General features: G+C 34.6%; 2 protein-coding genes and 1 long non-coding RNA gene across 4 annotated transcripts; 1 reads left to right on the top strand and 2 right to left on the bottom strand.

Annotated features, from left to right (window-relative positions):
• Positions 1-18,359: 18,359 nt before the first annotated feature.
• LOC103491829 (EID1-like F-box protein 2) lies at positions 18,360-26,174 on the bottom strand. 2 transcript variants are annotated; one of them, XM_008451931.3, is made up of 5 exons: positions 25,663-26,174; positions 25,255-25,321; positions 21,143-21,275; positions 20,207-21,021; positions 18,360-18,945 (listed from the first exon to the last, which is right to left on the bottom strand). In XM_008451931.3, exon 4 carries the CDS (start codon positions 20,986-20,988, stop codon positions 20,242-20,244), a length of 747 nt encoding a protein of 248 aa, XP_008450153.1. In that variant the 5' UTR covers positions 20,989-21,021; positions 21,143-21,275; positions 25,255-25,321; positions 25,663-26,174; the 3' UTR covers positions 18,360-18,945; positions 20,207-20,241. The 2 variants fall into 2 exon arrangements, with proteins under 2 accessions (XP_008450153.1, XP_050942574.1); XM_051086617.1 differs by lacking the exon at positions 25,255-25,321 and having other exon boundaries at positions 18,601-21,021; positions 25,663-26,173.
• A 3,214-nt stretch (positions 26,175-29,388) lies between these two features.
• LOC127149887 (uncharacterized) lies at positions 29,389-30,353 on the bottom strand. The gene is made up of 3 exons (XR_007821740.1): positions 30,102-30,353; positions 29,926-29,989; positions 29,389-29,617 (listed from the first exon to the last, which is right to left on the bottom strand). It is a non-coding gene; the product is annotated as an uncharacterized LOC127149887 (long non-coding RNA).
• A 15,654-nt stretch (positions 30,354-46,007) lies between these two features.
• LOC103491827 (probable galacturonosyltransferase 14) lies at positions 46,008-52,582 on the top strand. The gene is made up of 6 exons (XM_008451929.3): positions 46,008-46,758; positions 47,447-47,502; positions 47,632-47,787; positions 50,284-50,874; positions 51,275-51,577; positions 51,679-52,582. The coding sequence occupies exons 1-6, from the start codon at positions 46,545-46,547 to the stop codon at positions 51,961-51,963; spliced, it is 1,605 nt and encodes a 534-aa protein (XP_008450151.1). The 5' UTR covers positions 46,008-46,544; the 3' UTR covers positions 51,964-52,582.
• The last annotated feature ends 19,507 nt before the right edge of the window (positions 52,583-72,089 follow it).

The raw sequence follows: 72,089 nt of genomic DNA on the forward strand, positions 1-72,089 counted from the left end.
TCTATCGTTTAATTTGATTACATGATCGCTTAATTAATTGAGTTACACGATCGTTTAGATTTCGCCACCCCAAATCTAAACAATTTTTTTTTTTAATTTGATATAGGATCGTTTAGATTTCGCTACCCCAAATCTAAACAATTAAAAAAAGTTGGTATAGGATCGTTTAGATTTGGCTACACGATCGTTTAGATTTGGCTACACGATCGTTTAGATTTGGCTACACGATAAACGATCGTTTAGATTTGGTATAGACGATTTTTTTTCAATATTCTTTATACATAATCTTGAAAAAATTATTTAATTTGATTACCTAACGTAAAAAAGAAAAGAAGAAAGACGATAGGATGCATGCAGTGGATGAAAAAAAAAAGAAAAAGAAGAACGAGGAAGAAAGGCATGCACGTACTAAAAAAGAGAGTAAAACAAGAAAAACGATAGTAAGAAATAGATTTGGGTAAACCAAATCTATATAAAAAAAATGGAAGAAATTGCATGAATAGTATAGAGGAAGACAATAAAAAAATCTGGAATATTTAAAAAATAGCTAAATTTACGAGTTTTGTTACATGAGTCGTAAATATTTCAAGAGTTTGCTATATTTAGGAAAGTTTCTCGGACAAAAACAAAAAAAAAGAATGAGAAACAAAAGGAAGAAAAGAAAAAAAGAAAGAAAAGAACTAATTTTATGAGAAAAAATAATAATTATTTTTTTTCTTTTCTTCACCCACCACTTTCTTTCTCTCTCCCCTCTTCTTTCTCTTTTGCGTTCTGCATCCTTCCATACCAGTAGATGGTGAGAAAAAGAAAAAAAAATCCAAAGCATTTAGGCCATTTCCGTCGATCCCTTTCCCTCTATCTCTCCGACGACCCTTAAAAAGAAGCAGCTCCAACCCTCTTCTCCCAAGTTTATAAGAAAAATAATGAACCACATTGAATTTTCTTCTCTCCCAAATAAAAAAAACAAAAGAAAGAGAGTTGAAGGATTCAAACACATCAGCAATGAAAAAGGAGTCGGAGAATATGAATTACTGTGAATTTTGTTTTCAAGTTTCTTCTCTATTTATAAAGGATGAAAGGTAGCAAATCAAATATTTTCTCAACAAACTAAGTAAAAATCTCTTCTTAACAATCCAATAGTCCAAATTGGGTGGGATTATACCATAAAATTTCTTAACTCCTCTTATTCTATTTCTTTATTTCAAACAAAAATTAATTTAAAAAAATGGCATATAGTCTTGAGGATTTAAGAAAAAAAAATTCAAGCCATATCCAGGGCCTCGTCCTTTCCATAATTAAATGTTGAAGCAAAAGAAAAAAAACAAATTGAGAATTTAAAAGAAAAAAATTCTCTAAAACATTAATTTATCTATTGGAAAAATCTTAAACTTTATCCCAAATCATAAATTCATTTCAAAATAATTCAAATCAAGTAAAAATAAATAAATAAATAAATAAAACAAAAAATGACAAACTTTTCAAATTTTAAGTTTGGGAACAATTCAAGTAGCACAAGTTTAGCTAAAAATTCAAATTATGAGTGTGTAAAAAAAAAAATCAAAGCTTTGACTTAAATTCATACTTTAATGAGTTGACGATATTCTAATTTTATCCATTTTAAGTCTCAATTCTCCCAATAAATTCATTGGTAAAAAAGATCTAGTTTCATTCAAATTTATTTCTTAGCCATATTCCAAGTGATTTCAATTTTTTTTAAAAAAAATTGAATTAGATTCAAAATTGACATTTTGTCATATTCCAAACTTTTTCAAATAGCATTTTAATCACACTTATGTCCAAATGAGTAGTGTGATTAATTTAGCATATTAGCGTTAGAGCCAAAGTCAATAGCAAATCACTTGTATTTTTTGTTTCAGCTTATCATTTTCGAGATTCACCCACACATACACGTGCACGAATCTCGAAAAGAGGCATTTGTTGAACAAGAAATTTTGGCCAATTAATTTGTATCACGTCATCACACAAAATTGTGATAATTATATTTTGATTGGATTTGGGTAGTCAAGTTTTCTCATTTCTAACTCAATTAAAGTCCCTCATGAAAAATTGGGTCAAAGAAATAATGGGCTCAAGCTATCAAACAAGTTGGGCTCGAGCCCAACAGGAAAATGGGTACAAGCCCAAGCCCGATAGAAAAATAGACCTAAGCCCAAACCCACAAAAAATAGGCCCAAGCTCACCTAAAGTCCATAAATTTTTTGTATAAATAGGGACTTTTGTCATTCATTTGGAGATTTTGGTTGAAGGAAAAATTAAAGCTCTAAAAAATTGAAACTCTAAGAAACTGAAGTTTTAAACTTCTAAAAGCTCTCAAAACTTGTGAAGTTTTAAAGATTGTAGACTTGGAAGATTAAATTTTCCTTAAATTCTTGAAAATTGAAGCTCAAATAACCACAACTTTCTGAAGATTGAAGATAAAAAAATTATAAGTTTCATTTGTATTTGGGAGAAAGAATCAAAAAAGTAAATACTAGAGATTATATCAACATCATATAAATCAATATAAAAGTTCAATTCTATAAATTACATTTCTCAAAAATCTCGTGTAAATAATTATATTAAAGGAAAAAGAATTTTTGGACGTTGTTAGTTTATCAATTTACTAAGCTTGATTAATTAGCTTCAAGATTTAGTAATTAGTAATTAATTATCTATTTTCAAAGGTGAAACCAATTGTGTTTATTAAATCTAAAGATAAAATTTATTCCCCGGATGTTCCTTTGTTCAAAATCTTCATACTTGAACACTTACTTTCTTGGATAAGTTTAGATTACTTTGCATGAAAGTAAGACTAAAATGATCTCTCAATAGCTAAAAAATAAGACATACGAGTAAGGTCGTTTTATTTAGTTCTAGCTTAGGATCGAATTTGTGAAACTTGTTCTAAGTTTGATTATTTTTATATTATCTATGGATATTGCTCGCATTAATTTAATAATCATGTTTCTTTGATCTGCCATGACAAACTAGTCAAAGGTTCATAATTTATTACTGTATGTTAAGTCTTAATCTGTAGTTATCAAGATCCTTAATTGCATGATTTCAAAGTTAGTTGTTTGTCATCCATTCAATAAGCTGTTTCATTAACTTTACTGAATACGGTATTTTTTGACTTGTAAAACATTACATGCTTGTTCAAAATCGTAGCTTTATCCCAAGTACTAAATGTGTTGGCTAATCATAGATAATAATAGAAGCAAATTTGCATGTGTTCAATGATCGGGTACGCAATTGGAATACCTCAAGAACCTAAGCTAGAATTTTAAACGGTTGTTTTATACTCTTCCTCATATCACTTTCTCTGTTGTCTAGATTTACTTTTCGCACTCTTCCCTTCTTGCACATTCATAAGCATATTCAAACCCCCTGGTTACCTTGGGACGTATATATTTTGAGAAACTTGTTTGTTTCTATATGGATCAACTCGTATCACTTTTACTGTTGGACACTACTACAAATTTGGGTTTTAACGACGCAAGTTTTGCGTCATAAAGACTTTCAACGACATAATTTTTGCGTCATTGAAGCCATTGTCAAGAAAGGCTATTTAGCGACACTTTGAACGTGTCATTAAATATGCATAGATGACACCAAAATTGTGTCATGAATACCTTTACCTTGACGCAATAAATATGTCACCGTTATCTATAACTCGACACCAATATGTTGTCATCAATATCCTTATATTGACGTAAATCATATGTCACCGTTATCTATATCTTGACACTAATATATTGTCATTAATACTATTAGATTGACGCTTTAAATGTGTCACCGTTATCTATTACTTGACACAAATTTATTTTCATTAATAACCTTATATTGACACTTTAAATGTGTAATCGTTATCTATACCTTGACACGAATATATTGTCATTAATACCCTTACATTGACACTTTAAATGTGTCATCGTAACCTATCACTCGACACAAATATATTGTCATTAATACTATTACATTGACAATTTAAATGTGTCACCGTTATCTATCACTCGACAGAAATATACTGTCATTAATACTCTTATAACGACGCTTTAAGTGTGTCATCTTTCAATATAACCCGACACTAATATATTGTCATTGTATATGTTTCATTACACAATTGTTGTTACGAAATGTGCTTTGATGACACTGTTTTTATTTAATAAAGGCTTATATGTCAACACATGTTTGGTGTCATTATTCTTCAATTACAAGAAATTCCATTTTCAGTGGCGCACAGAAAGCGTCACTGAAGATTGACAACGTGTCGCTAATAGTTTTAGCGACGAAAAGGCCTTCGTCACTAGGATTGTCTCAGATTCCGTGTCGGTTAAAGTTTTAGCGATGCAAGCGTTCGCGCCGCAAAAAACGAACTTTTAGTGACGTTTGTGCGTTACTAAAGGCTTACTTTTAGTAACATAATTTGTGTCACTATTTATTTTCTATAGTGACGTTTTGAACATGTCACTAAAGTCGATGTTTTAGTGACAAATTATATTGTTGCCGAAGGTTACTTTGGGACCGTTACAAATAGCTTTTACGACGTATTGAAGTGTGCCACTAAAAAGTCGTACAATTTTTTTTATATAAAAATCAATGCTTTTGCGACGTTATTGAAAGCGCCAGTAAAAGAATTTTATTACATAAAAAAAATAATATCTAATTGATTAATTATATAAACCTGTTATAAGATGTCAAACATAATACTTTTAAAAACTTATCACTAAGAAACATGCAATAACACCAACTTCATCACAAGAAATATATATCAAAAAACTTCAATATCTTCATAAATAGTTCTAAGTAATGTTAACATAAGTTATAAGCACTAAGTTACATCTAGTTAATTCCAAGCTATAACCAAGAAGTTACACCTACAAACCAAAAGTATTGTGCACAACAAAAAATTCCTACTTGGACCAAAAGTATGTGCATAACAAAAAATTATAAAATACGAACCAAACTCTTGTCATATTCATTAGAAGTCCATTGTGCGTCAAATCTGAAAAACAACATAACAGCATAAATAAGTAAAACATATTAGCAAAAAATGAAATTTAGGCACTTTAAATATAATATACTCAAATTGATAAAACTCAAACTTTATAAAAAAGAATGAGAAGGAAGGGGGACATGTCTAAAGCAACAAATTCATTACCATCAAACTCAAATAAACGACTTCAAAGCATTATGACACTAGTCAAACAGACGAAACCCAAACATTCTAAAATAATGAGAGGGGAGATGTCTACATCAAGGACCAAAATCATCACTTTATATCAAACTAATTAAGTTGAAAGAATTGGAGGGGGGGGGGGGGGGGGAGACAATTGTAAAGCAACAAATTCATTACCATCGAACTCAATAAACGGTTCAAAGCATTATGACACTAATCAAACGGATGAAACCCAAACATTCTAAAACAATTTGGGGGGGGGGGGGGGGGGGAATCTATATCAAGGACCAAGAATGAGTGTATCATATTCGCATATGCTACTATAATCTAACACTTTATATCAATTTAAATATGTCATACTCAAATGGATAAACTCAAACTTTCTAAAAAAGAACAAGAAGGGAGGGGGACATGTCTAAAGCAACCAATTCATTACAATTAAACTCAATAAATGGCTTGAAAGCATCATGACACTAATCAAATGGATGAAATCCAAACATTTTAAAACAATGGGGGGGGGGGGGGGGGGAGTCTACTTCAAAGGACCAAAATCATCACAAGAATGAATGTATCATATTCGCATATGCTACTCACACTTTATATCAAACTAATTAAGTTGAAAGAATTGGGGTGGGGGGGGGGGGGGGGTGGGGGGGCATGTCTAAAGCAAAAAAACTTATGCACTTTAAATATGTCATACTCAAATGGATGAACTCAAACTTTCTAAAAAAGAATAAAAAGGGAGTGGGACATGTTTAAAGCAACCAATTTTCATTACAATATATCATTCTAAAACAATTGGGCCGGGAAGCATGTCTACATCAAAAGCAAAAAATTCATTACAATTAAACTCAATAAACAGCTTCAAAGCATTATGACACTAATCAAACTAATAAAGTCAAAAGCAACAAATTCAGGACCATATTTATATGACTACCATAACTGCAGGATAGTCATATCAATTCATAATATACCATGTTTCTATATACTACTCTAATCTGACACTTCATATCAAACTAATTAAGCTGAAAAAATTACCTGTTGACTATCATTTGATTGTTCTGAACTTCGTTACATGTTGGAGGTAGCTTCTTGACAGGATAATCTTCTTAAAATTGCTTCGATTGTAGCTTGTTGCGATTCAACTATATTTTGCAAGTGAGCAATCTGTGCATTTGCTTCTTTTGTGTTGTGTTGAATTGTTTCATCTCTAGCATTCTTGGGTCTTGGTCCCCAACCTTGTCCTTTCACATGCCCCGATCGCTTACCCAATACCCGGTCACATATTTTCCTTTCTAGAAGAGGTTCACTCCCTTCTTGTGATGAAGTTGTTTTTAATTCCACCATCTCATCCTACACCATAATTACATAATAGTATCAATCCATTATAGGTTAAGAAAAATTTCAACAATGAACATACAACTTTACTTACATATTTCTCTTTTGCCTCATTCACCCACCCATTCTTCTCATTGAAATGCGTGAGTTGAAATAATTCAATCTCACTTACTTCCTTACCCTCTTCTTTCTACACGTGACAACCAAAATTATAAATATAAAAAGTATATATAACTACAATACAAAAATAAATGTCGTACCATTTTCTGCTTATGGCGTAAAAATGTTGAAGTTCCACCTCGATGGGTGAATGGAAGTTTAGATCGTGCCTTAGAATTTGCTTCAGATCTACTCCTAAAATCTTCTCGTTCCCATCGATCACATAAACGAGTCCAATCCGAATCTCGTGCCACTCGTTTGTCACGGTGTTTTCGTGCTTCAGCTGGAGAGTCATACTTTTTGTAGCTTTTGTGTAGTGAACAACGAAAGTCTCTATACAACACGCTCATTTCATGTTCAAGATAATCTTGTACCAATGGTTCATTTAAGTCTAGAATGAAGTAATTCTAGCATTAAGAAATAAAACAAATTAGTATATATTTGGTCTAGAACAAATTACGTAGTATTTCCTTAAAACTAAACTTAAATAGCTTACCGAAAGTCTATCTACTATCTCCCTTTTCACCTCTTTCGATACATCTGACCAATGCTCGCATTCAAGTGGTACTATCGCTCGTACCTCTTTTCCAATTTGAGAGTTTAACTTGGAGGGGACCTTACAAATTTGTTTTCTATCTTCAAAGTCAATTCTAATTTGAATGGGACCATTTGCTTGGACATATTTCTCAAGTCCAACCCCTCTAGTTGCTCCTCGGTCTTTTGTTTTGTACTAGAACCTACATAAGAAATATTAATATTAATACATCTAATGTTGTATGAAAACTAGAAGATTTAACATAGAAATGAATAAATACTTTGAATGTCTGGATGTATGGACACCACTTCTTGCTCACCAATACTATTTTGGTTAGAATTGTTTGCTTCGTTCATATTTGAAGATGACCTACTACGATTTCTCGGTCCAAAATTTCTTGACGACATCCTACAAAATGTTTTGATGCATAAATATAACTATAAACATTAAAGTAAGTGAACAAACAATGTACAATTCAAATAGATGCATAAATAAAACCATAGTTAGTTATGTATAACCTTGGCGTAGTATGACTAAAAGTTAGTAGCTATCACAATCTTCGTCACTCATTGACTCATCTCTAGAATTCTTCAGGCAGTTGTGCAATAATGTCTTCTTGGTCTCCAATGATTGAAGGTTCAACATCTTCTCTATTAAAAGTTTGTGAATCTAGGTTATGTTCAACTCTAGGATAACATGTAGATATGGTTTCATCCGATGTTACTTCTAGTTCATTACTTTCTATTTTTGGAATATCCCACACATGTCTTGGTTGAATTTGTTGAACTATTTTCCAATGTTGACCAAGTTTGTAATCATCTACATAGAAGACTTGTGTTGCTTGACTTACAAGGATGAAAGGCTCATTTTTGTACCATCGGTTACGAGTATTTATTGATGTAAAGTCATCAACTATGTTAATTCTATTCTTCCTCAAACTAGTATCATACCATTCACACTTAAAAAGCACAACTGCTTTCATGCAAATGTATTGTAGCCTTATAATTTCATGTAGTTCGCCATAGAAAAATATTTGTCCTGTTTTATCACCACTTGGCACCATTACTCCACTATTCTGAGTGGTCCGACGACTATCACGATCTTTAGTGTGAAATCGAACTCCATTTGCTATACACCCGCTATAAGAGCGAGCACAATCATTCGGACCACAAGCAATGGCATACAAATCATCGGATATGAATTTATCACAATGCAACCTTTGGGCCTAATAAAAAATGCATTGCTTAATGTAACAAAAAATTGTATAACGCAATGTACAAGCACAAAAAAAAAGACATACCTTTGCTTTGAACCAAGTAGAGAATTCTAATTGTTGTCTCTTATACAAATCACCATTTCCATTACTCGACTCAAGGATCCTCATATGCTCCTTATGTTTTGCAAGTTCGTGTAACCTTTTAGTCATATTTAAAATATTAAAAATGAATTTAAGCAAAGTGATACGTACTGGAGATAAGATTCCACTTCATCACAGTTGTTTAGAATATACCAATGTGATTTCTCTAACTCATCAGGGGTTAGTTGTCGAAATACGGCACCACCTAACCACCTTATGTGTTGAGAGAAAATTGATAGACCACAATTGTTGATCTCCTCATCATCAATGTCATCATTATTTCGATCCCCTCTATTAAACCTTGTTTCAATGCCACGTAAATACATAGAACAAAAGTTCAAGGATTCATTTATGACATAAGCTTCTGCAATTGAACCCTTAGGTCGAGCTTTGTTTCTAACATATTGCTTCAAATAACGCAAACTCCTAAGACAGCATGAAAGAAATTCATTTTCGCAACACATATTTTTCTGTCATGTATTTCTTCTTTCAAAAAAATTAAATACTAAATTTCAACATTACCCACATATGTTTGGAAAGATATTTATATTGATAATAAAAAATATAAATTACATTATTGGTAAAGATTTTACAATAATTCAAAAGATAAATTAACTATAATGTTACATGTATGTGTGACCTAATCTAATCAAATTGATGCATAAATGAACTTGATTGATACCATAGTCCATGGATTCTTCAACTACCTGCAAATTTGAAAAAAATGAACCCTAGCCAACATTCATTACGGAAAATGCGTAAGCATAAACATAAACATTAAGTACATGCTAAACAAAAATCATCTTTTTAATAAGCACACTAATAAACTTTTCAAAATAAGCGTCGTAAGTTCATACAACCAAGGTTTTTAATAAAATACCCATAAGGAATGCAAAAGATTAAAAAAAAAAAAACCAAATACATAAGCATAAGCATAGTATCTTAATGTTGCAAATGTAAGTTTCAATGCAATCTTTAGATTCCAAGCAATGTTCTAGTTTGCATCAAGTTGAAACTTAGCATAAATTTACCCTTAGGCCCCCCTCCTCCAAAGCCACTACAAAACAACATGATTCTTATAACATATGTCTAAGTGGATCGAACAAAATAACCTTTCAATGACTACCATAACTGTAGGATAGTCAACATAATAAAGTATCAAGTTCCTAAGTACATGTCAACACGATTCCTAAAACATATGTCTAAGTGGATTGAATAAAATAGCTTTTCAATGGCTACCATTGTAGGATAATCAAAGCAACATTTCTAAGTACATGTCAACATGATTCCTAAAACAAAATAGTTAAGTTATTGTTGCAAAACACAAAGCACGCTTACAAAATCCCCACCCCCATATCTTGATTATCCTCCACAGAGGCTTCTGATAAATTAAGTTAACATCATTATCAAAGTTATTCCAAGAACAAAAGTTGCAACCAATGTTATGAGAAAACAACAAACAATGTAACAAATAACAAACACTCTAAAAATTTACATCAGAATGTGACTCCAAAAATTCAAATAATATATAAAATGCAATTGCAAAATAAGTAAGTTTCAAAACTTTTATACCATGAGGATTGGGAAGTGTTATTATCAAAGATCTCTTTTAGTTCCTCTTCTATCAAATTCAACCCAAAAAATCAAGTAGACAATACATTGATCCAAATAATCCTTGTTTTTCCCTGGGAACCATAACACAAAAAAACATCATCATTGACATACAACACATAAGCAAATCTTTAATGGCTTCAAAGAAATCAAAGTTTTGTATCTTATCCTCGTATAGTTTTTAATTTAGTCTATCACTATTCATAAATGTTAAAATTAGATGATAATGAAACTTACATAGCATGATACTTCATAGATTAGCACAAGTTTGAAAAAGTAAAAAAAAATCATCTAAGTAAGGAACAATTAAAATTTTTTACTAATTGGAAAATGTAATATACTAGTTGCAAGCCAATAACCAAGAAAAATGATAAGGAACTCACCGATTTAACTTACGAAAAAAAAAAAAGATTTACTCTTACTTTTTACTGTAGCTTGGTGGCAAGTTAGGATGTCAGACCCAAGGGAATGTTGCTAATAAAAATTCTTGAAACCAAAGCTTGAAAGGAAAGTGGTTAGTAGAATAAGGAAAACATAAAAGAATATGTAGGGAATATCAAGAGAATTTGTAACAAAAATCAAAACAAGTTATTTTTTAGATGCAAATTTAATTCGCAAACAAAAAGTAGAAAAAAAGGAAAGAAACTCTCAAACAAATTGAATACTCATTGCTCTCTTACCTCTTAGAATATTACCTTTCCATTTGATCAAAAAAGATTGCTGGAGTTTTTGGGAGAAAAATGGCAAAATGAAGAGAGAAGAGTAAAAAAGATTGCTAAAGTTTTTGGGAAAAAATGGCAAAATGGAGAGGGAAGAGTTTTGGCAAAATGAAATTTAGAGAGAATTTTGGTGAAAATTGGAGTTAGATTGATGTTTTGAAAGGAAAGTGGTTGGTATAAAAAAGAAAACATAAAATAATAAGTAGGGAATATCAAGAGAATTAATAAATTAAAATAAACACTATTTAGTCTCATTTTAAAATACAAAATTGTTGATATATTTTGTTTATAAACAATTTGTTAATTAATTTTTCAAAATGAGAAATTTCATGTATTTATGGAATTTAAATCATTAAATCCATAAATGAACATCACTTCTTTTCCACATCAAATTTTTATATCCATATGAAAAAAAAATGAATTTTTCACACACTTTACAACTATAAAAATTAAAAAATAAATATTAATAATAATAATATTAGCAAAACAATGTAAAATATGACAAATATAGGGTGAAAAATAATACAAGTTGACATATAAAATAGTTGGCAAATGATTTGGCAAATAATACAGAAAATAATACATTTGACAAATAATAAAGGTTCGAAATAATGTACATAGTTGAAAAATAATATATTGGAAATAATATACCGGTTGAGAAATAATATATTGAAAATAATATATAGGTTGAGACTAAATATATTGGAAATAATATAAAATAATATATTGAAAATAATATAAAATAATATATTGGAAATAATATAAAATAATATATTGAAAATAATATAAAATAATATAAAAAAAATAATATAAAAAAAATAAATTGAAAATAATATATTGGAAATAATATAAAATAATATATTGGAAATAAAATATTGAAAATAATATATTGAAAATAATATACCGGTTGATACAGGTTTGGAAAATAAATACAAAATGTAATATGTAGGTTGTGAAATAAATATCAGACCTAACAAACTATAATTCTTTCACAACTTTAATCAATTAATTTTAAACATGCAATATATTTAGTAAACAGTAAAAAAAAATTAATAACAATCAAATTAAATACTAAATCTAAAAAATTTAAATCGATTGGCTTAAAAAATTTTAAAGAATAGCATAATAAACTCAAATGACATAAATCTAACCATTTTGAAGCACATTGAAATCAATTGGTCTAAATCTTTTAAGCTAGTAAACTCAAATGACTTAAATATAACAAATTCATTGAAATTAATTGATCTAAATCTACTAAATTTGATTCAATAATAAACTTAATTGGCCTAAACCTAAGAAAATTAAAGAAGTAAAACAGTAGTAAACTTAAATGACCTAAATCTAACAAATTCATTGAAATAAATTGGTCTAAATCTACTAAATTTGATAAATTTAATCTACTAAATTTGATATAACAATAAATTTAATTAGCCTAAACCTAACAAAATTAAAGCAAGTGAAACCTAAATCTAACAAATTCATTGAAATCAATTGGCCTAAATCTACTAAATTTCATACAACAATAAAATTTAATTTAATTGACCTAAACCTAACAAAATTAAAGTAGAGTAAAGAGTAAACTCAAATGACCTAAGTATAACAAATTCATTGAAATCAATTGGCCTAAATCCGCTAAATTTGATGCAACAATAAATTTAATTGACCTAAACATAACAAAATTAAAGTATACTAAAGCAGATAGAGTAAACTCAAATGACCTAAATCTAACAAATTTGAAGTATATTGAAATCAATTGGTGCTAAATTTGAAACAACAATAAAAGCAGGTTAAACTCAATTGGCCTAACCCTAATAAAATTGAACTCACTGTAAATTAAATCAAATTAATTAACGTAATTTCAACAAAAATAAATTTTAGAAAATAAACCATTATAATTGGTCACAATCTCAAAAGGGTAAGGAAAGAGAGGGAAAAAATAGTTACTTTTGAATACCAATTTGACATAATAGTTTCTTTAGTTTTTTTTCAACCCTTCCAATTGATCTCAATCTAACATACCCTCTTAAAAAGAAATTCTCCTTTGTTTTTATATGTTTTTATAGAACAAGGAGGGCAGTATCGTGTTTTAAGAGTGGAAAATGTGGAAGAGTATGAAGAGAGAGAGGAAAAAAAATCTTAGGAGAGAAATTAGGTGAGTTGAGGGAAAATAAGTAGGAAGGAGATGTGATATTAATTTTTTTGTTTTTTTTAAAAACAAATTGTTAAATTCAAATTCAAATCCAACTTTCAAAATAAAGTAAAACAAAGTAGATAAATAAAATAAAAAGTAAATACAAATAATAATAAATAAAGGACAAAATGTTATATCTACGAACTCTTACCCTTAGAAGATTACCCTTTCATTGGATCAAAAAATTTGCTCGAGTTTATTCTTAGGACGCAAAATTTATGTCAAGAAAAATTAAATAACGACGCAAAAATTGTGTCATTAAAAATTCCGCATTTGTTATTTTTAACGACACGTTTTACTTCCACCTACCTTTTTTTTATTTTTAACGACACAATATTTTGATTACTAGTGTCGTTAAAACCCAAATTTGTACTGGTGGGAATTTATATCATAAAACTTGTAGTTTGTAATTTAAAATCATGTTCTATTTAATAAAGTCGTTATTGAGAAATTATTAGTGAAATTGAATACTATAATCTTGAATCCAATAAACTAAAGCCTCGAGGCTATCTTGAGTAAACTTGAACTTTATATAGGGACATAAATGTGGATCAAGTTCGAGTATATAACACAAACAGTCTATAGTATATGAATAAGGTTAAGCGCCTTATGTTGGGGATAATATATATGGGTACAAACCGTTTTGTAGTTAGTACAAACGATGTGATCCTGAATTGTTCATGTGGAGCCATGAAAGTTGAGGCATCCTATGTAAAGAGTTTACATAAGACTGGAACCATGAAATACTCACTTTTACATTATAAGAACGTTGGTTCTACAAAATTAACCATTTTGATCATTGATGACTTAGATAACTTAATCTTAATCCTAAGCTAACTATGAACTCCTGTTCCTATGGGATTATCCCCATATCTACATTGGTGAGATCAATTCAACAATGTTGGCCCCCATTTCAAAAGTAAGACCGAGTGGATTGCTGAGAACTAGGGTGCAAAGCGGAATTCACTCTTATCCATTATAGGGTTAGTAGATAGGTTGTTCCTTTAAGAACTAAATACAAATCATGAACAAGGGACCTTACCCTCTCATTGGCCCGAGAGATTTGGTTTATAAGTTGGACCTCAAACCAATTGTTCAATAGTGGATTAGTGAGACTTAAGGAGCCAGATGTAATCTCAGGAGTAAAACGATATTTTGACCCAATCGAGGTTACGAACAACCTGAGAATGATTAACTTACTAATCATGGTTATCTCAGATGGACACAAATATATCTATAGTAAGAAGAGTGCAACTATGAGATTTTAGTGGAATGGCTCGTTAGTTAACGAATGTTGACTAGCTCGATCTAAAAAGGTTTAGCTAATTAATCTCGGATCATTAGAACTCATGTTCTATAGGTCTATTAGGTTCTCATGCTAGTTCATATGGAATTAACTTAGAATAAAATGTTGGATTATTTTGAATAGTTCGAATTAAGCAAGGAGAGAGAACCGACAAGTATATATGTAATATAGTGATTAGTTATCAATTTAGAGATAAAATTTTATATTTAAATATGATTATAAAAAATGATGGAAATTATCAAAGTTGTAAAAAGTCCAAAGATTAATTTTTTACTATGAAAGGTCAAACTTTGACGGACGATATATTCAAATGTGATTTAAATTTTGAAAAAATAAATATGAATTCATGCTCAAGATGTTGAAATTAATCAATAAGTGAAAAATCGTAAAAAGCCAAAATATTAGCTTTTGACTTAAAAAGTCAAAGTTTGCTTTGGACTTGGATGGTCAAATGACACCAAGCCCACTAAGAGAATGCATTTTTTAATAATTTCATTAACTCTTTAATGGGCTAAGTGAGCTCATGGTGATGACACCAATATTGGATCTTATGTCTTAAAACTCATAGTTTGTAATCATAATCTATTCAATAATGTCGTTATTAACAAATTGAATATTATAATCTTAAATCCAATAAACTAAGGTCCCGAGGCTATTTTAAGTAAACTCAATTTTATGTAGAAACATAAACATGGATCAAACTCGAGTATATAACCTAAATAGTTTATAGTATACAAATAAGGTTGGACACCTTATTTTGGGGACACTATGGATGTGGTTCGCTTTGTAGTCAGTAAAAACGATATGATCTTAAATCGTTTACGTAGAGACATAAAAGTGGGGGTATCCTATGTAAAGAGTTTAAATAAGACTGAACCATGAAATAGTCACTTTTACGTTTTAACGTCATTTACTGTTTAAATTTTACTTTTTCGATTATTGATGACCTAGGTAACTTAATCTTAAACTAGCTATGAACTCATGTTCACACGAGATTGTCCTTATATCTTTATAAGCAAGGACAGCTTATAAACGCTGACCCAATAAGTTTCCCATTTTAAGGGTAAGACCGGATGGATAGCTGGGAGCATAGAGTGCATGACGTAATTCACTCCTACCCACTTTAGGTTTAGTAGATAGGTTGTTCCCTAAAGAATTGAATCCAAAAATCTTAAACAAGGGGCCCTAGCCCTCTCATTGGCCCGAGAAGGATTTGGTTTAGAGGTTGGACCTTAAAACAATTGTTTAATAGTGGATCGTGCGACCTAAGGAGCAAGATGTAGTCTTAGGGTAAAACGATTTTTTGACCCAGCCGATCTCACGAACAACGTGTTAAAGATTTACTTACTGATAATGGTTATATCAGATGAACACAAATATATCTATAGCAAGGAGAGTACAACTACGGGACTTTAATGGAATGATCTATTAGTTAACGAATGTTGATTAGCTTGGTCTAAAATAGTTTAGCCAGTTAATCTCATATCGTTTGAGCTCATTATCTATAAGTTCATTAGGTTCCACTACTAGCTCATTTGGAATAAACTTAGAACAATATGATGGATTGATTCAAATTTGTTTAAATTAGACAAGGAGAGAGAAATCGATAAGTATATGTGATATAGTCGTCGGTTATCATATTAGAGAAAGAGTTGTATGTTTAAATATGATTTATATATTAGAAATATGAATGTGGATTCCTATTCAAAAGCTCGGAGTTGATGAAATTGGTCAAAGTTGTAAAGAGTCAAAATATTGACTTTTGCTTTGAAAAGTTAAACTTTGACCAACTATAGATTCAAATGTGATTTGAAGTTTGAAATTTGAAAAAATGAATGCGGATTCACTCGGGAGGTCGGATTTAGTCAAGAAGATCAAAATGGTAAAAAGTCAAAAAGCTGAACTTTGAAAAGTCAAAGTTTGAGTTTGATTTAAATGAGCAAATGATCATTTTACCTATTGACTAAAGTTAGTGGGAAATCTCACACCAAAAGAAAATCCATCCTAATTTCTCTTTTATTGAAAAATATTTTCACCTTTCTCACACCAAATAAAAAACCAAACCAATCCAAAATTCCATCCTTTTCTTCCTAAATTCATCTCTTGATTCCTTCATAAATCGAGTTCCAAAACTCAATTTTGAGTCTGGAAGATAGTAGGTAACTACTAGTAGTATTTTGTTCGAGTTCGTAAGAGGAGTAGACGTTTATATTCGAAAGCTATAAAGGTAATTTTGAATTAAACACTAAATCTTTTTAGTTTTTGGTTATATGCTAACTAGGTGCATATAGGGTAAATTCTCGATTTTTATTTTCACTGCGCATGTCTTATTTCCATCAATCAAGCCAGAGTTAATAGAATGTGAGGTGTTGGACTTTGATGAGTTTACACATACAATAGTTGCATATATTTTTTTATTTAAAGGATGGATTTTCAATTTGTTAAAGACTTTATGAAAATTAGTTTATTTTTCTTTAAAATTAAAAATAAATTGACCTAAATTCTTTAAAATCTATCCAATTTTCATCTCTCAAATCCTTCAATCATCAGGTCTCACAACCTAGTTCTAAGTCCAAAAAATAGCGAATCAACACTAGTGGTGATTCGGTTTGTATTCATATGAAGACTACGAGTGATTGGGAGCTTCAAAGGTACAAATTTCATTAACCCTAATTCCATTTTAATTAGGGTACTAATACATGTTAATCTCTAATAGGATTAGATACAATTATGGTAAAATTTGGTCCTTAATTCTACTGTGCATATCTACCACATCCATCATTTACTACAAAGTTTAAGAGGAACAATATTTTATTTGATAGAGAACTTAGTAGCCCTTGCTATCAAGTTAAGAAAAGATCCTGATGTTGGAGAAGATAATGAATATTTACATACGTAGACACATGGTTAGGAGTGTAAACAGAGTTGGTTGAGTTGGCAACCCAAATTAATTTTCCAATCCAACCAACCCGTAAAATATGAGTTGAGTTGGGTTGAGTTATCGGACTATATTATTTTTTTCTCATTTCTAATGTTTGCAAAGTTTAAAATTGTTATCTGTTCAACATCCGTAAATTCAAACTTATTTTCTACAACCCAAAAATGAGAAAGAAAAAGTACAGTTTAAAGTATGCAATAAACAAACATCCAGAAGTTTAATAATTAAAAGAACCGAAAAAAAATACAGTATAAAGCATACAATAAACAAACATCCATCTTCTTATCGTGCCAAGTTTGACCACAAAGAGTTATAATTAACTCTTTTCTAATGAATATGATGTTATACTATCAAATTTTTGCACCATACAATCATTTAGCTTTCTATACTATCACAATCGTTTACCCTACAACCTCCTATACAATCATTCAACCTCTTACACAATTGTTTAACTTTTCAATACAATCGTTTACTCTCTTAAGCGATCATTTAGCTTTCTACCTCTAAACAATCATTTACTTCTTACACGATCATTTATTCTCTTACACAATTGTTTAACTTTCTACCTTCAAACGATCGTTTACTTCTTACACAATCGTTTAGTTTTCTATGTGTTCGTTTACCCTCTTACGCAACGTTTAGCTTTCTACCTTCAAATGATCGTTTACTTTTACATGATCATTTAACAAATCGTTTAACTTCCACCCAATCGTTTAACTTCCTATCCGATCATTTAACAAAATACTCTTAATTTTACTTTTATTAAATAAATAATAGAATATATATAATATAAATATAAATATATATTTACATATATATTATTAATCCGAGTTGGGTTGGATCGAACCATTGGACCCCAACCCAACCCAAAATATACCAAAATTTTCAATACATCCCAACACACATTTTAAATAATCCAACCAAATCGAGTAGTCTAGATTGTTGAGTTATTCGAACTATTTTTAGGCCATGGGATAGGAACAGAAATAGAAAATATATAAAGATAAAAATATTGGAGAAAGAAAATTCAAATAAGGGCACACCTCCGTTGGGGGGGGTGTAATCAATAGTCATTTTATTTGAACTGGACTGAACTGGTCCAATCCCTAAAAGCCGAAAACATACCGTGCTTGCCAAGCCATGCAATTCAAATAAGGGGGAGATTGATGTCTTTTTATACCCTGGATAATCAATAAAAGGGTATAGAAGCTTCAGCTTAGAAGCTTAGAAGCCTAGAAGGTATCCATTTCACAAGGAGATTTCTAAGTGTTTAGAAAATATGAAGCAATCCGTTGCCTTATAAGACGGGTACATAATCATCCCAACAATATCAAGTATAGAATCAAGGTTAATTTACATGAAAAAGACATGGTTCACACACAACCTTTTGAGGTAAAAAGGATGTTTTTGTTTTTTCCCTTTTGACAAAAATCTTGTCCCAAGACTTCACCCGTGAAAAAATTGTCCAGAATGCTAAAGCTGCAGATTGCAGATGAAAACGAGATGGGATTGGTTTCTTTGATTCCATGAAACAGAAGTTGAAAGCACTTGACGCAAAATTCATGCAATTTACGTGAGATCAAATAGTGATTTTCCAGGCATTTTTATCAACCTGTTCAAGAACAACGACTTCTCAGATGCAATAGTTCCCATAAATAATTTTTTTAAAAAAAAAAGAAAACGAAGGGTATAGAGAATGGAAAATGCAAAAACTTCGACTACAATTTAGTGCAAAGAAACTTGTATAAACCCCTTGGCGCATCCCCATCCCCCTGGGTCTTCTATTTGCAATTTCACCGTGGCAGCACCAACAACAAGCCATCTCCTGTGCATTCTCACTTGCACCAAAGACCCAAAAATAGTATCACACCTTCTTAGGTACTAATCTATTAGGTACTTAAGCACCTTGGAAAATTCCACCCCAAAAGCTATTTGGGGTGGAAGAGCCAACAACTTAAATACCATATTGGTCATCCCATTCTAACCAATATTTTTTTCCAATACTTGTGACTGTCCAGACCAGCTTATGCGCACCCGATTAATCTCACGAAATAACTTGCCTAACCAAACAACATTTGGGTGTCAAGGTAACTTGTAGGAAATTAATTCCAAGATAGGTGGTCACCCTAGATTGAATCCATGAACTCTTAATTAGTTATTGAGATATGTCTCGTCTTTTACCACTAAGTCAACTCATGATGGTTCCCATTCTAACCAATATGGAACAAAGGGATCCCATACTACCTTGGTTCCTAACAATACCCCATCCTCAAAAAGCCGACGTCCTATGAAGCAATATTTCACTCAGCCACACCCGATTAGAACCCTCCAGCGGTTCCACTACACAATGTCGACAACTAGATTTGATAAAATTGTTCAGTACTTAAGCACATTGGAGAGCCAAGATACTCAAATACCACATTAGTCATCTCATTGGCTAGAATGTGGGACAAAGACATTTCACACTACCTTGATTCCTAACATAATTCAACTCCCCTGGTTTCCTTTCTTCCTTCTGGTGCACGTAAAAGACACCAGAGGCTTGTAAAAGAAACCATTCCATAGATCAGATAAAATTCCCAAGTTCCTCCAGTTGAAAACCAATAGGAGGTAACTAGAAGTAGTTTTGCCACTACATACTCTGGTTATTGTTGGTTGGGATTCAACAAATCTAAAGAATATATGCAAACTCAAATCATAATAACCATATAATTACAACACTTGCTTCAGCATGATTGCAGAAGGAAAAACACAACAAATATTTAAACAAGATGTATTTGACTCAAAAGCTTGAGAACAGTTTGGTTGCTCATATTTGAAATCGATTCAAGATTCTCTAGAGAAACATGCACACGTTAGATGTGTTTAGTTACCTTTTCTGAGCTGTAGGGTTGTAGGATGATAGCTATCACTCCAACTCGGATGTCTCCTCAGAATCTGACAAAGGTAACAGAGTGCAAATACCAAGCATATGTCCATTCAGGCAGACATAGTAGTCGATACAATCCTCATAAGCACCCAATCTACAGCTAGCACTTTGTGGGATCATTTTAGCTTGTAGCATGCTCCATAGCTTGGCCTTACAATAAGGGCACACCTCCGTCGGATGAAGCTCTGCTCCTCTCTTTATCAGCATTTTCCTAACCTTTGACATTGAAAATGACTTAAAAATACCCCTGAAGAAACCAATATCCCCCTCTTCCCCTTGATCGAGATGTTCACAAGGATCAGATACATATAAAATATCTGTTCTGCATTGTGGCATAAGAAAACTCTTGCCCGATGTCCTAGAAAATCGGGTTCTATAAACAAAATGACCAGGAATTTGAATGTTATTGAACAGACCACCCTTCTTACATCCCGAGCAATAAATAAGAAGTTTTCCAAGAGCTCTCCAGTTACCATCCACACTGTGACTCCCACTAGACTGCAGATCCAGCATCATTTTTGGAGCTCGGGTCCTGCAAAACTCCTTCCATAGCACTCGCTTGGCGAGATCGTCAAACCATTTGCATGCACAGGAAAGAGTAGCAATCAACTTCGGGTTCCAGTTCAAATGCTGGAATACTAGGAATATTGCATCCTCACTGAGGTGCCCCTTGGTGCACTGGCAGCTTGCTGAATGCACACACCGGTATTGCTTTGTCAGAATCATTCCTTCATGAGCATCTGAGAACTATTAATTAATCTGGCATGGGTTGTCAATAGATTAGATTAAATGACAATTTTTTATGTAATAGCCCGTATTTTCTAATACTGCTATTATAACAAATGCAGAAAACTTAATAACTATCATTTTGACAACTTACACAAATCAGCAGAAGCAACTTATTACAAAGAAGTCCTGAGTCAAACTATCAAATCCTAATGTAAACATCTTTTGATGACCTATGCCTGAACGCCAAACTTCACTTTCTTCAAAACTTTCACATGATCCTTCATCTGAAAACATTTTGGAAAAACAAAGATGAGTACAACAATATACTCAATAAGCAGTTCCCATATCAAGTCTTCAAATCCATTTGCTTCCAAAACTATAGGAAATAAAAATACAAATCATTACAAAACTTTCGCTCAAAACTTTGCAACAATAGATACTTTGAAACCGAGATCTTTCAAGCAACTAAAATGATAGGAATACAGTAGAGAATCTTAATGAAATTAAAAGTGAAAAAGAGAGTACAAATCAATCTTCCTCCAACTCTAGAGAGGAAATAAAACACAAGAGATAAAACCAGATGACCCTTTCCAGAACACACAAAACACTACACATATACCCACTAACCGTTTTTTGTCCCACTAGACTCTCATAACTATTTCTTTTACCTTTTTGCCCCTCCTCTCATATGTGTGTATCACAATGGTCTAACATAAAATTTCTAAACTTTCAGGTTGAAACTTTCATATAGTCTTTCAACAAAACCAAAAGCGCTCAAATAAACTTTCGACACCTTTAATAAACAAAACTTTCGTACTTTTAAAAACACAAATTGTTCAAAACTTTCAAATACAAAGTTTTAAATCGGTCAATACTCTCAATCTATTAATACTACTATAGAGCTTTCAGTCATTCAAAACGTTTAAGTACAAAATAGGAAAGTGTGAGACCCCCTATTATTAACATGTATAAAAGAAGGGGCAGAAAGGTAAACTTACAAGACAGCCATGATGAAAGAAGGAATTAGAAATGGGAACGTGGAACGTGCAGAGTGGGCCCTACAGGAGGAATGTTTTCAGGACCTATAAATAGTATCTTTTGGGGAATGGCGTAGCTAGGTTTTATTTTTGTATTGTTGGTAGAAAAGGCTGCTGTAGCTGAGGGAGACACCCTAGCTCGTAGGGAGAAGGGCGGTACGTTCTTTTCTTGCATTTCAGCTGTTATTTCTATTATTCAAGCTTGTGACTCTTATCCTTTGGGCATTATAAATATAAAAATACAGAGTGCTGCCTCTGTTTTTTGCCATTAAAGTAGTGAATACTAGACTTTACTTGTTAGTAGCCTAACATTTGGTATCAGAGCCACTGCAAACTGGGGGTTATTACCCGTCTAATGGCTCAGCGACAGATGGAAGAGAGGGTAGAAGGAACGTAAAAGGAAATATCGGGATTAATGGAGATTATAATAGAAATGAAGAAAACTATGGATCGGCTTGCGGAAGATATGAGAGAAAGCCATAGTTATAAAAAGAAAGAGGAATCAGGGACCTCCAACGGGTCAATCATGAAGTTAAATTGAGGCAAGTTGGAAGAGATGGATGTCACGACTGAGGTAAATACAACTCTAGTGGACAGAAGCAAATATAAAAAGTTGGAAATGCCGATGTTCCTAGGAAAAAATCCAGAATCGTGGGTATACAGAGCAGAGCATTTCTTTGAGATCAATAACTTACTCGAAGCTGAGAAGGTGAAGGTAGTAGTGGTAAGTTTCGGACAAGACGAAGTAGATTGATATAGATGGAGCACAACCGGAAGAAGGTGGAGTCGTGGAAGAATTTGAAGGCCAGAATGTTTGAGTTCTTAAAGGATAAAGTTTGGGAGTAAGGCTTATTCGCATTCAGCAAGATGGATCTTACAATGAGTACGTAAAAAAGTTTGTGAACTACTCAGCACCTCTACCTTATATCGCAGAGAGTGTCCTCAGGGACACGTTTTTGATAGGATTAGAACCGGCCCTCAAAGCAGAAGTGGTTAGTAGGCATCCTCAAACGTTGGAAGATTGTATGAAGGAAGCCCAACTGGTGAATGACCGTAACCTGGCCTTGAAACTGGCTAGAGCTGAATTGGGAATCCCAAAACCAAAGGGAGGAGAATCGTCCACTACTAAGGTTCAAGGGGGAATGACAAGGGAATGCCGCAGAAGAATGAATTTCAAATGACAGATCACCATACCTCTAAAAGGAAGCTACCAAAAAGGGGAACCACCGATTAAAAGATTGCCTAATGTGGAATTTCGTGCACGTTTAGATAGAGGTCTCTGTTTTGGGTGTAATGAGAAATACTCTCACGGACACCGTTGCAAGATAAAAGAGAAGAGGGAGCTGATGCTTTTTATTCTTAACAAAGAGCAAAGTGTAGAAGAGGGAGAAAATTCAGAAGTAAAGGAGGAAGAAAGGGTGGAGCTGAAACAGTTAGACATCACCGAAGAAGCTGAAGTTGAGTATCGAGCGATTACCAGCTTTACAACAAAAGGCACAATGAAAATGAAGGGGCATGTGAAGGGTAGAGAAGTGATTGTGCTAATTGACAGTGGGGCAACCCACAATTTCATTCACCAGGCATTAGTAGATGAAAAGAAGCTACCAATGGAGAAAGACACTCACTTTGGTGTTACAACTGGGGATGGTACCCGATGCAAGGGAAAAGGAATTTGTAGGCGGATAGAGCTCAAGCTGGAAGAACTGACAATTGTGGCTGATTTCTTAGCAGTAGAGTTGGGAAAGGTGGATGTCGTTCTGGGGATGCAATGGCTGGACATGATGGACACGATGGGCACGATGAAGGTGCATTGGCCATCGTTAACGTTGGTATTTTGGGTGGGTAAGAAAAAGGTTGTACTTAAGGGAGACCCGTCCCTCATTAGAGCTGAATGCTCCTTGAAGACAATAGAGAAAACATGGGAATTAGAAGATCAGGGGTTCCTATTAGAATGGCAGAATTACGAGATCGAAGCTGAAGGCGGGCAAGAGGCAAGGTCTGCAAGGAGAAGGGGAGGAGCTACCACTGAAATTCAATTTTTACTAACCCAATATGCAGACATTTTCGAGGTCCCAAGGGGGTTGCCACCCAATAGGGTATAGATCATCACATCCTAACACTACCAAAACAGAGACCAATTAATGTGAGACCCTATAAATACGGCCACGTGCAAAATGGGAATTATAAATAGTATCTTTTGGAACGTGCAGAGTGGGCCCTACAGGAGGAATGTTTTCAGGACCTATAAATAGTATCTTTTGGGGAATGGGGTAGCTAGGTTTTATTTTTGTATTGTTGGTAGAAAAGGCTGCTGTAGCCGAGGGAGACACCCTAGCTCGTAGGGAGAAGGGTGGTATGTTCTTTTCTTGCATTTCAGCTGTTATTTCTCTTATTCTAGCTTGTGACTGTTATCCTTTTGGCATTATAAATATATAAATACAGAGTGCTGCCTCTGTTTTTGCCATTAAAGTAGTGAATACTAGACTTTACTTGTTAGTAGCCTAACAGAAAGATACATAGTTCAAGTAGCCCAGCATAAATGGCAACCATCAATAACACCCGTCAAAAAGGTCAACTAACAATCAACCTAAATAGCAGAAAGATTAACCAGAACAGAAATTACTTTACATGTGAGGCTATGTGAGTGCATCACACAAGAATCTTCGTTCCAAAGAATGTCAAACCACAAAAATGAGTCCTCTCACAGATAAATTCAGTCAGAACAGAAATTGTCAATTCCAAATTTGGCTATAACAAAATAACAAACAATCTCTAAACACGAAAACTAGCATATCCGAATACAATCAGAAATATTTGAAACAAAACATTGCAGTTTCAAATAGCAATTTCAACAACAGAACTCATCAAATCAAACTATTTAAATCTTCCACAAGTTTTCAGAAGTAACCAAAACAAAAACAAAAAACACATTCAATCCAAAATCAATCAAAACATTTTCAAGTATCATTCAAAATAGTCACTATACTTTTATTAAACAAAATCAACTAAAACTATACAAAATACTTTCAGTCGGTTCTCAAATCACATAAAACATGTTTTCAAAAAGGAAAACATTAATAACATCCAAACAAATTCAAGGGGTTTGAAATGGTACAAAACATCTTTTTAAATATCCAAAACACTATCAGCCATTTATCCAATAACAACAGTCAAAACACATCTTTATCAAAATTTACATTGTGAAAAGGATGTGAAAACTACTTACCTCGATCAACAATACTATAATTCTCAATTCAAAATTTGCTTCCTTGAAAGAACATCCTTTAGAGAGCCTAAACATCATGTTTAAGGGTTAGAACCCAGTTTGACAACCTTAATCAACAACAAGAGGTTTTCAGACAAGAATATTCTAATCCTAGTTCACCATAAACCTTTAATTAATCACTACAAATTAGTACGATGCTACAACCAACAACCTTTCACGAGTCAAAGACTGATCGAAGACACTTTAATCTAGTTTAAACTAGTCCAAAACGAGATCAACCTCGCTGAACCTTAACCAACTACTCACAAAATCAACCCAAACATAACAACAAACAAGTTCCAATAATTCATAGTACTGTTCAAACACTTCAATCCAATTTAAAAAAGAAATTAGAGCAATAATTCTTACCGAATCTTATCGAAGAGGCTCTAAACCTTGCTGGCGGGTGTCCAAAAACGTGGAACTTGGCAGATCTGGACCTTAAACGATATGGGTACAACAATTTGAAGCCAATCGAAGTGTGGGTCAATACTGAAACCTGTCGAAACGGTGAGACATTGATGAGAAGGTGTACAAAGTGAGTTCTCGTCTCATGGGTGTCACATCGGCTTGGCTACACAACGACCATAAAACCCATGGAGCTTCATGGAGAATCGCGTTACCATTGCAGAAATGACTCGTGGGTTTCACCGCCACGGCTCGCCAGAAGTGACGGAGAGAAAGTGGGTTCGTGAGTAACACCTTGAACGTGAGGGTGTCTGCTCGTGTCAACGTGAATTCATAGGGGTCTTTGCCGTCTGAGGCTCGCCGGCCAAGAAGAATGAACAGAAAGGGGGTGGCCGGCCGCTGCAAGGGGAAGAAGAAGATTATGAAGGCTAGGTTTCCCACTTTTCTTTTTCTATTTTCCTTTTCCTTCTTTTTCCTTATTAATGACCTCATAAATAGTACCTTTATCTTTATTTTCCAACAAATCTTTTTCATTTGGAAATTTTGATGGGTGGCAAAAAAAATTTAGGTATTTTAGGAGTATGTCTTTGGGTTTTGTGATGTTGCATACATAACAAAATACTCCTCTTAGGACTAAAAGTGAACTACTTTTCGTAGTTTTAAGATTCTCGATATTGTATCACTTATACATTAAAATTATAGTTTCGAATGAAATAATAATCTAGACAAGTCAACGAGTCCAACACAACAAAAATCACTTAATTTGGAGCTAAAACAAGCCAAAACAAGATCATGGGCATTTCAATAATTTTTAGAAGTCCGATCTTGCCCAAAAACCGCAATGCCGAAGCTTGGCTCTTAAAGACAACAACCGCCAAATTCTTGTACTGTCGGGGCATTACAAACTTCGATGGAACGTCAACAGGCTCACACCTTTTCCTCTGCAAGTCGACCTAAATGCTTATGCCTCCAAGCTTGTAGTTACATAATTAGCACTTCATTTTTTAGATTTTCATCGATCTATAGCAAAATTATCTGGTAAATTCCTCTTTAATTCCTCTATAAAATTCTCTCAATTTTTCTTCAAGAAATGATGACGTACTTTGTCATTTTCTTTTGAGCTACTTTGAAGAAGATGATCAACTAAGGTACTTTCTTAGGAATGGTACTTCTAGCACACTTTTTTTGAGAACTCATGTCTTAATTACTTTTTAATTCAATCTTTAGTTGAATTTCCTTTCAGGCTTTTGAAATTAATTCTCGTTTAATTGACTTGATTAACCAAGATTGCATGAATTATTTTTAATTCCTAATGGTGCTAAGCATATTCTAATTTGAAGGATGAATGGCTGGGAATTTTTTAATTGATCTTTAGCATATCATTTCCAAATGATATTTTTAAATTTTCAAGTAATTAATTTTTCTTGAGAAAAAGGCATTCTTTGTTCTTGATAGTCACAACATTGAAGCCTAGAATCTTAATGCAAATTCTAAATAATTCATGGAAACCGCTAAGATGAAAATGATTTCTTTGAATTTAGTATGAATTGGATTTGTTTCTTGATTCATTACCATAGTATATTAGTTTCTTAAACTAATTAGTTGTGGGTTGAGTTAATTTGTAATGCATCTTTTGTTCTATGGTAGAAAAATTGCTAATATGATCTATTCCCACTTTTACCATTGATTGAGAGAATTAATATTCTTTTTGTTGTGCTAATTCCTTTAAAAAAAATATATACACCCAAAACATTTACTTGCTTTAATATTCAATTTTGCTTTATCACGCCAACCCCCCTCCCCATTGCATGATCCTTAGATTCTTGAATTTCTACTACTTGAATTGTTGTTAATAAACAATTTAAATCCCTTGTGAACGATTCCTTTCTTGCTCTATGCTACATTTTCTCATTTTCTTGTTAATATTGCGAGCAGTGAGATTGGGTAAAAATAATTCTTTGGATGGTTTGAAATTGTGGTTTCTTAACCCAATTAGTTGCATTTTTTTTTTATATATATTTTGAATACCTTTTGCACTGTTGTATCTCTTTCTTAAAAAGTGACCCCTATTCTGGACCACATCAAAAGTGGCATCGTTGCTGGTGAGTTGCTTGCTCCCCGGGGGTATTGTGAGCTTGATTTTTTTGAAGAGATAACCCAAGAGGAAAGATGACTTCAAAGGGATAGGAGAGAAAGAAGAAATCATCAAGAACATTTGCTTGATCAAAATCAAACAAGAGGGCTGAAAAATAACCAAGAACCAAGTGAGGAAAATCATAGAAGAGAGAATTGGAGAAGTAAACGAAACTTTGCACTCAATTATTGAAGCTAACTTCTCCTGTTTTGAATGAGCAAAAGGGGCTAATCACTAAGTCATGCAATGTGGAGTATGTGGATTGCTTAGACATCAATTGATAAGTGCCCTGAGATTACAAGAAAGGTAAATGCAATGGGAGGCTTCAACAAAAGGTATGATGTTCACACATGCTCCTTAGACGTGTGAAGTCAATCGATATTGCCTTTTGTCTCAACGATATCAGCTGACCCTGACTTAAAATTCAACAGAAGCATAAAACTTATCTTTTAGAGAGAAAATTTAAATATAGTCTATTTTATTTACATTTTATAAAATATAATACTTACCAAGGTTTTGTTCAGACCAAACTACCTATAAAGACATTTTTCATTACCCACGATACAATTACTTTACACTTCCTATTAGACTTTGACATGGCAGCCATAAGTTGATTAGCTCAAAGCAACACGATCCTTACTTGAAAAGTGAAAAAACATTTGAACAAATGAATTAAAAATGTCCAATGAGTAATGTTTTCAAAAACATATTTTCCAAATAGTTATGCTCAATGCTTAACTTTAAACATAGAAATCATCGTAAACATAGTAGAAACATTTCAGAAATTCCTTAATCATTCAGATATACATTAAGCTGTTGGCTTATACATTCATGATTTAACATAAGTTAGTATAACCGAACCTAATTCACTACTAGAAAAATGAGTTTTAACGATGCAAAATTTGCGTCATAAAGAGTTTCAACGACACAATTTTTGCGTCATTAAAGCCCCTGTCAAGATAGGCTATTTAATGACACTTCAAAAAAAGTTTCGTTAAATATGAGTAGATGACACTAATATACTATCATTAATATCCTTATATTGACGCTTTAAATGTCATTATCTATAACTCAACATAAAAATGTCGTTGTTCATGTGGTAATCTGTTTATTCATGTCATTTTATCGTTATTGACGACACATATTTCGTGTCATGTTTTAACATTTCGTTACATATAATTCTAGTCAAGAAATGTGCTCTTACAACACTATTCTTATGTAATAAATACTTATATGTCGACACTTTTTTAGTTTTGTTATTTTTCAGTTTACAACACACATCTTTCTACCATATATTTACTTATTTGGACATTTTTGTGCTTTAAAAAAAATATGATCCAACATTACTAACATATATATGTTTAAAAAGATTTTTATATTGATAATAAAAAATTTTAAATTATATTATTAGTAAAGGTTTCACGATATAATCCAATAAATAAATTAACTGTAATACATATACGAGTGACCTAATCAAATCATACTAACACATAATGAACTTGATTGATTTCATGATCCATGGATTCTTCAAATACTTGCAAATTGACCGACACTAACAAAGTTAACACAACTTTTTGATAAATTAGTTAACACAAACTTGCTAGCATATCATCTAATTAAACAATAAAAAACACCAGAATTTTACATAATTCAGTAATAAAAAACATCTCAGTACAAGCTCCATACCCAAGAGTCTAATTAACTGTGTGATGCCAATCGCCAATATATCACCACCAGCATCACAATTCTTCTGAGTCAATGCACAAGCTCAATCAGATGACCCTGAAAAGATCTCTATACTATCATATGTATAAAAGTAAATGAACCTCCTCAACTATTCTATTGGTTTCAAAAGTTTGTTCCTGTATCAAATTTCAACAATCAAGTACAGAATTCAGGCATAACAAAGGTAGAATTAATAAACTTTTCTACTTGGAGTCAACTCTTATCCATCTAAGAGAAAGGGAACTACATTAGAGGATACAAGTTGTATAATCAATGGGTGTCACCGATCGTATATTATATTTGAAACAGTTTTAAAATAATAATAAATAAATAAAGAAGAGGATGCGGGAGGAATAAATGGCTACCTCTATACAAATGATGAAATCTTGGACCCTTGACTTAAACTATAACCCTTGGGTTGCAGGACTCCTAAACAAATCGAAGACAAATAGGAGAGCAATATAATTCCAACACCTTGCCACCAAGTCAAAAATACTATAGATTTAAACATAAAAAATTTGGCCAATGGCTTTATATGTACCAATTCATCCTTGTAACTGTATAGAACTGAATCAGGCAGTACAGTGCCCATGTTTGACTGAAAATTTAAACCACTGCCATATAAGGATGCCTACAAAATAAGAGTTAGAACCACCCCAAAAATTCCAGCTGTAAAACCTCTAATATTTTCCAGTCATTTTTAAAGCAATAATAGTCAGACAGATGCAGTTACAGTTATCTAATTAAGCACTCCCCAACTAGAAGTATTTGATAAGTAACATAATGAGAGGGAGCAAATGGAGCAAACTGAAAACCAAATTTTCAGACAACCACATGGACCTTATCCATTAATTGGATTTAATTCAGCTAAATGAAAAACAAAACCAGTCTAGAAACAAACAAAATAGAAACTAACAGGAAAAAGAGAGAGAAGTGAAGAACCATCAACATGAAATACGACAAAAAAGGACGTGCCAACACGAAAAATCAAATACTAAACAGAAATACAAAGACAAGACTCACTTAGAAAACTAAGAGATAAAGCATGTTATCGATAAAAGCATGCACAGTTGACATAATTACGATTTAAATTTCATTTTTCTTTACCATGGCTTCAATTTCTGCATAGTATTGGCTGAGTGTAGTTCGAAGATTTAATACTCATTATGGAATGTTTTCTCTAAATGCAATATCTAACCCTTTTGATATTCATTATTATGGCGAAGTTCTTCATTTATTCGGCTATCTTCATCCATCTCTTCTGATTCCTCAGATTCCTTGACAGAATTCTAGAATTAAAAAACCACTAAACCGCAGTAGGTTCTAAATTAAACACTAGCACAAAGAATATCCAAAGGTTTGCAAGAACCCTTGCAACAAAAATAATATAAGTAGAAACAATGATAATTAATCTACAAATATCTAGTTTGAATTAATATAATCACTAATTACAATCGAGTTCTCCATTAAGGAAACTATAGGCAATGATATTTGAACACAGGCATTTAGTTCCTCCATGAAGATTTGAATCACTACAAAGATTTCAGTACATTATTATTAAAAAAAGTAAAATATAGGAGATACTTTTTGGTTTTATGCGGTGGCTTTAACCACTTCTTAAATGCCTAAATAACGCATTTAGGCATTTAGGAGTTCAAATTCATAACCATATCAAAGATTCAATTAGTTCAAATGACGTAAGCTTAAATATTGTCACCCAAAAGATTAGTTAAGACAGGAAATCTTCTCCCATAGGCATTATGGCATATGTAATTGTCATAGCCCCTCTATAAAGCCTTCTCATCGGTAGTTGGGATTCATTATGATATAACACTAGCATAACTTAATGAAATATTTAAATATAAATTTCCTCATCAGACTTGAAATGCAACTTTTAAGTATTTAAGTAAATCACTTTAATGCATAAATCCCTCACAAGCTATTATTTGGGCAAATTGAAATCAAATTTGGAAATCTTTAAGCATTTAAATAAAACATTTAAATTGCAAGTCACTCACAAACTTGAAGCTTTCCTCCTGAGCTTCGGAAAATTCGCCAAGCTTCACTTGTCCTGAAAATATGGTATTTATACTCCATTTAATCTGTAAGCTCCAAGCAAAAATTTCCAAAACATCCAGAAATATCCAAAATTATCAAATAGGTTGGCTAGTGCGCAGGTCATGGGCGGCAAGCTACATGCCTGCAAGCAAGCCTCGACTTGGCTGCTTGCTAACCTCACAAGCCCTGACATGCTACGCCTGTGTGTCTACGTGCAGAGTTAATCGCGCGCTTCTTGTGTCGCATCGTGTGCTATGCAAGACTTCTTTGTCTGTGTACGCATGCACCCCGCATGGCCTAGGCGTGAGCCTCATGCTGCTTGGTCGTGTGACGAACATGCTCCTCACATGATCCAAGGCCCAAAGAACCTCTAATGCTTATTTTGCATGCCCATCTCCCCATGTGATAATGGCACTCGACCCACTCTTGTTCTTGCCTAGCAACATGATTTTTTACCAAAAACTTAACTTGACTTTGGAGCTTAATAACTTAAAATCTAGAGTTCAACTCAAGAACCTTCCTATTTAGAAATGTTTTAACTAGCTACCTTCAAATTTCAACAAAAAAATGCCAAGTATTGAATTCTATAGCTTCAAAATCTTCAACATTACTCAAATTTCCTCCGAAAATGATCTTCGAGTCTTTCTTCACTTCAACACCTTCCTTCTTGATGTCATTTCTTCCGAGCAACCCTTCCCTTGATACTAGACACAATTTAGGATATTTTTCAAGTGGAATTGCTCAATTGGCACGAGTGGATTATGAACACCATTGATCCAAAGTTGTCCTTATATAACGATCCTTGCATGCTCCTTCATTGACACAATTCTTCTCGCCTCTTACTCCATATACTTGTCACTTTCCACCTCATGTTGCTTACATTATGCCTCCTACTTGGAAAAACCTAGGTGTCTTGCATGTTGTCCACTTGTAATCCACCTCATATCTTACCTCATCAAGCTTATATCAACTTTGGACGCCTACCTCTGTTTCCTTGAGGGTTCTTTAGTAAATTCTTGCTGCCTAGAATGCGTAGGACTTCCTAATGCCGACCTAACCTCTAAATCATATCACAATACCTTCAATGAAAACATGTGTATCACTTAGTCGCATTGCGCTTTTGGCCATCTGGCACTCCCTTGGCCACATGACCCATGGTTGCACGATACCCTTATTGGTCGTATTGCCTACGGCCACATGCTAACCTCTTTAGAGGTTCTTGACATTTTCTAAACGCCTAGCTTGCTTGCCTAGCATACATGCCAACCTAAACGCCTAATCAAACCTTATCCTCGGAGGTTCTTGTGACATGTTTTTTGCCTTGTAACCTTGTCCAATAAAGGTTTTCTTGACACCTCTTGGCCTCATAACACCTCAACCTTTTGGCCGCCCAACTTGTCTCTTTAAAGGTCTTTATGACCTTAGCTTCTTGGCTACTTAGAGTATGTAACATGCCTAGCCAACACTTAGCCAATTTTCAAGTATATCTTAGGCCTTCCTTAGCTATGATGACACTTTTCTTTTGTCATCTTAAAAAAAATGACACTCTTCAATAACACTTGATTATAATCACTAAAATTTAATAAAATCTCTTTCCAATTTATCTTGTAGTAACAATCTTAAATCATCTTTTTCTGACTAACCTCAACTCCTAAACTCCTCTTAAGCTCCTCAATTACTTAAGGAGTTTTTGGGTTCTAGAGTTTACATATGATCGCCATAGTAACACATATAATACGGGATGGAGGGACCATCCTAACATGAAATGGGGAAATCAAGCTCAATATGACTAAAGGCTTTTATACACAATCTCTTCTTCTTCTCAAAGTACGTTTCTTGAAGATATGGTTAACTCTTTAGCAATTAATTCTCTTAAGTTTCAATAGGACCTTTACCAACTCAACCAAGAAATCAAATCGTTTTAACAAGAAACAAGAACTGGTCTCACAAATATTGACAACCAAATTACACAATTGGCTTCTACAATTCAAAAGCCAATTGTGAATGTCGACCTTCCTTCTCAAAATCTCCAAAATGAGATAAAAGATGATGAAAATTACCTCATCCCATTCCATAGAAAGAATGATTAATGATTGTTATCATTTGACACGTGATGACTTAGATTCAGCTAAACATACGGCGAAAGGGATGTAACAATACAATATCCATGTCATCGAACTTATCCTTAGCATACATATTAGAAATACAAGTATGTGTGGCGAAGGTACCGAGAGGTTGCTTACCTTAATATAGGATGAGTTGCATAGAATTTATTATTTAGAAGGATCATATATAAATCATCTTTTAACTTCAAGTATTTGGGTCCAGAAAGGCGAGCAAGTGTGACAAAGGCACTGAGAGGTTGCTTGCCTTAAATATGAAGTTAATAAATGCTTTGTATCGCCTTAACACATTAGTTATCTTATTTTACACTTAATTATTTAGATATTCATGTATTACCATCGCCAATATACACGTGTTCACAATACATAATTCCTCCATGTCATATCCATCTTACTACTCCATTGCACATAGTAAAAATATAGAGCATAGAATATATTGTTCATACACCGCACGATTTTAGAACACATGGTCTAGCCCTTAAAATTGTTAATTCCCTGAGTTCGATCTTGGCTTAATTAGAAAACTTTCTCTTCGCTTACACTTAGGTAAGAGAGGAAAACTTGTACTTAAATGATGAATCTTTGAAGTTAGCAATGCATAGGTGGGATTCTACACCTTTTATCGCATGAACCTAACCTAGACGCCTACTCTAGTCACATACTTAAAGCCTAATTAGAATGCATTCACAAATTAAAAACAAGAATATGGTTCAATCACTAGTGAGAGAGTTGATCTTTTCCAAGTTCGAACAATCTCTTGATCATGATAGTAAAATTAGCTCATAAATTTTAATTTTTATATTTGGCATAAAACATGATCAAACACCTATATAATTATTCGGGCTTTCCTAAACAATTGTTAGTCAATGATTTTTGAAGCTTTAGTTTTTTTTTATCATTACAACGCCTTTAAGAATTTAAATTAGATTAGTTTAAAATTCTTTCAAATATACAATACTCATTATCTTTCTCAATGCACATTTGTGAATCTTTTAGAGAAAAATTGTCGATAAGTGACACAATTATAGTTCGACATTAAAGAAAGGTTCGGCTACCACATTTCTTACCATAGGGCTTGGGATGGCAAAAGAAAAGCAGTGGCCAAAGTGTTTGGTAATTGAGACGAATCATATAAACTATTACCTTGGTGGTTGTACATGGTAAAACATACCAATCTTGGAACACTTATTGAATGGATAGTGCACACCTATCTATGGGTGTAATCGGGTTGGGTTGGGTTGGGTTGGGAGACATTCTCAACCCAACCCATATTTTCGGGTTGGTTGGGTTGGCAACCCAAATAACCCGAATTTAGTTTCCAACCCAACCCATAAAATATGGGTTGGGTTGTCGGGTTTTTTTTTTTCATTTCTGAATTTTAATTTTTGTAAGGTTTTAATATTGTTTTTTTTTTTTAAATTCAAAATCATTATACATTCAAATATCAAACATACATAAATTCAAAGTTCCATACATACATAAATTCAAAGTTTCAAGACTTACAAACATACATAAATTCAAAATTCTTAAACATACATAAATCTAAACATCTGTCCTAAATTCAAAGTTCTTAAACATACATAAATCCAAACATACCCATAAATGTTCATGAAATACAACTTTAATAATAATCAGAAAGTTCTTAAACATTAGTTGAGAAACTGAATATAAATTTCTAAAGATCCAATAAACATTCGAAGCATTTAAATTTGTAGGGTGAGAGACGAACAGAGAGGTCGAGAGATGAGGAAGAGAGGCGCGTCACTTGTTTTCTTTTTTATTCTAGGGTTTCTAACTTTCTTTTAACTTTATATTTTATTAAAAAATATAATATTAATATATACATATATATATATATATATATATTAATTCGGGTTGGGTTGGGTTGAACCGAATTTTCAATCCTCCAACCCGAGACCCAACCCAACTCACATAATATGGGTTAGGTAGTCCGGGTTATTCAGGTTGTCGAGTTAATCTTACACCCCTACACCTATTGAAGGACAAGTCATACTATCATCTGTATTTTAGGCATTTGGTCCTTGTTTATAAGCCTTTAGTAGATGTAGGCCAATTTTTCAAATTGATGGCACTCACTTGTATGGAAACTATCTTGGAAAGTTATTAATTGCAACATTTGTCTATTCAAATAGGCGTTTTCTATCTTTAACATTTGTCGTTATGGAAGAGGAGTCAGCAGATTCATGGGGATGATTTTTGCAACATCTGAAAAAATTGTGTCCCATGATAAGGTAGCTTGGTTTCTGATCGACATGAAGGCATCATATCATAAGTGAACAATTGTTGGAATATAAAGTGGTTATTGAGGGCCTATTAGTGAAACTAGAATACTATAATTTTTGAATCCAATAAACTAAGGTCTAGAGGCTATCTAGTGTAGACTAAAAATTTATGTAGAGACATAAACGTGGGTCAAGTTCGAATACTAGTATATGACCTAAACGATCTATAGTGTATGAATAAGGTGGGCATCTTATTCTGGGACCGTTGTAGATGCGGCCCGCCTTGTAGTTAGCATAAATGATGTGATCCTGAATTATTCATGTAGAGACATGGAAGTGGGAGCATATTATGTAAAGAGTTTACATAAGACTGAAACCAAGAAATAGTCACTTTTAAGTTGTAACATCGTTGACTGTATAAAACTAACTATTTTGATTTTTGATTACCTAGGTAATTTAATCTTAACCATGACCTAACTATGAACTTTTGTTCACACGAAATTATCTTTAGATCTGCATAGGTGAGGGCAGCTTAACGACGCTGGCCTAACAAGCCTCCCATTTCAGGGGTAAGACTGGGTGGATGGCTAGGGACATAAGGTGTAAGACGAAATTCACTCCTACCTGCTTTAGGGTTAGTACATAGGTTTGTTCTCTTAAGGACTAAATCCAAGTCTTGAACAAGGGGCCCCTCTTTTTTATTGGCCGAGAGGGATTCAGTTTATAGATTAAACCTTAAACCAATTGTTCAATTGTGGATCAGTGGGACTTAAGGAGCAAGATGTAATCTCGAGGATAAAACGGTATTTTGACCTAGTCGAGATTATAAACAACCTGTGAATGATTAACTAACTGATCATGGTTATATCATATGGACAGAAATATATCTATAGTGAGGGGAGTGCAACTACGGAACTTTAATGGAATGATCCATTAGTTAACGATTGTTAATTAGCTCGGTCTAAAAGGGTTTAGCCAATTAATTTCAGATCGTTGGATCTCATAATCTATAGGTCCATTAGGTTCCCCTATTAGCTTATATGGAATTAACTTATAACAATATGTTGGAATAATTTGAATTGTTTAAATTAGGTAGAGAGAGAAAAATCGATGAATATATGTGATATAGCCTTCGATTATAGAGTTTTATCTTTAAATGTGGTTTAAATATTAAAAATATGAATACATATTCGGAGCTCGGAATTGATGGAAATGGTCAAAGTTGTAAAAAGTCAAAATATTGACTTTTAACTTTGAAAAATCAAACTTTGAACTGCTTTATATTCAAATGTGATATGACTTTCAGAAAAAGGAATGCAAATTCATGCTCGGGAGGTCGAAATTAGTCAAGACGGACAAAATGGTAAAAAGTCAAATTGTTGACTTTTTTACTTTGACATAAATGGTCAAATAACCATATTGCACTTGAACTAGTTAGTGAGAAAATTCGACATTTTGTTGGATAATCCCATTAATACTTAGTGGGATAAGTGGCTACATGAGATGTAGACATCTAGCCCACTAAGTTTCAATAACGGTTTGTTGCATGTTAAGTGTTGAGATTTGGCCAACTTGCATGTAATTAGGTTAAAGCCTTTTTTTCAAATATTGAAAAGCTTTTGAAATATTTGGTAATTTTATTTTTACAAAATTATGCAAAAGTAATTTTTTCGCTCCCAAATCTCAACAAATTTTTACCTCCATTTGTCATTCCTCTCTCAATTTCCTTCACCTAATCGGGTCCCACAACCTGGTTCTATGTCTGGAGAATAGCAGGTCAACTTTAGTGGTGGTCTCGGCTTCGAGTTCGGAGGAGATTACGAAGATCATGAAATATTCAAAGGTAAGTTTTTCATTAACCCTAATTTCGTTTTATTTAGGGTAGTTTGTATGTTAATCACTAAATACAGTTTAGTTGCAATTAGCGTAAAATTCGATCTTAATTCTGCCACACATGTATCATTTTCCATCAACAATATGGAGAATGGGTGGACAGGATCAAGATGTCATCATAGATTCTGTTTACGCCATATCGTCAGTAATTTCTACAAAAGATATAAATGCACACCATTGAAGAAATATGCTTATCGTGCTGAATGTCAATTCCATATATGAAAGTTTGATAAGGCAATTCAATACCTAATGAGAATAAACAAGAGTTGTATGAGTTTTTTTTTATGACATTTCTATAGAGTAGTGGAGTCAAGCACATAACAAAAGATTTCGATATGGGTAGATGACAACGAATCTATTGGAGTGCATGAACAGAGTCCTAAAAGGAGTTCTAATGTTACTAATAAATGCTCTAGCTCAAATTACGTTTTTCAAATGTATTGAACTATTTTGAAAAAAGGAGAGAGGAAATAAAAGTTGCGTTGAAGTGTTGAGATAAATACATTCGATATGGATTTTTCAACTTTACCATAGTTGGTGAGATTCAAATTCAATACTTAATGTTGTATATTTCTATATTTAAATTCTCTATGCGGCGAGTCATGGTCATTACATGCAAGATGATCACTATGCTTTTGGGCCTTTCGTAACTATTAAATCCTCGTTGAGTGCAAGTTTTCCTATTGCTTGTCCAAGTGTAAGCGAAACAATAGGTTTCTTGGGTAATGTAACGACCCAACTTTCCGGACTAAGCTGAGGTCACTACTCAATACCAAAACTCGACCACACAACATAAAATTCATAACGGACCGGTTACGATTTCATAAAATGTTAGAAATATTACAAAAAAAAAAAACAGTATCGGGCCCTATTTTAAATCACAGTCACAAAAGTTTCAAATAAAAACTCAGGTCATCAACTCAAAATCACAAAACCAAATATTCTAACAAAATACATTAGCGGAAGCAATAAGAAAACCAGACGCGTCCATATGGCCTTCACGCGTCCTTCCTGCCTCTCGTCGGTCTGCCCCTCGCTGTGCCCTTATCTGAAAAGTTTAAGAAGAGAAAAGGGTGAGTATAAACATACCCAGTAAGGGACCCACTACTGGGCCCGTTAGGGAACAACAGTTAACTTCCTATTTAGGGGTACCCTACATAACAGTCTAGTGGTTCCGTAGAACGCACATATCAGTCTAGTGCTCCCGAAGGATGCACACATCAGTCTAGTGCTCCCGAAGGATGCACACATCAGTCTAGTGCTCCCGAAGGGTGCACATATCAGTCTAGTGCTCCCGAAGGATGCACATATCCGTAAGGCACACTACCCCATAGATGAAGCTAACCGTTACCCCTCAGTCCATACTAAACCGTCTACAACAGTCATACCCCAACGACATTCATATTACAGTTCCGCCATAGGCTTTGCCAGTCAGATAGTATAGGTTTAAACAACTACACCGCAGTTGCTATACGCATTTCCAATTCGCACACCATTAATAACCCCTAGACCCAGTCAACTAATCAATCAAAAACGGACTCACCGTCCTTCCCCGACCAAACTCCGTGATAAATGTCCAGACCAATGACTACCACGTACCTAATTGTAAACTTCAGGGTCCATCGACATAAAACCCCAATCTAAAACGTAGCCCATTAACATAACCACCCTATACCGAACATCCAGCATCGGGGTTTATCCGCAAGCAACTCCTTACATCCGATAGCACACAAGCTACAACTAGCGGTCGCATTACCTTTACATCAGACAAGAGTATAGCAACAATACTTAAAAGTCAAACACACATACTTTTATTCGGTACAGTTACTAACGTGTAATCCCCTATGGATTACTACGTTTCCAGCCTCGATCCGAGGTCCAGTAGTAGGAAAACCCTTACCTGAAACTTGGTTATGCCCCTCGATTGAGTCCACGCTCAACGGATCCACCTGAACGAAAACACAAGGGTTTTTAAACGATGATACCAGTAGAAGTCATTTTACTTGGCCCTAAGCAACAACCGTTGACTTACCCAAGGAAAAGAAAGCTATCTCCAAACAAGCCTGCCGCAGAACCCGAGAACTTAAACGTCAACTCCTTAATACCTTCAAGGGATGAAAGATAGGACCAAAGCTTATTCCAATATTCAACTCGAATCGGATATAGCAACATTATGGAAAATCATCAAAACAATCCTTACCGAAGACTCACCGTGACCCGGAGTGGAGGAAGGAAGGCTTAGGTGGCTCGGTGAACAGGGAGCTCGGCTTGGTTTGGAGGTGTCCAGCTCGGCTCGGCTCGGCTCGTGGCTTGGGTTGGCCAGCTCGCGGCTCGGCTCGGATTGGATCAGTTTACGGCTCGGCTCGGCTCGGTCCTCGGCTCGGCTCGGCTCAGCTCGGTCCTCGGCTCGGCTTGGCTCGGTCCTCGACTTGGCTCGGCTCGGGTTTGGGTGGTGGCTCGGCTAGCTCGGGTCGGGTCGGGTTTGCAGCGTGAAACGGGGCAACCACGAGCGGCGGATCTCCGACGTTCGACGACCGTGAAGAATCACAGCTTGGAGGCATTCGACGACCGACCTTGCTCCAACGCGGCGGACGACCGAAGGAGGGGCGCACGCCGGTGGCTGGCGTCGTGAGCCCGAGAGGAGATCAGAAACGGACGGGGCCGCGGCGGTCGGACATTGAAGCTGGAGAGTTCGACGATGTAGACGGAGACGGACGACCACCACGGAGACGGAGATGGAGATGTGCGCGAACGGAAGGAAAAAGAAAAGAAAAGCGGGCGGCGGCGAACGATGTAGGAAGAAGAAGAAGAAGAAGGAGGAGGAGGAGCGGTTGGGGGGGGGTGTCGCGCGGCTAGGGTATATTTAAAAAAAAAAATTCTTATTTTATATATATATATATATATATATATATATATATGTTAAATAAAAATAAATAAATAAATAAATATAATGATAATAATATACATAATAAAAGAAAATATATAAAAAAAGAAAATAAAAATAAAATTATTTGGTTATAATATTAATATCACCTAATGAATATAATATTCAATAAAAAAAAATATAAAGGTTTTAATATTAAACTAAAATGGTAATAATAAAAATGATAATAAGACAAATCATATTATATTATTATTTCATCATCTACAAAATCTTAAAATCCCGAAAAATTCACATAAATGCTAAAATTTTAAATTTTACCTCGAAATTCGGGGCGTTACAGGTAATCTAGGGTTGAACACATGAAATTGATATTAGACATTAGTAAGGCTTACTCTTCGATATAGGCAATATATATATATATATATATATATATTATTTAGTCTCTATATCTATAAACCACTAATTGGAAGTCACGAACACCACCACTTGAAAAACTTTCTTCTCTTAAGGATTGTGATTTAGGTTGGTTTGTGGAAACCAATTTAGACATAGAAATTGAGAGAATGTTTTAAAGAAGTGTATTTTGTAATTCAAAGACGAAGAACATCTTTCCTCTTTTCTCTTTCTTGCAAGTGCTGTGAACAATCCCACGTTTTAAGTAACTTCCAATAAATAAGTTAATTTAAATATTATTTAATAAAGTAATTAAATAATAATTAATTAAATCAAATGGGCATATTAAAGAATAGAAAAATATTGAAATTATGTATAAAATATAGTAAAATCTATCAATAAAAATTCCCCTAAATCAAATTTAGTTAACAATTTCATTCAAGTCATATTTAAATAAACATCTCCTATATAACTTATAGTATTAACTAAATTAAAATAAATAAATAAATGGAAAATTTGCATCAGATGACAAAAAAAATTTAGAAAAAAGTAGTCCATAACACCTCTTTATTGCATATGATAAATATGACAAGTAATTAGATATATCAAACGACTATCATAGGGTTATACAAGAGATACCAGAGGGCTATCAATGACTATTCGCTTTTAAATTTGCTATTTTTGCAATTTAGAAAATGTAGCGACATGAACCCCTTTATCATAAAACTTTTTGCTATTTTTTGAAACGCTCCTAAATAAATTCTCCAGTTAATTAATTACAAAGTTAAAACATTACATATTTAATTTAATCTACCGTTTGAATTATATTCAATTGTATCTCTCTCTTACTGTATAGTTTTAATGTGTCTTAAATTTTAACCTACAGTTTCAATATGAATCTAATTCACATTAAATTAATATATGAACTCATTCAAATATTTTATTCTCTCATAAATTAATTTTGAATTGTATCGAAAATTAAATTAATGTAATAAAGTTTAGTTAAAATATAAACTTTTTATTATAATGTATCCTCATACATTATATTAATTTTCTAAGTAAATTTGAACATTTCAAATTACAATCAAATACATAAAAACCTCAATATTGTTTATGAGCTACGAAGGAAACCTAGTGGCCTTATAAATCAAAAGCTACAACAGTATGTGATTAATTGACTAAACTCACTAACTACATTAATCAATATTTGTTAACTGTGTGTACACTCCACTAAAGACCCACGGCTAAACTCTTCTCACTGTAGATATATTTTTTTGTCCAAGGATATAGACCAATAACAATAAGTTAGTCCTTCACAATGTTCATAACACCAGTTGGGCCAAATTACTGCTTTATCGCTAGGTTACTTCTTAGTCTTTAAATACTAGTGCTCCTCTAATGAACAATTTGTTTATGGTCTAACCATTAAATAGAAACCTCTCTCGTGCCATAAAGAGGGTAGAATCCCTTTGCTCAAGTTCCAAAGACACCATTTAAGGGAACACTCATCTACTTACTTGAAAGTCAGGAATGAGTGAATTCCAACTTGTGTGATTATGTTTCTAGCTCTCCACTCGATCTTATTCCTAAAATGGCTAGCTTATTGAGTCGACAATTTGGTTACTCTCATTCATACAAATCAAAGGATAATCCATTGCAAACAGTAGTCCATAATACATTTAAGATTAAGATCACTAAGTTGCTTAAGTAATCCTATTGAAATAGAAACCTAACTAGTCAACAATGTTATATCTAGTAGTTATTATTTCATGGTCTAGTCTTATGCAAACTCATTGTATAGGTGACACCCCCCCTCTTAGAGCCCTCCTCTCTTCCTTAGTCCCAAAAGAGATCTTACCAAGTACCTTGACCGATGTACTAGACCTATAGGTCTTATTACCTTGCTAAACTCTACAACCCTCATATTCAGTATGGAACATAAGTGCACAATAATTGAGTAGGCAAAGAGTAACATTTAGGTATATACACACGTAGAAACATTCTTGAAATCTTTACTTTAAAAGCATACACATATAAATACTTGCTTTAACTCAAATCATTCTAAATAGCTTGGAAAAATACTTGCTTAAACATTTAGAATCAACTCTACAAATTTCATGCTTTATAAAACATGCTTGAAAATAGCTTATAAAACATGCTTAACATCAACTCTTTATCAATCTCATGCTTTAAACTCATGCTTTGCAATTCATTTACTAAATCGGTCACAAATATCATTTAGAAATCTCAAAGCATATTTAGAAACTTTTAGCTAGAAACTCATGTTTAGAAATAGTCATTTAAATACATTAGTCACTCACAACTTGTAGACCAACTCCTTAGCTTAAGAATCTCTCTTTTCTCTTCGCAATCTAAAGTAAAGAAATTAATATTCCAAATAACCTCCTTATACTTAGAAAATATCATTAAACAACTAAAAGTTCACCAAACATTAAAAAAAAAACCTAACTTTAGCATCAAAACACAACACATGCCATGCACTGTCATGGACATGCCACGTGCGCACACAGGTAGGCCATGACATGGCCTTGGGCAGCGCACTGGATAACCTCACAACCATGTGCCCCAGACGCCTGCCTTGCCTAATGCCTGATTGCCTTGCCACTTACCTTGCACAAACACACACAGTCGTGTAACACTAATCTCATTGATGGTCGTGATACGACCTCAACTTGCCTAACCTCAACACTCAACCTTGCCACTCATGGCTTGAAGCTTCAAGATTTATCTTCGAAAATCCAGACTTGACTTTAGAAATTCTTAACTAAAACTCTAGAACTCAAACTAAGAAACTTCCTTCTATAAACTTGTTTCTTATCCTCTTAACTATATTATCGTAAAAATTTAGCCATAAATTCAAAGTAATGAGCTACATAACTTTCGAAGAACCCGCACTACTCCAATTCACCCGTGAAATGACATTCAAGGCTTTCCTTGAACAATTAAATGTCTTACTCAAGTTTTCTTTGTCCGATATCCTAAACTCTTAAGCTAGACTCATTTAGAGCGCTTTTGCAACTAAAATTACCCAGAATGCACAAGTGAAAAGGGAAAACTTCCTCCTCAAAGTTACCTTATATACTAGTCCTTGCATGGCTACCTTAAGACACCTCCTGCTTGTCTTTATTTTTTTACTCTTTGCATACCTAAACATCTGAAATCCATTCTATCGAGCACTACGAAAATATCTAAGCTTCACTTGATCGCATGTCAGTCACATTCAACACACAAAATCTTCAACCAAACCGTGTCGCCAAGCCCTTGACACACAAACCATGCCACCTTGCCATGAGCGCATGGCTTGTCTTGTCGCCCACTCCCCAAATGCATGACGTACCTCTACCTTATTCTTTAGAGGTTTTTTTTTACAGATCTAGGCTACATCACACAAAATCTTTGGGCACCTAGCATTCTTTCCTTGCCTAGGGTGTGCTTTTGGCACCCAACCCCTTGTCCTTAAAGGTTTTCTTGACATGGTTGGCTGCCCAAACTTGCTCAACGCCTAACACTCTAGGCCCCCTAATACTTGTCCTTTGAAGGTAGTTGACACCCTGTAGGCCACCTAGCATCAACCAAAAGCCTAACCTTCCATGTTCAACACTTAGCCAAATTTTGAACTTCTTTTTCTTCTTTCCTTTTTTCGTTTAGCCACCTACTATGAATTTTCAAGTTCCAACACTTAAAGAAATTTCCTTTTAAGGTCTTCTATTTGAAATCACAAACTTAAGTTAGCCATAACTAACCTCACTTAGGTAACTTAAAAATGATTAGGGTTTACAATATGATACCCCCACTCACATGTTACCTACACGAAGGTGTTGGATTATTACATTTTGTATTAAATACAAAGTGGATCGTCATATTCATAGTGTTATCAAAATAAGGTACACAATCTTATCCTTATACTTTAGACCCTTTAAGCTGTATCTTTAATATTGATTCTTGTATGTCGCTATATAGCTCTTGAATCATAAAGTAACTCAGGATGTTAATTTATTGGATTTAGGTTATTAAGACAAAACTAATAAAATAATCAATAACTATTACTAAAATTACAACAATAACACTTTATTAATAACAGTTAATGAATTATATTTAATATTTAAGAGTTTTAGGACATAACATCCCATAGGGGAAGCTAACACATAATTCTTTGTAACATTCTCAATACTAAAAAAATGACTCTCCTACGACTTGCTTAATACCATAAATCTATTTTCTAATACTATGGGCTCTAGAAGCCGAAAAGACTAAAAGTATAACATTTCAAAATTTAAAGATTAAATAAAGATTAGACTCAATGTCTAATGTTTAGGTTAATTGTCGAAATGAACCTAATTCAATTGACATAATGTTGATACTATTAATCTCAATATTAAAGGTTCGATTTTTCAACCAAATACGTTTGAAAAAGAATGTTGAGGAGGATTGATTATTAATGTTTGGAAATTTATAATGAAATGGGATAAAACAACTTTAATAAAAGTTGTATTTGAACATATGTGAAAGGTGGAGACGAGAAGAAGATTAATTTAGGGATAGGGAAAGAAAAAAAAGAGGAAAAAGATAAGAAAATAGAATTAAATGGAGAAATTAGAAGAGATATAAATTGTAGTAAAAATAATGAATGTCCAAAATTTACCACCCAGTTATCTCCCCATTCTTCCACTGCCCAGGTTTCCCTCCGTACCAATACACACAAAATGTGGGAGGTCAAACTTCTATCCCCACGATTTTCTCTCTCTCTTGAAATCAACACGGTTTTAATTTGACTAAAAAAGAGAGGAACTATTTATAACCATTTATTTATTTTCTAATAATTTTTTTTTTATTTTTTATTTTTTATTTTTTGAGTACAGAAAGAAATTAGATCTGAAGCGATCCGCCAATGGGGAGTGGTTTTTACAATCTTTCGAAAGCAAAACTTACTCCAAAACCACCTTAACACCAACGAATCATTTTCTCTCTCTCTTCTTCTTCTTCTTCTTCTTCTTCTTCTTCTTCTTCTTCTCTCTAAACTTTCAACTTTCTGATCCGCAGGACCGAAATTCTCCGATTTGGAATTCTTGATCGAGTTTTACCTGAAAGGACGCATTTAAATTCGTTGCTATTGTATTCCAGGACGTCGATTGGAGGGGAATCTTGAGGGATTTTTCGGATATTTTCCCCCCTGCTTTCTCTTTGTGGAGTCTTGATCTCAATCTCGAAGTCATTGTCGGTGGGGTGGTTGATGCGAGCTTAGATTTCATGGTGGTATTTGGCCGCCATGGATTGTGGTAGGCACGGTGGGGAGGCTGTGCTAGGGTTGTTGTTCTTGTTGTTGAGTTGTCGTGGCCAACGATGACTACCTGAAGGAAGCTGCATAGAGGATGATGCAGCTTCACTTCTCGCCTAGCATGAGAAGCATCACGATCTCGACCAATAATGGCTTTATTGATTTCATGAAGATCAAGGTTGCAGCTCGCCATATCTCTTACCGAACCATTTTCCACACCTTCCTCCTTCTCGCATTTCTCTTGCCTTTTGTCTTTATCCTCACTGCCGTCGTTACCCTCGAAGGCGTCAATAAGTGCTCCTCGTTTGGTACTACACTCTTCATTTTGTTCTTGGTCTTTTGTTTTTTAGTTCCCAAATAAATGAGTTTTACGTTTTTTTTGGTTTATCCGTCTGCGAATCTATGATAGAGATCTTAAAGATTGTACATCGGATGGTTGTTCAAGCCTTGATTTCTTTATTGGACGAGAGATTTAATTTTTCCATTTTGGCTGATTTATTGATGGTTCTACGTTTTCCGTATGGTTTTGTATGTGAAGGTATCAATAGAATGGAATATGATTAGATGATTTGCATGTCAAGATCAAGGCTATAATATGTTTTGCTGTGTTAGGTTTGAATTATTGTCTTCAAGATGCTTTCTCTTGATTTTTAATCGTTTTCTTTTTCCACGATGTAAATGTAAAACAATGAATAGGAAACTTAATCTAGTGCGAATCTCAATTGAAACTCAATTAAGCTATTCGTGGAAATTCTTTGGTTCCTAAAGAAACATCTACTTCTCTTCTTTTCCCTTCCGGTTGAAATGCTTGTTTTCTTCGTAAATCTGGTCTGCTTGTGATTATTTTCGTTTTGTTTTGATAATAATGCATTCTTAGAAATGCTTGGTCTATTTGAGCTTCTCTTACCTGGCTTCTACCTGCCATCACCAGCCCTTCTTAGTTGTTTTGTGACATCAATGGTGGATTCATATTTATGTTTTCCTCATCTGTTTCAGATTGTTTAGGCAGGCGGTTGGGACCACGGCTTCTTGGTAGGGTTGACGGTTCAGGGGTAAATAACTCTTTTTTGACGTGATCAATGATCATAACAATGTTTTGAATTTTATAATAGGCTTCAGTCAGTTGCGTATGTTATTAACGTAAGCTCTTTCCTCTTGGTTGTGGTTAAATTTTGCTTCAGAGACTTGTCAGTGACTTTTACAAGATTCTCAATCAAGTTAAAACTGAGGAAATACCCGATGGACTAAAGCTGCCCAATTCATTCACTCAGTTGGTTTCGGAAATGCAGAATAACCAATATGATGCAAAGACCTTTGCTATAATGTTGAAGGCAATGGTATGTATTGTGCTACAAATTCATTTACATATTGGAAAATATCTATTGTTACTTTTTTACCTCGCTACGTTCTTTTCCACTGTAAAATTTACTTTTGTCCTAGGGAAATATGACAACATTTCTTGTTAGTTAGAGTTGGCACCAGAGTAGAATGCTGTCTTCTGTTCCTCAGTTCTGACCCATGGATGATACTGTTAATCTGTGTAATATGATGCAATTGGGATTTGGGATGTCAAAAGCTGATAAGGTGTAGCTTTGGTAGCATTTCGGTTTCTTGTTTAAGGCAAAGGTTATGCCATCAATGGATATTCTTTTAAAGTGAATGATTTTATTTTTGATGAATTTGTCACTTCTAGGGTCTTTTTTATATTGCATCAACATTTATCTTATATGGATTCGTAATAAAAGTCTTTCTTAATACATATATATAGAAAATTTCAATGTTGTATTACTATAAACTTGCTGTGATTGTGATATTTTGGCACCCTAGGTATAGGGAGAAACTGTAGCATATTGTTGACTCCTAGCCTGTTTAGACATTAGCAAAGAAATGATAATGGTGTTAACCAACCTTTATGTAACCGTAAAACATTAAGAAGGATATTTTGGAAATTGTGGTGAAATGTTTTAGTTTCTTGATAGCTCCTTTCTTTGCAATTAATTATCTTTCATTGAAAAAACTACAACTGAGAAGTGAGAATACTGGAGATGAAATTATCTTTCATTATAATTTTCATTGTATTTTCTGAAAAAAAAATTTAAAGCCAAAATCCCTTTTAATTTCAACAACTTTGTAGGTAAGAGGCATGCCCTGTGACCTGTGCTTAATAGAGGGTTGAGATTGAAATCATCTTTCGTTATATTGTCATTGTATTTTTTGAATTAAAAAAATGAAATTCCTTTTGAATTACAATAGGTCGTAGGTAAGAAACATGCTCTGTGACCTTGTTTTAATTAGAGGGTTGGTGCTTGACACGAGCATGCTGAGACACATGCATAACATGTGTTTGACACATAAATCAGCATTAGTCATTTTATTATTTTTTACTTTTTTCACACATTGGCAACATGCTCAGAACACATCTTTTCAATTTTTTTTATTGATTTAGACATTTCTAATTTTATACCCTTCGTAAAGGAGCTCTCTAGATTAAATAATAGTCCACTTGATAAATTAAATACTGAATGTAATAGGAAAAAAGGACTCAGTAGGTAAAGGATCCGCTAAGAAGCTTGAACATTTTGCAACGAGAATAGGAAAAGAGTTTTCCATCTTTATATATTCTTGACTGTTTTTCTTGCCCTTTTTGTGTTGTGTTCTATTTTGATGAAAACTTAGTGAACATACTGTTTGAAGTATTGGATATTAATAGTATGTCCAGTATTTATACACACAAATTTGATAGAATAACTACAATATCTCCTATGCATCACGCCCCAATGCTTCTTAGATTTGTAGGTTTCCCTTCAAAGTTCAATACCAACTCTAAAGTACTTAAAGCTACAATTCGATAGGACATGGTTCCACGAATTTGTTCTTTAACGTGAATCTGGAGCAGTCTAAATGCTGTGATAAACTTGTTAAACCTTCCATATCAAAGCAACTTCTTTGTGGAGCAATTGCTTTTATGATGTGGTGTATCCCTTGCCTTCTTTTTAAGTGAAAAAATAAACAACTTTTTTTTTTTCTCAGCTCTCCTACCATGTTTAAATATTTTTTGCATAGATGTGCTCTCTCAGCAATATAGTGTGTAATTCGCCTGTAATTGAAATTTGTGTATATTCAATGTCTTCACACGAACACTTGTATATCCATTGTCTCATTTCATTTGATATTATCATTTTTGTTTCATACAGCTACATTCTTCTTCACATCTAGCTGGATAAATTCAACTTTTGTAATGAATGATTAGAACTTTTGCTCTGACTTAGGTTGCTATATGTGTTAAGATTTGAAGTCCATATGTTTGATTCAATGTGTTATTCATAATTCATTCCAAAAGAGAAAAATGAAAAGAAATTCTGCTGTCTTAGAAGGTTGCAAACACACCCAGCTTTGAAATTGTTGGAAGCACGGAACAAACTTTCCATTTGGAAATTATAGGAATGCAGAAACTCAAGAGGCCTTTCAAACATGGGGAACCAAGTAGTAAACAAAAATTTTAAAGCTGGGCGTTACTTAACTTGATGAGTTTATGAGTTACATTTTTCAAATCATACTTTTCTAATTTACCTATGATGATCTTTAGATGCTCAATTTCTTTAGCAATTTATGTTTTCTTCCCTTGATTAATGTTAATATTAGTACTTGCTTTGATTTATAAAATGTTGTCCCCTTTTGGATAAGGTTCTAATTTTTCCATCAGAAGTTACCAATAAGTTGGGAATTATCTTATTTTTTATTTTGGTTATATTTCAGATTCAGATTTTCTAATTGATACTATAAACACGTACATTGTGCAGTTAATCTAATGTAATGCCTTTTATCCTGCGTAGATGGAGAAATTCGAAAAGGACATTAGGGAATCTAAGTTTGCAGAGCTGATGCACAAGCACTTTGCTGCAAGTTCTATTCCAAAAGGCATCCATTGTCTATCTCTTCGTTTAACTGATGAATATTCGTCTAATGCTCATGCACGCAAACAACTGCCTTCTCCAGAGTTACTTCCTTTACTTTCAGATAATTCTTATCACCACTTTATTTTATCAACCGACAACATTTTGGCCGCTTCTGTTGTAGTCAATTCTGCTGTGCAGACTTCTCTCAGACCTGAAAAGATAGTATTTCATGTCATTACTGACAAGAAGACTTATTCTGGTATGCACTCATGGTTTGCACTAAATCCTATCGCACCTGCAATTGTTGAGGTGAAAGGTGTTCATCAGTTTGACTGGTTAACAAGAGAGAACATCCCAGTGCTTGAAGCTGTAGAAAACCAGAACGGGATAAGGAGTTACTACCATGGGAATCACATTGTTGGTGCGAACCTCAATGATACAACACCACGGATATTTGCTTCTAAACTGCAGGCGAGAAGTCCAAAATATATATCCTTACTCAACCATCTTCGCATTTATTTACCAGAGGTATGACTTGTTCTGTTATACTCTCAGTATATACGATCTTCAAACATAATTGACTGGAATCTTTTAGAAAATATAACTTTCTTTTGTTGATGAATGCTTTAAACACAATTTGTTAGTTCGTCAAGTATTCAAGGGGTCAAGAGGACTGTAATCTTGATTGCTGTATCCTTGGTTTTGTTATTTCATGAAGATTAGTAATTGTTGTACCATGAATTTGTTCAAACTGACAATTATTTTTTTCTCTCATCTTTCTCCTGAACAATTGAAATCTATAGCTGTCAACCGAAAAGAGTGCGGAACATGTTTAGGTTGTGTTATAAAAGTGTAGATAAATATTCTTGGACTGCAGTAACTATTTGATGCTTGAGGCTTAATTATTTTACCTTGATGTTAATTGCAGCTCTTCCCGAACCTGGACAAGGTGGTTTTCTTGGATGATGATGTTGTGATTCAGCGTGATTTGTCTCCCCTTTGGGAGATTGATCTTGAAGGAAAGGTAAATGGAGCTGTGGAAACTTGTAAAGGGGATGATGAGTGGGTAATGTCGAAGCGGTTCCGCAACTACTTTAATTTCTCCCATCCAATCATAGCAAAGCATTTAAATCCTGATGAATGTGCTTGGGCCTATGGGATGAACGTTTTTGATCTTCGTGCTTGGAGAAGGACAAATATAAGGGAAATTTACCACTCATGGCTGAGAAAGGTAATACGTTGCCTTTCTTTTATTTTTTGCTGATCGTAGTTTATGACCTAGGAAGTATGCATCGTATTAATTTGTTTTGATGGTTGGATTTTGTATTTCAGAATCTTAGGTCAAACCTGACAATGTGGAAGCTGGGTACCTTACCCCCTGCTTTGATTGCATTTAGAGGCCAAGTTCATCCTATCGATCCTTCGTGGCACATGCTTGGCTTGGGCTATCAAGAACAGACCAATGTCGAAAAGGTGAAGAATGCAGCGGTTATCCACTACAATGGGCAACTAAAACCATGGTTGGAGATTGGATTCGAGCATCTTCGACCATTCTGGATCAAGTATGTCAATTACTCCAATGATTTTATAAGAAACTGCCACATCGTGGAATCATAGTTAATTGTGAAAGAAGTGACTGAAAGGAGGATGAGCAAGCAAGGTCAGCTAAATTGAATTGGTTGGGCAGATAAGCACCGATTTCCTTGCCCAGGGAAGGTTGCCATAATCCATCCATTTTGGGATTCACATTCGTCTCGAATCAGATTCCTTCTTTTTCAGTTTGTAGCCATTAGAAATTTTTGGTTTTTTTTTTTCAATATTTTTGGGTACTGTTATTCATGTTGCTGCAGGGGGTTTGAATTTAGTTCTCCTGGTTACCACTACTTACTAAGTGGAATAGAAGAGAGGTTATTAGGAAAGAAAAAGGGTTTCATCGATGCCTATGATGCTGTCATGCCATTAGGTGCACAGAAGGTCTAGGACAGCCCTCCCAACAAAACCACATTTTTCCCGCCAGTTGCTTTTCATTTTTTATGTCCATCTTCATCTGATACCCCATATTAATATAGCCATTTTTTAGAAAACTAGGTTATGGAAAAACATTTGCGACTACAGGTCCCATTCAACTGGGTTTTCCCCCCCTCCCCTTTTTAGGCTCATATTCTCTATTCGTTTTGTAATATTCACGATATACATTCGAATTCGAAACAAAAATGTGCAGAAAATTCTTTTTCTCCGTCTTATACTTATTTTACTTCTCTTCTTTTATTTAATTGTTTTCTTCTAATGTGACACTCATCATAAGAGAGATATGGGCTAAGGAAGAAACTCCCACGAGAAGTAGGTATCACGCACTAAGGTCTGCTTCAGCTGAGGACATGCTTCAGAAGGGTGACCTTGAAGCCAACAAACTCTACAAACCTCGAAATCCTGCAAATTTTTTTCTTCTTTTTTTTATGGCCAAATCTCGAACAATAGAGGTTAGATCAGATAAACAACTTGTGATCTTAGAAAGCTCACTTAATTCTTTGTTATGTTAAACCACACACCTCAACAACTCTTAATATTGATGCAATTTTGTTCATTATGACAGAACTAGGACTCAAAAGAAGAAAAAAAATCATGGTAAAGGAAAAAACCAAACATTCAAACCACACCTAGGGAATTTAGCACCCACGTTATTAATCGATTGTGCTTCGGATTTTGCCACTTTGTAATCAACACATTAATTGCAAAACATTTATGCATCAGTCTCTCGCTGTATATAGGAGATGAAATACATTCAACGCGTTGGATTTGCTACTTGGTAATTAGTATAATCTTATGAAGTACGTCATATATCAAACAATCGCTTAGCACAAGACATATGGAGATTAGTCAAATCAAACACACATTTTTTAAGCATTAGAGTTAAAACACATCCACAAACCACATAAATTCAATAAGTAATTAGCTTAAATTTCGAAAAGGGGTTTTAACTACTATAGCCTTAATATGGTATATTATTATAAATTTGATATAATATTGTCAAATTGTTCATAAATGTTCTAATGAGTTTCAATTATATACAAATGTAGAACCCAAAAAACCAAACTACAAGTGGACCAAGATTTGCATTTATTAGATATCTAAATATGATATGTGATTAATTCTATTATAATAATATTATAATAAAAATTAATTCTATTATAGTAATATTATAATGAAAATTATCTCATAATTATTTTTCTTTTTGGTAATTTTGTTCAAAAATTCTTCGCTCTGTCCATTCTTTCTTATTCCGTTCATCTTCTTCAAATTTTTCTGGTGAATAAAGGTTTATAAAACTATATACAAAAATTTGTTAGAGTATATGAAAAATATATAGTATATTACATAGTTCATGCTTCGGAAAATTTTTAGGGTATATGAAAAATATATAGTATATTATGTAATTCATGTTTTGAAATTTTTTTAGGATATTATGAAAAATATATAGTATATTATGTACTTTCCAGTCAACAAATTAGGGTATATGAGAAAATATATAGTATATTATAAAAAGTATATAGTATATCATGTAGGTATATGAAAAATATAAAACGTGGGAACGGAAACGAGAAAAAATTAGTTGAATGAGATTTCTCTAAGTGTGTTGTGGATGAAATTGAATAAAATCAATTGTAGAAATTATTTAATATAATATTACCATATTAGATTCAACTTTATATCATATTAAAATTATTTCTTTAATAAATGATATCCTAATATTAAATGTAAATATAAATCCGGATTATTTATTACATTATTTGTAGAAGTTATAAAACAGACAATAAAATGTAATATAATTTAATTATGGTATTGTAATTATATATATTTTCGAAAATCAAGTTTATTTATAATTGATGTGAAGGTTAAAATGGACCTAAAAAACACGAAATCTTAATTAAGAAAATAAATGAAATTTTGAGACATTTGTGTAAAATCATCTCTAAAGTAGGTGATTTCTCTAAATATTTATTTCAAAAATGAAATCCCCTTGGCCGCAAATCTGACCGAAGATAGCTTTACAATCATTAACAATGCTCTTAAAAACTAAAGAAAATGGAAGAAGAGAGAATTGGACTGTGACTAAAAGCCCGAAAAAAGTCGACAAAAATTGGAAAAATAAGCTTTATAGTAGTGCATGGTGTCACAATCGTAACTTCTCAACACGATTGTGCGACACTTGCTTAGCTCAATCAGCAAGTCAGCCGTTCGAAAATCAGAATTCGCGGTCAAACTCGCGGTATGACGTAGCCTCCCTTCCCGTTCTTGGAAAAATGTTTTTATAAAACGGGAGAGAGAAAGTAAATAGTTGAAAACGTCATAAAGAAAGCATTGAAGACTGTCAATTGCAAGGAAAATAACTCAACATGCAAAGAGTGCGACAAGGCTTGGGCGGGGTCGGACTTAGTCATGTACCCCCTATAGTACATATTGAGAATTTTGGCCTTGGTAGGCTTGCATATGAAAAAGCCGAAATGTCACACTATGACTCGGCGACACCTAAACGAAAGAATTAACCTAAACTACTTTCAAGACATAAAGATAAAGTGATTTGGGGGTATTCGGGCATACGACCATCGGTAAATAATACCATGGACAATTATGCCCTTGACATTCTCCCCCACTTAAATGGTTGACGTCCCCGTCAACTGGCGAAGCTTGAAATCTTCTATCTTCTGCTTCCACGCTTCAAGATCTTCGACACGTTCCCAGCTGGTCTCCTCCACAGGAAGGTTCTTCCACTTTACCAGATACTCGTGGATCCTTCGTGCGGGTCTTCTGCCCCTCCTTACTCGCTCGGCCAGAATTTCTTCAACATCTTTGTCTTCCTTCTGACTAAGGTCGATAATTGGGCAAGTTACGATATTCCGCTGCAGGTCTTCCGTGTCTTGGTGGTACGGCTTCAGGTTGCTAACATGAATTACTGGGTAGATTTTCATCCATGTGGGCAACACTACTCTGTAAGAAGTATTCCCTACCTTTTTCAGCACCTCAACTGGTCCTTCGTACTTCCTGACGAGACGTTGGTCTTTGCGTCCTCGAAACCTGACTTGCTCTGGTCGTAGTTTGATGAGTACCTGGTTTCCCGCTCAAAACTCGAGGGGCCGTCGCTTCTTATCTGCCCACTTCTTCATCCGCTTCGATGCTTTTTCTAAGTACGCTCGGGCGATGTCGTTTGTCTGTCTCCACTCCTTCGTGAAATTGAGGGCTTGAAGGTTCTTCCCTGCAAAAGGATGATCAACAAGGTGTGGCAGTACTGGTTGCCTACCAGAAACAATCTCAAATGGGCTTCTCCCTGTAGATGAACTTGTCTGAGCATTGAAACAGAATTGGGCTACGTCCAACAGCTGGACCCAATTCTTTTGCCTTGCGTTTACAAAATGGCGCAAGTATTCTTCGAGCATGCAGTTGAATCGCTCAGTCTGGCCGTCAGTTTGGGGATGGTAGCTTGAGGATATGTTCAGACTCGTCCCCAAGAAGGAAAATAATTCCGTCCAGAAGGAGCCAATGAATCTACCATCTCTGTCGCTCACTATACTTGTCGGGACTCCCCACAACTTAACAACATGCTTAAAGAACAATTGAGCTGTTGTTTCTGCTGAACACTGCTTGGTGGCGGAGATGAAGGTGGCGTACTTTGAAAAACGATCAATGATGACTAAAATGGCTTCAAAGTCGCCTACCTTAGGGAGATGGGTGATGAAGTCCATAGAGACACTCTCCCAAGGTCTTGTTGGAACCGGTAGAGGGTCAAGAAGTCCAGCAACCTTCACTTTCTCTACCTTATCTTGTTGGCAGATGAGACACGTCTTAGTGTACTACATGACATCATCTCTCATATTCGGCCAAAAGTAACCCTTCTTCAACAGGGCGTACGTCCGCTGCCATCCGGGATGGCCAGCCCATAGAGTATCGTGACACTCGTACAACAATTTCTTCCTTAAGTCCCCTGCTCTTGGAACATATAGTCGATTGCCCTTTGTGACTAACAAGTCTTCCTCGACCCAAAACTGTCGTGTTTTACCCGCCTTCGCTAAATTCATGACATTCTGAGCGGCATGATCTTTCTGTAGGAACTCTCTCAAGGTGTCTCTGACCGACCCACCAATCTCGCTCTCCTAGAGGTGAGCTAACAGGCATATGGCTGCATGTTCTTGTTTTCGACTTAGGGCATCAGCAGCCTGGTTGCTCGACCCCTTCTTGTGCTCAAATTCGAAGTCGAACTCGGCCAGAAATTCCTGCCATCTTGCTTGTTTCGAAGTCAACTTTGGCTGGGTAAAGAAGTGGCAGGTTGCACTGTTGTCCGTCTTCACTACAAACGACGACCCTAGTAGGTATTGTCTCCAGGCCCTCAAACAATGTACTACTGCGAGCATTTCTTTTTCGGACACAGTATACCTCCTTTCGGCTGCATTCAATTTTCGACTTTCGTATGCGATCGGGTGCCCATTCTGTAGGAGCACACCCCCCAACGCATAATCAGACGCATCTGTCTCGACTTCGAAAGGTTTGGTCACATCCGCAATCCCTAGAAGTGACCCCTCCATCAAGGCTTGTTTTAGGCCGTCGAAGGCGGCTTGGCACTCGGGGTCCCAATTCCAGTGAACGTCTTTTTTCAGTAGTTCAGTCAGCGGGCTTGCTCGTTTCGAGAATCCCTCGACAAATTGACGATAGTAATTTGCCAACCCGAGGAAGGAGCGTAACTCTGAGACTGATTTCGGCATTGCCCAGTCGCGTATCGCAGCAATCTTCTCTTCTTCCATTCCAATTCGGCCACACTCTATCACATGGCCCAAGAAGTTTATCCGCTCTTGTGCAAAAGAGCATTTTTCTCTTTTGACGTACAGTTGATTCTCCTTCAATTTCTGAAAAACCTTTTGTAGGTGGTCTCTATGTTCCTCCATGGTCGTACTATAGACCACTATATCATCCAGGTAGACTACTACGAATTTATCGAGATATTCGTGGAAGACCTGGTTCATCAACGTACAGAAGGTGGCAGGGGCATTGGTGAGACCAAATGGCATTACGAGGAATTCGAACGCACCATATCGGGTGACACAGGTTGTCTTCGGTTCATCTCCCTCTGCAATTCTCACTTGGTAGTATCTCGACCGCAAGCCTAACTTTGAAAAATACTTTGCCCCATGTAAGCGGTCGAACAAGTCAGTAATTATGGGAAGTGGATACTTGTTACGGACCGTGAGCTTATTTAGGGCGCGATAATCAATGCACAGTCGTAAACTCCCATCTTTCTTCCTTTGGAAAAGAACTGGGGCCCCATACGGAGCTTTTGCAGGCCTGATAAACCCTGCATTCAGTAGTTCATCTAACTGTTTCCGAAGTTCAGCTAACTCCGGAGGCGCCATACGATAAGCATTCTTCGCAGGCGGTTTTGCCCCTGGCACTAACTCGATCTCATGATCAATCATTCTCCGAGGTGACAAAGACTTGGGCAAACTATCGGGCATCACATCACGGTATTTCTCTAGCACGCGCATGATCTCCTTAGGGACTGTCTCCCCTGAGTTCTCTGACGATTTGAGTGGGATGGCCATAAATGTTGGTTCGTCTCGAGAGAGACCCTTCTTTAATTGCATGGCCGAGATCATTTTCAATCCATCTGGCTGACGTAGGTCAGTCTGTACAATCGAGGGTGTAGGTCCAGTGATCACCAAGCATTTGGCCAAAGGCATTGGGATTACCTGATGTTCAAGTAGGAACTCCATTCCCAGTACCACATCAAAGTCATCCATTTTTACTACTACAAAGTCTACGAGGCCACTCCATCCTCCCAATCTTATCATCGTTCGTTTCACTAGTCCGATGATAGGTAGGGCAGCAGAATTCACGACTTTCATTCTTCCAGCATCCTTCTCCCAGCGAAGATTCAAACGTTTAGCTTCTACTTCTGTTATGAAATTGTGGGTGGCACCGGAGTCAACCATAGTGCTTTTGGTTGGCTTCTGGTTGATCCAGGTGTCAACGTACATTAAGCCCCTTTCCACTGGCGTGTTCGTCTCCCTCACCTTTTTCTGGAGAGATGACAAAAATTTCAAGGCCCCCATTCGAGGGTTATCAACTTCTTCTGTCTGGTCTACTTCTCTCTCGGTCTGACTTTGTTGATTGTCTGAATCTGAGGCTAAAGATGCCTGGAATGCATTGAAAGCAGTTTAGTTCGGGCATTCCCTGGCCATGTGTGGTCCCTTACATATGAAGCAACTAAGAGGACGATTGGACAGATTCTGGTTACTTGATCCTCGCCAGGAGTTTCCAGTATTCGACTGATGGGATCTACGATCTCCATTAAAGCGTCTGTCCCCTCCTGTTGTTTTAGGAGAACTTGCGCGGTTGTTCCTACTTCCTCCAGATGAGGAACTTGGATGACGTCTCGTATCTTGAGAGTCGTTAGACAAGTCAAACAGCCGTTCGACTGCAGCGTACGCGGATGTGAGGTCTTGAACTCTTTGTTCATATAGCTTTGTCTTCGCCCACGGCTTCAATCCTTCGACAAAACAGAAAACTTTGTCTTTCTCGGACATATCGCGTATATCCAACATCAGTCCCACGAACTGCTTCACAAACTCTCGAATACTACCGGTGTGTTTCAGCTCGCGTAACTTCCGTCGAGCCAAGATCTCGACATTTTCAGGGAAGAATTGTGAGCGAAGCTCTCTCTTCAAAGCGTCCCAAGTATCTATTGTGCAACGTCCCTCCTGGATGTCAACAAATCGGGACCTCCACCATAACTTGGCATCCTCAGACAGATGCATCGTCGCCAACGTGACTTTGGCTTCCTCTGTAACCGTGTTTGTGGCCCTGAAGTACTGCTCCAGGTCAAAGATATAGTTTTCTAGGGCCTTCGCGTCTCTTGCCCCACAGAAGGGCTTTGGTTCCGGTATCTTCACTCTACTAACCGGAATGGCTCCCCCAGCGGGAGCTTGGTTTGCCATTGCTCGCATTGTGAGGCTCAGTCTCGCATTCACATCTGCGATTTCGTTTCTGACGACATCGAGGGTAGCTCGGAAATCCTCTGACATGCCGTTGATCATCTCTAACAGTGTCTTTTGAGAGCTGTCCAGCTCTTGAACACGCTCTTCAATATGGGCAACAGAGCCCGTCGAACTGTCTCCACGCTCGTAGTTGACAGTTCTTCCGATGTTTATGTTTGTTTCCAGGGCGTCGACCCTTGCCATCAGCTCTTGTATCGAAAACCCTTCGACACGACCAGCTACCGCATCGATCGTATTAGTTTTCTCAGAAATTTCATCGAGACGAGACTCCAAGTAGCGGATGGAGTCGGGAACTTCGACTAGGTAGAGCATCTGCTCTTCTAGCTCTACTAGTCGGTCTTTCTGGGCCTTGCCCGATGGATTCGACGACGACATGTTTCAGTCTTATCGTCAATTTGCCAATTTGGCTCTGATACCACTTGTCACAATCGTAACTTCTCAACACGATTGTGCGGCACTTGCTTAGCTCAATCAGCAAGTCAGCCGTTCGAAAATCGGAATTCGCGGTCAAACTCGCGGTATGACGTAGCCTCCCTTCCCGTTCTTGGAAAAATGTTTTTATAAAACGGGAGAGAGAAAGTAAATAGTTGAAAACGTCGTAAAGAAAGCATTGAAGACTGTCAATTGCAAGGAAAATAACTCAACATGCAAAGAGTGCGACAAGGCTTGGGCGGGGGTCGGACTTAGTCATGTACCCCCTATAGTACATATTGAGAATTTGGGCCTTGGCAGGCTTGCATATGAAAAAGCCGAAATGTCACACTATGACTCGGCGACACCTAAACGAAAGAATTAACCTAAACTACTTTCAAGACATAAAGATAAAGTGATTTGGGGGTATTCGGGCATACGACCATCGGTAAATAATACCATGGACAATTATGCCCTTGACACATGGCGTCCCGACATTACCTTGCATATGCACCTACTGAATTTCGTGTTGTGCCATAGCGCCAACTAGTGCTGTGGCACTCTCGCATACAGGCAAAATTGTCTTTCCGCTTTGACTTGATTTCATCATTAGAGTCCTGATTTGGTCCATTTTAGCTCCACTATCTCCCTAACACCACCTGGTTAAACCAAGGAAAATAACCCTTTTTGAGGGCTATCAATTTGAGTTTTAAAAATATATTAAAATAATTTGAATTATAGAAGTTTCTGTTTGCTTCCGGACTAAAAATAATTTTTGTTATAATGGATGGTGTTTGGATATAGACAAAAATATTCTACTTTTAGATGTAGGTTATTTTAGTCTATGTTTAAGTTTGATATGATTATAATTTCTTTTATTATATAATTACTCGTCCCTTATTTGGTGAATCACACAGATTTAATCAAACTTATTCATTAATGTATGCATAACCCAATTGATTAATATATTTATATTAAAAGAGATATAAAAATATAGGAAAATGTATACCAATTATTGAAAATTGGCGCAAAGCTTGCAAATTTATATAGGTTAGTCAGTTAGTTAATTCTCGTTAAAACGTGAAAAAAAGACAAAAAATGTGAGAAAATGAAAGGATGTATTTGACGAGATGAACATAAAGAGAGGGTTGCGCAGTCTTGCTAAGCCTTGTAGTTTAAAATTAAGAAATCACCCTTGCAAATTAACTTCGATTCTCATAGGGATTTCAATTCTTGATGATTGCAAGCACATAGTTTACTCATTGGGGCAATGCCGAATTAAGCCGACTTATCCTAATTAAACTCAGTGCCAACCAATTAGAGATCGTAGTTGCATTCTTAATTAATTAAAAACTAACAATTAAGATCTAAGAAAGTACTGCGAGGATCAATTAATAGGTAAAACCTGTTTAATTAACCAATTTGTTCTTTAGTCCCAGTTCAATTAAGCCAACTAAGTGCTTTCTGTAATGTCGTGTAGGACACATCCGTTGAATTTTATGCAGGGTTTGCAATGAGCAATTTTACTAATGGTTAATAAAATAATTTGTTATTTTATATTTTGTCTTCCATTTGCATAACTATTTTCAATAAACAAAAAAATCCAACGTTATTTGAATGAAACTTGAATAATATTTAGTTAACATATGTAATAAATTATGTTCAAATAAGAACCATAAGCGTCTATACTAGATTTACAATGTTGGATGTTTTATGCTAGTAACACCATGGATATGTTCCAATTTATAATAGTTATATACGATGTAATTTAGATCGTTCATATGGAGACATGTTAGTAGAGATATTCTATACAATGAGTTTGCATAAGACTGAACCACTAAATAATTATTCTCTTTCTTTTAACTCCCGTTAATTGATTGAGATCAAGACCTATCATATAGAACTTCTTGAATGAGTTATGAACTCCTTCCTATAAGGGGTGTCCTTTGATTTGCATGAGCAAAAGTAGCTAAAGTCATTGACTTAATAAGCCTACCATCATGAGGACTTGATTCAATAGGGAGTTGATAATGTAATTTCACAAGATAGAATTCACATTACAAAAAAATTCACATCTTTTGACGTGCAAAATTGTCGGAAAATGTCCAAAAGTGTGTCTAGATATCAACCCCTTCACGAAAGAATGGTCGTTAGGAGCTTTGTTGGGGGAAACTATTTTTCGACGGTACAAAAGAAGCCGTCGGGAGTTACTAACAACGATCAATGGTGCACATACGCCGTTGAGGGGTATGAATTCTTGACGGTGCATATACGTCGATGAGGGATATGAACTCTCGACGGTGTATACAAGAGCATTGGAAATTACCCATATCTTTCAACGGTCAAGAGTTACTTCCATCAAACGGTTTGTGGAACTAATCTTTTGACGATTGATTTACTGTCAAGAATATTTGAACTGTCAATGCACTCATCAGAAGATATTTATTCAAATTGTTTAATTTTTAATTTTATTCCATTTATTTTTTAACTCTCACCCTAAATAAACCTAAAACCTGGAACAATATAAATCAAACCAAAGGATGTAATAAATAACGAAATTCATGAACAAAGTTCATTTGCATATGTAGTATTCTTTGTTACGGAAATTATAGAAAAGTTTGCAAAATGACTACAAAAGGCTTATATTGGGAGTTGAGAGAAGATATTGTCACCTCCAAAAAAAAAAAAAAAAAAATCTCCAAACGCCATCTCCAAGAAACATCTCCAAACAATAGTTTATCTATAATCATATTAAATAGAGCACATTATTACAACATTTAAGCATCCTAAGGTTCAACGAAACAAACAAAAATTTCATTCAAGACTCTAAAAAAATAAGTAACACTAAGCTCAACCCATCCCTCATATATAACATTCAACTAAGTTCAATCAAACACACAAAGTTCAACTCGTCCCTCACAACATTCAATTCAAATAATTAAGCAAATCAATCAACCAAACACACAAAAACCTCATTCAAGGCTCCAAAACAAGATTTGACAATTCTCAACTTACCTTTACAACACTCAATCATACACACAAACAACCAAATTGAAAAATGAGTATTAACCTAGAGATGTTAAGCTAGAACCAAGCTACTAACAAAGTAAGCAGCCCAATGTATGTCACACTCCATCTCGGAGCACCTCCTTACTAGACTCGAGATGTGGCGTGAAGCTGATCGACATCGTTCTTCTTCTAACAATATTTGTCAACTTTGCTTGACCTGTAACTCTTATCTATCTTTTTTTTTCCTTTAACTTAGACATAAAATACCGAAAGAAAAGTCTAACTTCAAAATAATAATTTAAATCTTTTACAAAACATCTTCAGGTTTACCCAACCTTTGGACAACCTGCTCAACAATCTTATATAGACAAAAAGAAGCTTAAAGTTTCAACCAAATCACTATTTTCAAAATTCAAATCAAAACTCTTATACTAGTATATTACAGACAACGTCAACTAAGTCGTCTACTAGTTTAATTACAAACCATCATGCATGCATGAAATGAGCCTTACAAAAATCAAATCAACTTCAAACAGAGTAGGCATTTTCATTTTAGAAGGATCATCCAACTCCTCAGTGTCTCTCTTCTTCAACAGGACTTCCTGTTCAGAATTTGGGTCTCACAACACAATTCATCACCACTAGAACTTCACTCAAAAATTAAAGAACTTAGAGTCCCAGACGAGGATGAAGGAGAAGTTGGTGGTGATCTAGACTACCAAGAAAAAGAAGGAGGAGAAAAAATAAGGAGAGCTCGCATCACTAGGCAAGCAAATAGAAAGACCATCAGTAAAAAACAAGGTTGCAAAGGAACAAGGGGTTGGCCACCTTGAGATATTGGCGACGAAATTTGATGAGGAGTTGGAAAGAATGAGCAAATTGGAATAGAGGATATTTCCTAATCATTCAGACTTAAAAGACCGCCGCAAAACAAAAGAAACCAAAGTGCGGCCATCTAGACCTAAATAGTCCCAACAAGGCGGCAAGGAGGGACCCTTAAGAATATACAAATTGATCAAGGTGGAGAAAGGCTTATTCCTCTTCAACGAGGCCCTTCCAGACTTTATCTATTCTTCAATCAAAGCATTTGAATGGAAGAAATTTTTTGCTGAAGACACCAGGGTCATATCAGATGTAGTCAACAAGTTCTATGTCGCAAAGTATCATCCAACAGACTATTATGCAATAGTTAAAGGTGAGAAAATCTACTTCAATGTAGAGGTAATTAATGAGTTGTATGATCTGTCCAATGACGTGGAATACTCTAAGTATGAGTTTGTTAGGTTTTATGTCCTAAAACTCGTAGATAGTAAATATAATTCATTAACCGTTATTAATAAAGTGTTTTATTATTATAATTTCAATAAGTGTTATTGATTATATTATTAGTTTTGTCTTAATAACCTAAATCCAATAAACTAACATCCCAAGCTGTTTGATAAGTCTTGAACAATCTGTAGAGACATACGGGGATTAACATTCAAGATCAGCTTAAAGGGTCTATAGTATAGGGTTAAGGTTGGGTATCTTATCTTGGTAACACTATGGATACAACTCACTTTGTATTTGATACAAACAAATTGATCCAATGAGTTCATGTATGCGACATGCGAGTGAGGGTATCCTATGCAATGAGTTTGCATAAAACCGGACCACGAAATAGTAATCACTAGATGTAACTCCGTTAACTAGTTGAGTTTCTATTTCATTAGGATGACCTAGGCAACTTGGATTAAGAGTGTATTATGAACTCCTGTTTGCGAGGGATTGTCCTTTGATTTGTTCGGGTGAGCGTGGCCAGATTGTCGACTGAATATGCTTATCATTTTGGGACAAGACCGAGTGGAGAGTTAGGAACATAATCACACAAGATGGAATTCACTCCTTTTCGACTTTAGGGTAAGTAGATAAGTGTTCCCTTAAATGGTGTCTTCGGGACTTGAACAAAGGACCCTACCCTCTCTATAGCAAGTGAGGGATTTTTGTTTAGTGGTTGAATAAAAAACAGGTTGTTCATTAGAGGAGCACTGGTATTTAAGAACTAGAAGTAACCCAGGGGTAAAACGGTAATTTGACCCAACTGGTGTTACGAACACTTGTGAAGGACTAACTTGCTGGTATTGGTCTATATCCGTGGACACATAAATATATCTACAATGAGAAGAGTTCAGCTGTGAGTCTTTAGTGGAGTGTACACACAGTTAACGAATATTGATTAATGTGGTTAATGAGTTTAGTCAATTAATCTCATATCGTTGTAGCTTCTAATCTATAGGTCCATTAGGTCCCCTTTCTAGCTTGTAAAGGGTAATGAGATTTATTTATGTTGGTTGTAATTTGAAATGTTCAAATTTACTTTGGAATTAATATAATGTGTATGATGATACATTATAATATAAAGTTTATATTTTAATTAGACTTTAATATATAAATTTAATTTTGAATATGATTCAAAATTAATTTATGAGAGAATAAAATATTTGAATAAGTTCAAATATTAATTTAATGTGAATTAGGTTCATACTAAAACTATAGGTTAAAATTCAATGTGTATATGATATATATTAAAACTATAGGTTATGAGATAAATTCATATTTGAATATGATTCAAATTTGGATTAAATTAAATATAAGATATTTAATTTAGAAATTAATTAATTGAAGAATTAATTAATAGTTTAATTTATTTTTATTTAATTAAATTAATTAAAGTAACACTATAGGTTACGTGAAAGATATTCATTTAAATATAATTTAAATGAAATATTAATTAAATATGATTTAATTAATTAATTAAATAAATAAATTAAATAAATAAATAAATAAATTTAATTTAATTTAATTTAATTTAATTAATTAATTATTAAACTAATTAATTATTAAATTATTTATTTATTTATTTAATTAATTAATTAAATTTGTTGAAGATTTTGTCTAAAAGATTTTATGGGAATATCTTTGATTAAATATCTTTGATTAATGAATTAATGAAAATGTGTGATATTCAAGAGATAAAAAATTTCCCTTTATTTTAGGAATCTTGTTAATTTCTTTAAAAGAAAAGAAGATTTATATAGATGCGTATAAGTAGGTTGTTACGGTATTGGTATATATAATGAAAAACCGAAAAAACAGAAGTGGAAGAAGACTGTTTATGTTAGTGGCCGTTTGCAAAAGCTACTAAATTCTAAAGGTATTATGATCTTATGTCTATGAGATTGCTATGTTGATCGAAGTTACAATATTTGATGAGTAACAGACGAGACAATGATTTGTGTGATCACTGAGATCTTTAAAGGGATTTAAAGACATTGTCAAAGATATTCACTCATGTGTTTAAGGGGAGCCTGAAGTTAGACATCGTGAAGATAAGTAATTCAGGTGGAGCCTGAAGTCTGATGTCAAGATGCATGTTATTATATCATATTATTGAACAGAGTACCATATGTTGTTTTGATATATATTGATTCAAGTGAATATTATTAAAGATTACTCATCAGGGCTGTGCGCAGCTCCCCAGATGTATTCAATATTGGCCGAACTGGGTTAACAAAGTTTCTTGTGTTATTCTATTTAGCTGTCTCTCTAGCTACTAAAACTATTATTAGCTTTAGTATTAACTGAAGGTTTAATTGATTATCTCACATTGTTTTTTCAATTGGTATCAGAGCGGGCTATTAGATCATGGAGATAATCAGAGAGGGACCATCAGCTTCTAGTCTTCCTATACTGGATGGAAAAAATTACTTATACTGGAAACCTTGTATGATATTTTTCATTGAAACTTTAGATGGAAAAGCATGAAGAGTCCTTGTTGCTGGTTATGAACCTCCAATGGTCACTATGGATGGAGTATCAGTGCCAAAACCTAAAGTTGACTGGACAGATGCTGAAGAACAAGCTTCAGTTGGAAATGCAATAGCTATAAATGCAATTTTCAATGGTGTGGATTTAAACGTGTTCAAACTTATTAATTCATGCACCACTGCTAAAGAAGCTTGGAAAATATTGGAAGTTGCATACGAAGGAACTTCTAAAGTGAAGATATCCAGACTGCAGTTGATAACTTCAAAATTCGAAGCTTTGAAAATGACTGAAGATGAGTCAGTCTCTGAATATAATGAGAGGGTTCTGAAGATAGCTAATGATTCACTACTACTTGGTGAAAAGATATCTGAGTCTTAACCCAGGAAATTTGACTTGAAGGTCACTGCCATAGAAGAAGCCCAAGATATAATAACCTTAAAACTTGATAAGCTATTTAGGTCGCTACTTACTTTTGAAATGACTATGTCAAATAGAGAAAGTAAGAAGGTTAAAGGGATTGCCTTTAAATCAGCTTATGAACAAGAGACCACTGTAAATCAATTTGATAATGAAGTTAATCAGGATGAATCAATAGTCCTATTAACGAAGCAGTTCTTTAAGATGGCCAGGAAGTTCAAAAGTATGAATAATGTTGGAACAAGTGTTAAAACTGGAAGACACGATGGTGAGAATTCTACAAGAAAGGTCAATGACTTTTCATACAAAAGAAATAGCGATCATGGTAAGAAAAAGGAGGATGTAGGGAGGTCGTTCAGATGTAGAGAATGTGAAGGGTTTGGTCATTATTAGGCTGAATGTCCCACATATCTCAGAAGACAAAAGAAAAATTATTATGCTACCTTGTCAGATGAGGACTCAGATGATGACAAAGTTGATCATGACATGAATGCCTTTACAACATGTATTACATAAATCAATTCTGAAGTTGATAGTGAGTATTCTGAAAATGAAAAAGATGAAGAGCTAACGCTTGAAAACTCAAAATACTAAGGAAGGAAGACTCAGAAGCCAGAGCTATTCATAAAGAAAGAATTCAAGACTTAATGGAAGAAAATGAACGGCTGATGGGAGTCATATCATCTCTAAAAGTGAAATTGAAAGAGGTACAAAATGAGTATGATCAGACAATTAAGTCTGTGAAAATGCTAAATTCAGGAACTGACAGCCTAGACTCAATCTTGAACTCAGGGCAAAATGGTTCAAGTAAATATGGCCTCGAGTTTGATGCTTCAATAAGGAGTGTCAAGATTGCACCTAAAGTAAGATTTGTTCCAGCTTCAGTAAAAGGAACAACCGAACTAAATTGTGAAAATGTGATTACTAATACAGGTGCTAAACATTCCAGATGGATCTATTATTATTGTGGTCGAAGAGGGATCTGTTATTATTGTGGTCGAAGAGGTCATATTCGGTCATTTTGCTACAAATTACTAAGAGACAGGAGATATCAGCAAAAGTCAAAATTTAAAAACCATCATAATAACTGTATGTTTGCCAAATGGAATAATAATATAAGGGGAACTCACATGATTTGGAGAGTGAAGACCTCTGAGAAATGCAATGTTGCATTTACAACAGTTCAAACCTATATTGATGCTTGGTACTTTGACAGTGGGTGTTCAAGACATATGACTGGCAATCGATCATTCTTTACTGAATTAGAGGAATGCGCCTCAGGTCATGTTACTTTTTGAGATAGAGCCAAAGGAAGAATTATTGCAAAAGGAAACATTGATAAGAGTAATCTACCATGTCTTAATGAAGTTAGATATGTGGATAGACTGAAGGCAAACTTGATTAGTATAAGTCAACTATGTGACCAAGGATACAGTGTAAACTTTAACAACACTGGTTGTGTAGTTACTGACAAAAATAATCAAGTGTTTATGAGTGGCAGACGACAAGCAAATAACTGTTATCATTGGAGCTCCAATAGTTCAAACATATGTCACTTAACTAAAACTGACCAAACCTGGTTGTGGCGTAGGAAATTTGGGCACATTAGCTTGAGAAGCTTAGATAAAGTTATCAGAAACAAGGCAATTGTAGGCATTCCTTCTTTAGATATCAATGGTAAATTCTTTTGTGGTGACTGTCAATTTGGGAAGCAAACTAAAGCTTCTCACAAAAGCTTAAAGGAATGTTATACAATCAGAGTCCTTGAACTTCTACATCTTGATCTTATGGGTCCCATGTTAACTGAAAGTTTGGGTGGAAAGAAGTATGTGTTGGTTGTTGTAGATGACTACTCCAGATTTACTTGGGTTCGGTTCTTAAAAGGAAAGTCAGATACTGTTAAATGATGTATCAGTCTATGTTTAAACTTGCAACGTGAAAAGGGACAAAAGATAATTAGGATCCGTAGTGATCATGGAAGGAGTTTGATAATGAAGATCTTAATAATTTCTGTTAGTCAGAAGGAATCCATCATGAATTTGCTGCTCCCATAACTCTTCAGCAAAATGGAGTAGTTGAACGGAAGAACAGAACTTTACAAGAAATGACTCGAGTTATGATACATGCCAAAAATTTACCTTTGAATTTTTAGGCTGAAGCTGGAAACACAACATGTCATATTCACAACAGGGTCACTACTCGACCTGGTACGACAGTCACATTATATGAACTATGGAAAGGAAGGAAGCCAAATGTTAAGTATTTTCATGTTTTTGGAAGTATTTGTTACATTCTAGCCGATAGAGAGTATCATCGGAAGTGAGATGTGAAATCTGATCAAGGAATTTTTCTTGGATACTCTCAGAATAGTCGAGCGTACAAAGTCTTTAATATTAAGTCAAACAAAGTTATGGAAACAATCAATGCTGTGGTAAATGATTTTGAATCTAATGACAACCAATTTAATATTGAGGATGATGAGACTTTTGTTATGACTGATGTTACTGGTACCCCTCTTAAGGAAATGCCTAAAGCTGATTCTCAGCCAGACAGTACGAAGACAAATTTAGAAAAAATAACTGATGAGACCCTGAATGATGAAACCGTACTTGTTCCCTCTGCACATGTGAAAAAGAATCATCCCCTAAGTTCTATAATAGGTGAAAAAAATCCTTTTAGACAAAAGGGGGAGTTTGTTGAAGATTTTGTCTAAAAGATTTTATGGGAATATCTTTGATTAAATATCTTTGATTATGAATTAATTAAAAGATGTGATATTCAAGAGATAAACGATTTCCCTTTATTTTAGGAATCTTGTTAATTTCTTTAAAAGAAAAGAAGATTTATACAGATGCGTATAAGTAGGTTGTTACGGTGTTGCTATATATAATGAAAAAATTGAAAAAACACAAGTGGAAGAAGACTGTTTGTGTTAGTGGCCGTCTGCAGAAGCTACAGGATTCTAAAGGTATTATGATCTTATGTCTATGAGATCTCTATGTTGATCGAAGTTATAATATTTGATGAGTAACAGACGAGACAATGATTTGTGTGATCACTGAGATCTATAGAGGGATTTAAAAACGTTGTCAAAGATACTCACCGCGTTACATCAAAGACCCAACTCCCTCGCCTCCCAAGAATGATAATCCTCTCCCTCCTCCTAAAGACAACACTTCCACTTCTCCACCTAAAAAGATTGAAATCTTACCTCTTCCACCCCAAAACATCCTACTGCCTTCACCTCCACCCAAATCATCACCCATCTCCTACAGTCAACGAAGTTCTAGGCTGGCTGTCAATCCTAAAACCACCACCCCACAATCATCGCCTTCCAAGTCCCCCTCCATCCCAAATGACAATCTTCCCCTTCTCCCAAACCCTTTTCCCACATGATGAAAACCTGTGTTGCCAATCCTCATTTCAATCTTCCACCAATATCCCAAACAAAATGTCCCATTGTGCCCATACCTTAACGTGCCTTTACCTGACCCAAAGGCCATTTAATAAGAAGAAATCCTTGTTATTGTACTATCTAAAGGGGACACACAAGAAAAGATGTGGCGACTGTGAACAAGTTGCGGGGAAAGGAGACACGATTTGTGGTTGATGACCCACTATGGAAAAGGTTCCAGGAGGATGCTTTTAAACCTAATCTTTGTTTTTTGAAAATGTATTTGAGATTGAATGTTTAATCAAAAGCGTGATTTGTTTAAGAGAATTTTTTCTAAATATAGGTTGCTAAGGATAAAAAAATATGTATTGGTTGGACAAAGGAAACTTTGAAAGTACCATGACCATTGTTGAGTTTTTTTTTAAGAAAAATTAACATAGTGGTAATAAATAATTCATTTACTTAAGTTAAATTTAACTTAAAGTTTTCAATCAAAGTAAACTAGATTTTGGGTTGAAAGGTGAGGGTGGCCACTAGGTTGGAGGAAAAAGGAGGTGAAAGATGGAAATGATAAGTGGAAAGGTAGTGTAGGCCACGAATGCTAGATAGAAACAAATTTGTACTCACTTTTTCCAACCTACATTTCCATCATGCTTTCTACATAAGAAGTCGAGAGAATAGCTTGAAGAAGTTGTATCTTTGTTGCCATGGAGAGATGAAGCAGATTGTAAGAAAATAGTAAACAAAGTAATTTTTGGGTCATTTAGTAGCAGTATGGTGTTTTGACAATTCAGAAGTATAGAGAGCAAGTTAAAAGCTGAAATTTGGAGGTTAGTAAGTTAACTGTCTTTTCTCTACATTTTTCATGATTTCTTGAAATTGCAGGAATAATAAAGAACTTAATTTTGTTCAGGATTTTGGGTAAATAAGAGCAATGTTGTTTTTGGGATTCATGTTAATCAGATTAAATAGTTTTAGAACTCCAAATTCACATATTTGTTAGTTAGAAGATATTTTTATCAGTTTTAGGAAAGAAATTTGAGATATTTTGGTTAAGAAACGAGGGAGATAAACATGCTTTGGTGGATGTTTGCTGCTGTAAAATTACAGGGTTTTACACATGGATAGTTTCATAGATTCGAAGAGTTTTATAGTTTTTTGGATGTCCAAATTTTGAGGTAAACTTGTTTTAATTATGGGCAACAGGTTTACATAGGCTAGTTTGATTAATTTGATTGGAAATGAGGTGTTTAGATCGTAGGAATGTGACAAAAAAGTTAGTCATGTTGGAATTTATGTCCTAAAACTCAATAGTTTGTAATTTAAAATCATATTTATTCAATCAAGTGGTTATTGAGAAATTATTAGTGAAATTGAATACTATAATCTTGAATCCGATAAACTAAGATCTCGAGGCTATTTTTTGTAAACTTGAACTTTAAGTATAGACATAAACATGGATCAAGTTCGAGTATATAGCCTAAACGATTTATAGTATATGAATTAGATTGGGCACCTTACTCTGACGACACTATGGATGCAGGCTGCTTTGTCGTTAGTACTGATCATGTGATCTTTAAATCGTTCATGTAGAGACATGAAAATGGAGGCATCCTATGTAAAAAGTTTATAAAAGATTGAACCGTGAAATAGTCACTTTACGT

Source organism: Cucumis melo, chromosome 6, assembly GCF_025177605.1.
Source record: "Cucumis melo cultivar AY chromosome 6, USDA_Cmelo_AY_1.0, whole genome shotgun sequence".
NCBI classification, from domain to species: domain Eukaryota; kingdom Viridiplantae; phylum Streptophyta; class Magnoliopsida; order Cucurbitales; family Cucurbitaceae; genus Cucumis; species Cucumis melo.

Excerpts from the sequence above, each read along its gene's own strand:
- LOC103491829 (XM_008451931.3), bottom strand. The coding sequence starts at position 20,988 with ATGATTCTGACAAAGCAATACCGGTGTGTGCATTCAGCAAGCTGCCAG.
- LOC103491827 (XM_008451929.3), top strand. The coding sequence starts at position 46,545 with ATGATGCAGCTTCACTTCTCGCCTAGCATGAGAAGCATCACGATCTCG. Across the intron at positions 47,503-47,631 it reads GTAGGGTTGACGGTTCAGGG|AGACTTGTCAGTGACTTTTA; the intron begins GTAAATAACTCT and ends ATTTTGCTTCAG. Across the intron at positions 51,578-51,678 it reads ACCACTCATGGCTGAGAAAG|AATCTTAGGTCAAACCTGAC; the intron begins GTAATACGTTGC and ends TTTGTATTTCAG.